The 71,727-nt window shown below is 50.6% G+C and overlaps 1 protein-coding gene, 1 non-coding gene and 1 pseudogene across 2 annotated transcripts; 1 reads left to right on the top strand and 2 right to left on the bottom strand.

Annotated features, from left to right (window-relative positions):
- Nucleotides 1-20,083: 20,083 nt before the first annotated feature.
- On the top strand, nt 20,084-26,858 carry LOC139274672 (olfactory receptor 52E2-like). The gene is made up of 2 exons (XM_070891349.1): nt 20,084-20,168; nt 25,862-26,858. Exon 2 carries the CDS (start codon nt 25,914-25,916, stop codon nt 26,856-26,858), a length of 945 nt encoding a protein of 314 aa, XP_070747450.1. The 5' UTR covers nt 20,084-20,168; nt 25,862-25,913.
- A 6,190-nt stretch (nt 26,859-33,048) lies between these two features.
- trnaf-aaa (transfer RNA phenylalanine (anticodon AAA)) lies at nt 33,049-33,129 on the bottom strand. The gene has a single exon. It is a non-coding gene; the product is annotated as a tRNA-Phe (tRNA).
- A 7,696-nt stretch (nt 33,130-40,825) lies between these two features.
- Nucleotides 40,826-41,027, bottom strand: LOC139275383 (U2 spliceosomal RNA; annotated as a pseudogene).
- Nucleotides 41,028-71,727: the final 30,700 nt, after the last annotated feature.

The raw sequence follows: 71,727 nt of genomic DNA, 5'->3' as shown, positions 1-71,727 counted from the left end.
CTCGTCCTGATGAAATGTATCCCAGGGTATTAAAAGAGATGGCGGAAGTTATAGCAGATGCATTCGTTATAATCTACCAAAATTCTCTGGACTCTGGGGAGGTACCAGTGGATTGGAAAGCAGCTAATGTAACGCCTCTGTTTAAAAAAGGGGGCAGACAAAAGGCAGGTAACTATAGGCCAGTTAGTTTAACATCTGTAGTGGGGAAAATGCTTGAAACTATCATTAAGGAAGAAATAGCGGGTCATCTAGATAGGAATAGTGCAATCAAGCAGACGCAGAATGGATTCATGAAGGGGAAATCATGTTTAACTAATTTACTAGAATTCTTTGAGGATATAACGAGCAGGGTGGATTGAGGTGTACCGATGGATGTGGTTTTGATTTCCAAAAGGCATTCGATAAGGTGCCACACAAAAGGTTACTGCAGAAGATAGAGGTACGCGGAGTCAGAGGAAATGTCTTAGCATGGATAGAGAATTGGCTGGCGAACAGAAAGCAGAGAGTCAGGATAAATGGGTCCTTTTCGGGTTGGAAATCAGTGGTTAGTGGTGTGCCACAGGGATCGGTGCTGGGACCACAACTGTTTACAATATACATAGATGACCTGGAAGAGCGGACAGAGTGTAGTGTAACAAAATTTGCAGATGACACTAAGATTAGTGGGAAAGCGGGTTGTGTAGAGGACACAGAGAGGCTGAAAAGAGGTTTGGATAGGTTAAGCAAATGGGCTAAGGTTTGGCAGATGGAATACAATGTCGGAAAGTGTGAGGTCATCCACCTTGGGGAACAAAACATTAAAAGGGAATATTATTTGAATGGGGAGAAATTACAACATGCTGAGATGCAGAGGGACCTGGGGGTCCTTGTGCATGAATCCCAAAAAGTTAGTTTGCAGGTGCAGCAGGTAATCAGGAAGGCGAATGGAATGTTGGCCTTCATTGCGAGAGGGATGGAGTACAAAAGCAGGGAGGTCCTGCTGCAACTGTATAGGGTATTGGTAAGGCCGCACCTGGAGTACTGCGTGCAGTTTTGGTCACCTTACTTAAGGAAGGATATATTAGCTTTGGACGGGGTACAGAGACGATTCACTAGGCTGATTCCGGAGATGAGGGGGTTACCTTATGATGATAAATTGAGTAGACTGGGTCTTTACTCGTTGGAGTTCAGAAGGATGAGGGGTGATCTTATAGAAACATTTAAAATAATGAAAGGGATAGACAAGATAGAGGCAGAGAGGTTGTTTCCACAGGTAGGGGAGACTAGAACTAGGGGGCACAGCCTCAAAATACGGGGGAGCCAATTTAAAACCGAGTTGAGAAGGAATTTCTTCTCCCAGAGGGTTGTGAATCTGTGGAATTCTCTGCCCAAGGAAGCAGTTGAGGCTAGCTCATTGAATGTATTCAAGTCACAGATAGATTTTTAACCAATAAGGTAATTAAGGGTTATGGGGAGCGGGCGGGTAAGTGGAGCTGAGTCCACGGCCAGATCAGCCATGATCTTGTTGAATGGCGGAGCAGGCTCGAGGGGCTAGATGGCCTACTCCTGTTCCGAATTCTTATGTTCTTATGAATAAAAGGCCACCCATTTAAAACTGAGATGTGGAGGAATTTCTTCTCGCAGAGGATTGTAAATCTGTGGAATTCGCTGCCTCAGAGAGCTGTGGAAGCCGGGACATTGAATAATTTTAAGCAGAGATAGACAGTTTCTTAACCGATAAAGGATTAAGGGGTTATGGGGAGCGAGCAGGGAAGTGGAGCTGAGTCCATGATCGGATCAGCCATGATCGTATTAAATGGCGGAGCAGGCTCGAGGGGCCGTATGGCCGACTCCTGCTCCTATTTCTTATGTTCTTATGTTCTTAGCTGGTGGAGGTCGTGGGTTTGGGAAGTGCTGCCGAAGAAGGCTTGGTGAGTTGCTGCAGTGTGTCTGTAAACTGTTCTGAACAATGCCGCTCTGTAGACATCTTATTGTTGAGCCTGAAATCCCAAAGATGTAATTAACAGTCGGGAACTGTTTTCGCTTCTAACCGTCACCGCCTGAAATGTGTTATATCCTCATGAGAAGCACCAGCAACGATCACACACCTCATTAGTTTTTATTTGTTGAGGTCGATGAGGGATTCGGAGACATCGCTGAAAAACCCATTCAAGGCCTGACCCTCATTAACTCTCTCACGGGGAATGTCCGCTCTTCAAGAAAGTTACTCATTAAAAAATAGAGGTTAAAGCCTGAAGCCATTGATGTCTCTGCTCGTTACATTATTTATTCAAATGGTAGGACTGGTCTGGATACGCCTTGACAGAATCTCACAGCACAGGAGGAGGCCATTCGGCCCATCGAGCCTGTGCTGGCTCTGTGACAGAGCGATCCAATCAGTCCCACTCCCCCCACTCTTTCCCCACAGCCCGGCACATTTCTCCCTTCAAACATTTATCTAATTCTCTTTTGAAAGTTACTCTTGAATCTGCTCCCACCGCCCTTTCAGGCAGCGCGTTCCCAATCACCACAACTCACTGCCTTAAAAAAAACGTTTCCTCATATTGCCTCTAGTTCTTTTGCCAATCACCGTAAATCTGTGTCCCTCTGGTTACCGACCCTCCTGCCACTGGAAACACTTTCTCCTTATTTACTCTCTCAAACCCCCTCATGATTTGAACACCTCTATTAAATCTCCCCTTAACCTTCTCTGCTCCAAGGAGAACAGCCCCAGCTTCTCCAGTCTCTCCATGTAACTGAAGTCCCTCATCCCTGGGACCATTCTATTGCAACGGGGATAGAGTATAAAAGCAGAGAAGTCCTGCTCCAACTGTACAGGATATTGGTGAGGCCACACCTGGAAATATCCTCCCTGCATCCACCTTGTCGAGCTCCCCTCATTATCTTATAAGTTTCAATAAGATCACTTCTCATTCTTCAGAACTCCAATGAGTAGAGGCCCAACCTACTCAACCTATCTTCCCCCTGCGTACAGTTTTGGTCTCCGTATTTAAGGAAGGATATACTTGCATTGGAGGCTGTTCAGAGAAGGTTCACTCGGTTGATTCCGGAGATGAGGGGATTGACTTATGAGGATAGGTTGAGCAGGTTGGGCCTCTACTCATTGGAGTTCAGAAGAATGAGAGGTGATCTTATTGAAACATATAAGAGAATTAGGGGGCTCGACAAGGTGGATGCAGGGAGGATGTTTCCATTCACAGGGGAAACTAAAACTAGGGGACATGGGACTAGACTTTCCACGTTTCTTGCATGCTTAACACCCACTTAACGTCCATTTTACCGCTGAGATGACGTATAATGCCCAGATATCACCCATTTAGTCACAAAATGGAAACTGACGCCCATTTTTCGGACACTTATCGGCGAGCGTTACTTTCCCCATGTGCGTAACGCCGGGAAAAAAATCTTACCGCTCGCCCATATTTTTTGGGGCGGAATCATCAGAATGGGCGATTTCAACGCCCGTAATATCGCCCAGCATTACTTTCCACACGGAATTAACGCCGCGATTCAATAATACCGACCGCTCACTTTATTTTGTCGTAAAGATCACTTTTGCCGAAATTAATGTCCAGGAGATCGGCCAGCGTCACTTTCACCACCTCGCACACATATCGCCCACAATATCGCTCGCCCAAAAAAACTCCGGGAAAAAGTGGAACTAACCGGAACTAATCACAGCGTTATGGACGCCATGTTCTACATCACATGTCGTATCCTTTAAAAGGCTGCTTTGATTCAACCTCGGGGGAGTTTGGATGTACTCTGGAGGTCCTTGGAGGTGATGTGAACATCTGTACAAACATCTTTATCATACTGCGAACGAGTGGAATTTAACAGGTGTCTTCGTCGGGACATTCATTCTTTGTGACCAATCGGTGGAAAACAGAGAGCTATTGCAATGGGGGCCTGTCCTTTCTCACTCTCTCTTGATGACCAATTACATGCTGCAGACTCGAGATGGCAGCAGGTACGCTCCACAGCATTATGTGCCCAATGTAAGATGTGCCAGACTGATGAGGAGGACCAGACGTTACACCTCCCACATGTATAGAGAGAAGCAGTCTTACTTCAACTTGCCCGACATCACCTGCCTTCAGAGACTTCTCTTCCACAAAGAGGTTATCACTGAGGTGTGCCAGCTGATAAGGGGAGATCTGCAGCCCACCAGCACCATCAAGACCGCACTGTCTGTCGAGGTCAAAGTCACTGCGGCACTGTCATTCTATGCCTCGGGTTCCTTTCAGGCCACAGCTGGAGACATTTGCGGTCTGTCTCAGCATGCCACACATTGCTGCATTAGACAGGTCACCAAAGCCCTGTACGCATGCAGGAGGGACTTGATCAGCTTCCCTATGACCAGGGAGGCACAGAGTGAGAGGGCTCTAGGATTCTCCAGAATTGCAAACTTCGCCAAGGTGCAGGTAACAATAGACTGTACGCACATCGCGATGCGGGCACCTTTTCAGGATGCAGAGGTTTTCAGGAACTGGAAGGGATTCCACTCCCTGAATGTGCAACTCGTTGTCGACCACCAGCAAATTATACTGGCAGTGAATGCTCAATTTCCGGGCAGCATCCATGATGCTCACATCCTGAATGAGAGCACTGTATCTGACTTGTCAGATCAATGAGATCAATGCTGGATACTTGGTGACAAAGGATATGGCCTCGTCACCTGGCTGATGACCCCGCTGCATGACACCCACACCGAAGCCGAGAGGTGATACAATGAGAGCCACAGAGCCACTCGCAATATCGTGGAGAAAACCATTGGAGTGCTTAAGCAGCGCTTTAGATTCTGGACCACTCAGGAGGCGACCTCCAATACCACCCTGAGCAGGTAGCTCAATTCATGGTGGTGTGCTCCATGCTGCACAACTTGCCCCCGCCCCCCCTGTAGACCGCATGAAAGGGCCCGTGGTGGCATGATAGCTGCAAGACTCTTACGTCAGGAGCTCATCAATGAGCCCTTTGTATGAAAGAACGTTGGTGCTGGGTGTGCAAGTCATACATCAATGGTGGGCATCACCTTGGTGACAGTTTAAGTTGATTGAAGTTAAGTGTGATTATACCTTTTGATGTTAAGGAATCACCAATGTGTAACATAATAGTTATCTGAGCCAATGTGCAACAAGGTCTTGTTAAATCAAAAACATTTAAACTGAACATTTGTCTAAAATCATAAGTAATTCTGTAAAAATCACCCCTTACCCGCCTCCCCACCCCCCCCCCCCACCCTCCGCTTCGCCTCCCCAGCTCTAGCCCTTCCCCTTCACCTCCTGACTCCAAGACGTCTGGCCAAGGAGGTCCTCAGGCGATGCTTCATCAGTAGTGGGGAAAGTGTTGGAATCAATTATTAAAGATGAAATAACAGCCACATTTGGAAAGCAGTGACGGGATCAGTCCAAGTCAACATGGATTTATGAAAGGGAAATCAAGCTTGACAAATCTTCTGGAATCTTTTGAGGATGTAAGTAGTAGAGTGGACAAGGGAGAACCAGTGGATGTGATGTATTTGAACTTTCAAAAGGCTTTTGACAAGGTCCCACACAAGAGATTGGTGTGCAAAATCAAAGCACATGGTACTGGGGGTAATGTACTGACGTGGATAGAGAACTGGTTGGCAGACAGGAAGCAGAGAGTCGGGATAAACGGGTCCTTTTCAGAATGGCAGGCAGTGACTAGTGGGGTGCTGCAGGGCTCACATCTGGGACCCCAGCTATTTACAATATACATCAATGATTAAATGAAGAAATTGAGTGTAGTATCTCCAAGTTTGCAGATGACACTAAGTTGACACTGGGTGGCGGTGTGAGCTGTGAGGAGGACGCTAAGAGGCTGCAGGGTGACTTAGACAGGTTAAGTGAGTGGGCAAATGCATGGCAGATGCAGTATAATGTGAATAAATGTGAGGTTATCCATTTTGGGGGCAAAATCACGAAGGCAGAATATTATCTGAATGGCGGCAGATTAGGAAAAGGGGAGGTGCAACAAGACCTGGGTGTCATGCTACATCAGTCATTGAAAGTTGGCATGTAGGTACAGCAGGTGGTGAAGAAGGCAAATGGTATGTTGGCCTTCATAGCTAGGGGTTTTGAGTATAGGAGCAGGGAGGTCTTACTGCAGTTGTACAGGGCCTTAGTGAGGCCACACCTGGAATATTGTGTTCAGTTTTGGTCTCCTAATCTGAGGAAGAACATTCTTGCTATTGAGGGAGTGCAGCGAAGGTTCACCAGACTGATTCCCAGGATGGCAGGATTGACATATGAGGAGAGATTGGATCGACTGGACCTTTATTCACTGCAGTTTAAAAGAATGAGAGGGGATCTCATAGAAACATATAAAATTATGACGGGATTGCTCAGGTTAGATGCAGGAAGAATGTTCCCGATGTTGGGGAAGTCTAGAACCAGGAGTCACAGTCTAAGGATAAGGTGTAAGCCATTTAGGATTGAGATGAGGAGAAACTTCTTCACTCAGAGAGTTGTTAACCTGTGGAATTCTCTACCACAGAGAGTTGTTGAGGCCAGTTCGTTGGATATATTTAAGAGGGAGTTAGATGTGGCCCTTACACGGCTAAAGGGATCAAGGGGTATGGAGAGAAAGCAGGAATGGGGTACTGAGGTGAATGATCAGCCATAATCTTATTGAATGGTGGTGCAGGCTCGAAGGGCCGAATGGTCTACTCCTGCACCTATTTTCTATGTTTCTATGTTTCTATGTTTCATTGTGGGGCGGGTGGATGACAGCCAAACCGCTGCTTGGACGGATACGGGAGAGGATGGTCCCAAGGTGGGAACGTACACCGAGCCAGAAGCAAGATGTTGCTCTCATGTGTGGTTGACAATGGGGGGTGTGGCACCTTGGGGTGCAGTGCCGCGCTCCGGGACCACTGGGAGCCCTCTGCCACCTGTGTTCCTGGCTACCAGCTCCAGGGCCTCCTCCATCCCTTCCAGGTTACATCTTATTTGTTGGACAAAAACTCGGTGCCAACTATGTTCTTGTGCTTAATAGGCTTTTTGCTACTGGTGAATCTCCCTTGTGCCTCCCACAACAGACAGACAAGCACACACCACAGCCACACACAGTGCCTCTGAGCTCCCTCTCTCCCTGTCTCCTCTTCTGCACATGTCATGATGACCCTTGACCTCCTGAATCGCAGGAATCGAGCGTTGCCATGCCGTTGCTAAGGATGGCAACACCTTATGGCAGAAGGTCAGAGGGATTTAACGCTATCTCCCATTTCATATCGCTCGCGGTAACGCCCAATTTCAAAAATGGAGAATAGGGTATTTGAGAATGGGCAAGAAGCTGGTGATCTGAAAACCCATTTTTAGCGCCCAAGCCGGAAATTCCACCTAATTTTGGGCAATCTGCACAAAAGTGTAAAATCTAGCCCATGAAATTCTCTGCCCCAGAGAGCTGAGGAGGCTGGGTCATTGAAGAGATTTAAGGCGGAGATAGACAGATTTTTGAGCGATAAGGGAGTCAAGGGTTATGGGGAGCGGGCAGGGAAGTGGAGCTGAGTCCATGATCAGATCAGCCATGATCTTATTAAATGGCGGAGCAGGCTCGAGGGGCCAAATGGCCGACTCCTGTTCCTATTTATTATGTTCTTAAGTTCCTATGTAAATCTCCTCTGCACCCTCTCCAAGGCCTTGAAGAACTGGGGCCTAACCAGTGATTTATAAAAGTTTAGCATAACGTCCTTGCTCTTGTCCTCCATTCCACTATTAATAAAGCCCAGAACCCCGTATGCCTTTTTATCACCTTTCTCAACTTGTATTGTACCAATTTCAAAGATTTGTGTGAGTATACCCCCAGGTCTCTCTGTTCCTGCACCCCCTGTAAAATTGTACCATTTAGTTTCAATTGCCTCTCCCCATTTTTCCAACCAAAATGTATCACTTCACGCTTCTCTGTGTTAAATTGCATCTGCCATGTGTCTGCCCATTTCACCAGTCTGTCTATGTCCTCCTGAAGCCTGTTACCACCCTCCTCATTTCTGAGTTTCATGTCATCTGCAAACTTTGAAATCATGCACTATCCAGCCAAGTCCAGGTTAGTAATATATATCAGAAAGAGCATATCTCCCATCCCTCGCATTCAATTCAAGAAAAGGTCCTTGTCAACATGTTCAACCGGAAAATTGGGATTCCAACCATTGGACTTTTTTAATCAGCTAACAGCAATGATACAACTTGCTTCTGCTACTACCTAACCTCGTTATAAACTTGCCTTAATCACAAGGGACAAGCTTGTGGTGGACTGTGAGCCTCAGTTAATTGGTATCTCGGTGGCAATGACCACGAGAGGTGAATAATGAGTGAACTTATTCATTAACAGTGTCCTCTGAGGAGCACCTTAGGGATCTTTGATTCCCAGGAAGGAAAGTAGAAGCATGGCTGAAGTCACCAAGCCCTCCGCAGAGATAGCCCTGCTTGATGCATCCGTGACAAGCCATTAATCTCCTGCAGCCTTAAGTACTCAATTAACTCTTTCCAGACACATAGAAACATAGAAACATAGAAAATAGGTGCAGGACTAGGCCATTCGGCCCTTCGAGCCTGCACCACCATTCAATAAGATCATGGCTGATCATCCCTTCAGTACCCCATTCCTGCTTTCTCTCCATACCCCTTGCTCCCCTTAGCCGTGAGGGCCATATCGAACTCCTTCTTGAATATATCCAATGAACTGGCATCAACAACTCTCTGCGGCAGGGAATTCCATAGGTTAACAACTCTCTGAGTGAAGAAGTTTCTCCTCATCTCAGTCCTAAACGGCCTGCCCCTTATCCTTAGACTGTGTCCCCTGGTTCTGGACTTCCCCAACATCGGGAACATTCTTCCCGCATCTAGCCTGTCCACTCCAGTCAGAATCTTATAAGTTTCTATGAGATCCCCTCTCATCCTTATAAACTCCAGTGGAGAAAGGCCCAGTTGATCCAGTCTCTCCTCATATGTCAGTCCAGCCATCCCTGGAAACAGTCTGGTGAACCTTCGCTCCACTCCCTCAATAGCAAGAACGTCCTTCCTCAGATTAGGAGACCAAAACTGAACACAATATTCCAGGTGAGGCCTCACCAAGGCCCTGTACAACAGGCAGTAAGACCTCCCTGCTCCTATACTCGAATCCCCTAGCTATGAAGGCCAACATACCATTTGCCTTCTTCACCGCCTGCTGTACCTGCATGCTAACTTTCAATGACTGATGTACCATGACACCCAGGTCTCATTGCACCTCCCCTTTTCCTAATCTGCCGCCATTCAGATAATATTCTGTCTTCGTGGTTTTGCCCCCAAAGTGGATAACCTCACATTTATCCACATTATACTGCATCTGCCATGTATTTGCACACTCACCCAACCTGTCCAAGTCAACCTGCAGCCTCTTAGCGTCCTCCTCACAGCTCACACCACCACCCAGTTTCGTCTCATCTGCAAACTTGGAGATATTACACTCAATTCCATCATCTAAATCATTAATATATATTGTAAAGAGCTGGGGTCCCAGCACTGAACCCTGCGGCACTCCAATAGTCACTGCCTGCCATTCTGAAAAGGACCCGTTTATCCCAACTCTCTGCTTCCTGTCTGCCAACCAGTTCTCTATCCACGTCAGTACATTACCCCCAATACCATGTGCTTTGATTTTGCACACTAATCTCCTGTGTGGGACCTTGTCAAAAGCCTTTTGAAAGTCCAAATACACCACATCCACTGGTTCTCCCTTGTCCACTCTACTAGTTACATCCTCAAAAAATTCCAGAAGATTTGTAAAGCACGATTTCCCTTTCATAAATCCATGCTGACTTGGACCGATCCTGTCACTGCTCTCCAAATGCGCTGCTATTTCACCCTTAATGATTAATTCCAACATTTTCCCCACCACCGATGTCAGACCAACCAGTCTATAATTATCCGCTTTCTCTCTCCCTCCTTTTTTAAAAAGTGGTGTTACATAAGCTACCCTAGGAACTGATCCAGAGTTGATAGACTCTTGGAAAATTATCACCAATGCATCCACTATTTCTAGGGCCACTTCCTTAAGTACTCTGGGATGCAGACTATCAGGCCCCAGGGATTTATCGGCCTTCAATCCCATCAATTTCCCGAACACAATCTTTATTCTTTAGGAAGAGACATCCAATAGAATCATAGAAATTTACAGCACGGAAGGAGGCCATTTCGGCCTATCGTGTCCGCGTCGGTCGACCAGGAGCTATCCAGCCTAATCCCACTTTCCAGCTCTCGGTCCGTAGCCCTGTAGGTTACGGCACTTCAGGTGCACATCCAAGTATTTTTTAAATGTGAGGGTTTCTGCCTCTACCACCCTTTCAGGCAGTGAGTTCCAGACCCCCACCACCCTCTGGGTGGGGAAACTTCCCCTCAAATCCCCTCCAAACCTCCCCCCAATTACTTTAAATCGATGCCCCCTGGTTGTTGACCCCTCTGCTAAGGGAAATAGGTCCTTCCTATCCACTCTATCCAGGCCCCTCATAATTTTTTGCACCTCAATGAGGTCTCCCCTCAGCCTCCTCTGTTCCAAAGAAAACAAGTCCAGCCTATCCAATCTTTCCTCATAGCTAAAATTCTCCAGTCCTGGCAACATCCTCGTAACTCTCCTCTGCACCCTCTCTGGTGCAATCACGTCCTTCCTGTAATGCGGTGACCAGAACTGCACGCAGTACTCCAGCTGTGGCCTAAATAGTGTTTTATACAATTCAAGCATAACTCCCCCCGCTCTTGTATTCTATGCCTCGGCCAATAAAGGCAAGTATTCCGAATGTGATCAGATGAGCTCTGTTCTGACTGAAAAATGTGTACTTTTGTAAATGACTTGCATTTACATAGTGCCGTAGCATGTAAAATTGCCTTATCTATGGAGATGGTGTCTAAGAATGCGAGGGAGCTCCGTCCAACTCAGGTGACCAGTGCAGCTGAGGCCTACGGTCATAAAGCCAGCGCCAAACCTAAAGCTGTGAGTCCGAGTCTAAAGCATGTTGGTGACAGCATTTCAGTGAATTGTTATCGCCGCAATGGAAGTCACTCACCACGGTCCTGCCAATACAGTAGTGCAAAGTATTTCCACTGCCAGAAGCAAGGCCATATTTCAATAGCTCATGGAGCTGGATCTAAAGCAGGAAGTAAGAGGGACCTGGGGGTCCTTGTGCATGAAACACAAAAAGTTAGTATGCAGGTACAGCAAGTGATCAGGAAGGCAAATGGAATGTTGGCCTTTATTGCAAGGTGGATAGAGTATAAAAGCAGAGAAGTCCTGCTACAACTGTACAGGGTATTGGTGAGGCCACACCTGGTGTACTGCGTACAGTTTTGGTCTCCGTATTTAAGGAAGGATATACTTGCATTGGAGGCTGTTCAGAGAAGGTTCACTCGGTTGATTCCGGAGATGAGGGGATTGTCTTATGAGGAAAGGTTGAGTAGGTTGAACATAAGAACATAAGAACATAAGAACATAAGAATTAGGAACAGGAGTAGGCCACCTAGCCCCTCGAGCCTGCTCCGCCACTCAACAAGGTCATGGCTGATCTGGCCGTGGACTCAGCTCCACTTACCCGCCTTCTCCCCGTAACCCTTAATTCCCTTATTGGTTAAAAATCTATCTATCTGTGATTTGAATACATTCAATGAGCTAGCCTCAACTGCTTCCCTGGGCAGCGAATTCCACAGATTCACAACCCTCTGGGAGAAGAAATTCCTTCTCAACTCGGTTTTAAATTGGCTCCCCCGTATTTTGAGGCTGTGCCCCCTAGTTCTAGTCTCCCCGACCAGTGGAAACAACTTCTCTGCCTCTATCTTGTCTATCCCTTTCATAATTTTAAATGTTTCTATAAGATCACCCCTCATCCTTCTGAACTCCAATGTGTAAAGACCCAGTCTACTCAATCTATCATCATAAGGTAACCCCCTCATCTCCGGAATCAGCCTAGTGAATCGTCTCTGTACCCCCTCCAAAGCTAATATATCCTTCCTTAAGTAAGGTGACCAAAACTGCACGCAGTACTCCAGGTGCGGCCTCACCAATACCCTATACAGTTGGGTCTCTACTCATTGGAGTTCAGAAGAATGAGAGGTAATCTTATTGAAACTTATAAGATAATGAGGGAGCTAGACAAGGTGGATGCAGAGAGGATATTTCCACTCATAGGGGAACTAAAACTAGGGGAAATATCTCAGAATAAGGGGCCGCCCATTTAAAACTGAGATGAGGAGGAATTTCTTCTCTCAGAGGGTTGTAAATCTATGGAATTCTCTGCCCCAGAGAGCTGTGGAGGCTGGATATATTTAAGGCGGAGATAGACAGATTTTTGATTGATAAGGGAGTAAAGGGTTATGGGGAGCGGGCGGGGAAGTGGAGCTGAGTCCATGATCAGATCAGCCATGATCTTATTGAATGGCGGAGCAGGCTCGATGGGCCGTATGGCCGACTCCTGCTCCTATTTCTTATGTTGTTAACTAGACATCTACAGTATCTGTGTCGCTCGTGGCAACGCTTGCAGTAGTGAGAAAGCATTCTGCACATAACGTTTGATCAATGCGCAATACGTTGATATGTGTATCGACACAGTGGCAGACTGCTCTGTTATGAGTAAGGACACGTATGAGAGTAAGTTTAATCAAGTACCATTTACAAAGAGTACCGTCGAGTTAAACAACCTACTCCGGAGAAATCCTGAAGACAGCATCATCATAGGCAGTGCCTCAGAATCGAGGAAGACTTGCTTCTCCTCTAAAAGTGAGTTCTCAGGTGACTGAACAGCCCAATACGGGAATTACAGTCTCTGTCACAGGTGGGACAGACAGTGGTTGAAGGAAAGGGTGGGTGGGACTGGTTTGCCGCACGCTCCTTCCGTTGCCTGCGCTTGGTTTCTGCATGCTCTCGGCGACGAGACTCGAGGTGCTCAGCGCCCTCCCGGATGCTCTTCCTCCACTTAGGGCGGTCTTTGGCCAGGGACTCCCAGGTGTCGGTGGGGATGTTGCATTTTATCAGGAAGGCTTTGAGGGTGTCCTTGAAACGTTTCCTCTGCCCACCTTGGGCTCACTTGCCGTGTAGGAGTTCCGAGCAGAGCGCTTGCTTTGGGAGTCTTGTGTCGGGCATGCGGATAATGTGGCCCACCCAACGGTTGAGTGTGGGCAGTGCTTCGATGCTGGGGATGTTGGCCTGATCGAGGAAGCTAACATTGGTACATCTGTCCTCCCAGGGAATTTGCAGGATCTTGCGGAGACATCGTTGGTGGTATTTCTCCAGCGATTTGAGTTGTCTACTGTATATGGTCCACGTCTCTGAGCCATACAGGAGGTTGGTTATCACTATCACTCATGGCCCTGTAGACCATGAGATTTAAGGGCCTGATCTTTGAACACTGGAGGCGGTGTTGAATCTTGTCGTCGATGCCTGCCCTTGTTGATAAGAGGCTCCCGAGGTATGGAAAGTGGTCCCCGTTGTCCAGGGCCACGCCATGAATCTTGATGACCAGGAGGCAGTGCTGTGTGGCGGGGTCAGGCTGGTGGAGGATCTTTGTCTTACGGATGTTTAGTCTAAGGTCCATATTTCATATGCCTCAGTGAAGATGTTGACGATGACTTGGAGTTCAGCCTCTGAATGGGCATAGACGCATGCGTTGTCCGCGTACTGTAGCTCGATGACTGAGGTTGGGGTGGTCTTGGACCTGGCCTCGATACGGCGAAGGTTGAACAGGTTCCCACTGGTTCTGTAGTTTAGTTCTACTCCAGCGGGGAGCTTGTTGACTGTGAGGTGGAGCATGGCAGCGAGGAAGAATGAGAGGAGGGTAGGGGTGATGACGCTGCCCTGTTTGACCCCGGTCCGGACGTGGATTGGGTCCGTGATGGATCCGTTGGTCAGGATCATGGCCTGCATGTTGTCGTGTAGCAGGCGGAGGTTGGCAACAAACGTTTGGCAGCAACCGAAACGGAGGAGGGCGCTCCATAGTACCTCACGGTTAACAGTGTCAACGACCTTTGTGAGGTCAAAGAAGGCCATGTACAAGGGCTGGTGCTGTTCGCTGCATTTTTCTTGCAGCTGTCCCGCTGTAAAAATCATATCCATTGTACCCCGAAGAGGGCTGAAGATGATCAGTCGTTGAGTATATTCGAGGCTGAGATTGATTTTTGGGCTCTAAGGGAATTGAGGGATATGGGGAATCAGGCGGGAAAGTGGAGTTGAGGTCAATGGTCAGCCATGATCTTATTGCATGGCGGAACAGGTCGAGGGGCCATATGGCCTACTCCTGCTCCTAATTCTTCTGTTATTATGTTCTTAGATTATCTGTTTTATTCATCGAATCTCAGAACTGATGTGACCAGCATATGTAAGCTTTATTTAAAGTTTGAGCAATTCTGTGTGGTGTTGCTTCCGAATACTAATGATATTCAGATGAATATCTTGGATAGTATCGAATTGCTTCGAAGTTGACCCTCCCTATAGGATGTGGCGACCTCATAATCCTCTTCATAGAGTCATAGACTCAAACAGCACAGGAGAGGACCATTCAGCCCATCATAAGAACATAGAAACATAGGGCTCAAATTTGGCCCACCCCTTTTTTCGGCGCACTTACCGGAGATGCGCCACTCTTCTCCGTTGATAAGTGCGACGAAAAAATCGCTCCCCACTTTGGCCACTGTCCGGCCTCTCCTCGGTCTTTGCGCAGCTTGGTCAGTCAAGTCGGGGGCGGAGCCAGCGTCCTGCACTGAAAACTGTGCCGTGACATCTGCACATGCGCAGTGGAGTGTTCGCGCATGCGCAGTGGAGTGTTTGCGCATGCGCGGTAGCTCCTCGTCCCCAGCCTCTCTGTGCACGTGCTGCAGCCGCTGTGTGTGTGTGGGACCCGATGCCCGCCCCTAGCCCTGGCCGAGTGGTCTCCCGGTGCGATCGACCTCAGGTTTGAAATTTTATGCACCTTAGCTATTTTTGAACTTTCTTAATGGCTTGTCATTTTCCTGGACTTTTGGATATTTTGAAAAAATTATGTAAATATGTTTTGTCTCTTGTGAATAGTGGTGACCATTTGTCAAGCCTATTCACCTGGTGCTATTATGAAAGAAGAGCATAAGTGACGGAGAACACAGAGAGAATATCTTATTTATTGAGGTAGACTTTATTTAGATAATATGGGCTCAATTTTGGCCCAATAGAATCATTGCAAACAAATAGTTGTTTAAATTAGTTGTGAGATTAGGGCAATTTAATTCAACTATCTTTTACTTCTTTTATTTTTGTAGTTTAAGCTTCCATGAATGCATCTGTTGTATAGTAAATTAACTTTGTGAAGTTTGTCATGTGATGTCCTGTACAGCTGTTTGATCCTATTCACATTCTTTAGTCAAGTCATTAAGTTCTGCTGGCCTCCGATGTACCTAGCTGATTTCTTAACTCTCCGCAAGGGTTTTCTGAAGTGGCCACATACGCTGGCCTACGTAGATTTGGAATAACTATTAGCTGGCCAAAGTGGCCTAAATGGCCAAAACTGGCATAGGTGGCAGGTAATGCCCCCTTTTGAGAAAAACTAAATTAAACTAAAAAAATCGTAACTAACTCACTTACACTGGCGCAAATTGAATGTACACAAAAGGGGAATTTTTAAGATACTGCCGAAAAATCAAGTTGCTCCAAAAAAAACGGAGCAACTCCTGACCAATTTTGAGCCCTTTCGGAACAGGAGGAGGCCATTCAGCCCCTCGAGCCTGTTCCACCATTCAATGAGATCGTGTCTGATCTGCGACCTAACTCCACCCACCCGCCTTTGGCCCATATCCCTTCATACCTTTGGTTAGCAGAAAGCTATCAATCTCCGACTGAAAATGAATAATTGATCTAGCATCAATTGCCGTTTGCAGAAGAGAGTTCCAAACTTCTACCGCCCTTTGTGTGTAGAAGTGTTTCCTAATTACACTCCTGAAAGGTCTGGCTCTAATGTTTAGACTGTGCCCCTAGTCCCAGACTCCCCAACCAACGGGAACAGTGTCTCTCTATCTACCCGATCTGTTTCCTGTAATATCCTGAAATCTTTGATGAAATCGCCCCTCAACCTTCTAAAATCGAGGGAATACAACCCCAATTTGGGTAATCTCTCCTCCTAGCTTAACCCTTGAAGTCTTGGCAAAGGAAAACAACCCCAGCTTCTCCCAGCCTCACTACACAACTGAAGTCCCTCATCCCTGGTCATCATAGGCAGTCCCTCGAAGCGAGGATGACTTGCTTCCACGCCAAAAAGGGATGAGCTCACAGGTGGGTCAATGATGGACCTAATATTCCAGATCCCGAACTATATCCTGAAGGGTGGAAGATGCCTGTGCGTGGATTTTTTTAACGTGTGGTGACCGTTGCACACCAGCCACCACACGGGCTTGACAGAGCTAGGTCTTGGTCCAGTGGCAAGGGTTAACCAGGACGACTGGAGACCTGCTCTGCTGCACGGACCTAGTGCGCGCACATATCGCAGTGTGGGCTGGGCCCGTGCTGCCCTGGTCCCTCGCCTCTTCTGGGCCCCGCACTCACGCCTCTCCTGGGCCCCAACCTCTCTCCGCTCCTCTGCCCCGTTCATTCGCCGCACCTCCACCAAGGTCTCTCGCTGCACCTCCGCCACGATCTCTCGCTGCACCTCCGCCACGATCTCTCGCCCCTCCTCCGCCCCCGATCTCTCACCGCTCCTCCGCCACGATCTCCCTCCGCACCTCCGCCACGATCTCTCGTCGTTCCTCCGCCCCGATCTCTCGCCCCTCCTCCGCCCCGATCTCTCGCCCCTCCTCCGCCACGATCTCTCGCTGCACCTCCGCCACGATCTCTCGCCCCTCCTCCGCCACGATCTCTCGCCCCTCCTCCGCCACGATCTCTCGCCCCTCCTCCGCCACGATCTCCCTCCGCACCTCCGCCACGATCTCTCGTCCCTCCTCCACCACGATCTCTCGCCCCTCCTCCGCCCCGATCTCTCGCCCCTCCTCCGCCACGATCTCTCGCCCCTCCTCCGCCACGATCTCTCGCCCCTCCTCCGTCACGATCTCTCGCCCCTCCTCCGCCCCGATCTCTCGTCGTTCCTCCGCCCCGATCTCTCGCCCCTCCTCCGCCCCGATCTCTCGCCCCTCCTCCGCCACGATCTCTCGCCGCTCCTCCGCCACGATCTCTCGCCGCTCCTCCGCCACGATCTCTCGCCGCTCCTCCGCCACGATCTCTCGCCCCTCCTCCGCCCCGATCTCTCGTCGTTCCTCCGCCCCGATCTCTCGCCCCTCCTCCGCCCCGATCTCTCGCCCCTCCTCCGCCACGATCTCTCGCCCCTCCTCCGCCACGATCTCTCGCCCCTCCTCCGTCACGATCTCTCGCCCCTCCTCCGCCCCGATCTCTCGTCGTTCCTCCGCCCCGATCTCTCGCCCCTCCTCCGCCCCGATCTCTCGCCCCTCCTCCGCCACGATCTCTCGCCGCTCCTCCGCCACGATCTCTCGCCCCTCCTCCACCACGATCTCTCGCCCCACCTCCGCCCCGATCTCTCGCCCCTCCTCCGCCCCGATCTCTCGCCCCTCCTCCGCCCCGATCTCTCGCCCCTCCTCCGCCCCGATCTCTCGCCCCTCCTCCGCCCCGATCTCTCGCCCCTCCTCCGCCACGATCTCTCTCCCCTCCTCCGCCCCGATCTCTCGCCCCTCCTCCGCCACGATCTCTCGCCGTACCTCCGCCCCGATCTCTCGCCCCTCCTCCGCCACGATCTCTCGCCCCTCCTCCGCCACGATCTCTCGCCCCTCCTCCACCACGATCTCTCGCCCCTCCTCCGCCACGATCTCTCTCCCCTCCTCCGCCCCGATCTCTCGCCCCTCCTCCGCCACGATCTCTCGCCCCTCCTCCGCCACGATCTCTCGCCCCTCCTCCGCCACGATCTCTCGCCCCTCCTCCACCACGATCTCTCGCCCCTCCTCCGCCACGATCTCTCGCCCCTCCTCCGCCACGATCTCTCGCCCCTCCTCCGCCACGATCTCTCTCGTCGCTCTCCGCCACGATCTCTCGCCCCTCCTCCGCCACGATCTCTCGCCCCTCCTCCGCCCCGATCTCTCGCCCCTCCTCCGCCACGATCTCTCGCCCCTCCTCCGCCACGATCTCTCGATACTCCTCCGCCACGATCTCTCGCCCCTCCTCCGCCACGATCTCTCGCCCCTCCTCCGCCACGATCTCTCGCCCCTCCTCCGCCACGATCTCTCTCCCCTCCTCCGCCACGATCTCTCGCCCCTCCTCCGCCACGATCTCTCTCCCCTCCTCCGCCACGATCTCTCGCCCCACCTCCGCCACGATCTCTCGCCCCACCTCCGCCACGATCTCTCGCCCCTCCTCCGCCACGATCTCTCGCCGCTCCTCCGCCACGATCTCTCGCCGCAGCTCCGCCCCGATCTCTCGCCGCACCTCCGCCACGATCTCTCGCCCCTCCTCCGCCACGATCTCTCGCCGCACCGCCCCGATCTCTCGCCCCTCCTCCGCCACGATCTCCCGCCCCTCCTCCGCCACGATCTCTCGCCGCACCTCCGCCACGATCTCCCGCCCCTCCTCCGCCACGATCTCTCTCCCCTCCTCCGCCACGATCTCTCGCCCCTCCTCCGCCACGATCTCTCGCCCCTCCTCCACCACGATCTCTCGCCCCTCCTCCGCCACGATCTCTCGCCCCTCCTCCGCCACGATCTCTCGCCCCTCCTCCGCCACGATCTCTCTCGTCGCTCTCCGCCACGATCTCTCGCCCCTCCTCCGCCACGATCTCTCGCCCCTCCTCTGCCCCGATCTCTCGCCCCTCCTCCGCCACGATCTCTCGCCCCTCCTCCGCCACGATCTCTCGATACTCCTCCGCCACGATCTCTCGCCCCTCCTCCGCCACGATCTCTCGCCCCTCCTCCGCCACGATCTCTCGCCCCTCCTCCGCCACGATCTCTCGCCCCTCCTCCGCCACGATCTCTCGCCCCACCTCCGCCACGATCTCTCTCCCCTCCTCCGCCACGATCTCTCGCCCCTCCTCCGCCACGATCTCTCTCCCCTCCTCCGCCACGATCTCTCGCCCCTCCTCCGCCACGATCTCTCGCCGCTCCTCCGCCACGATCTCTCGCCGCTCCTCCGCCACGATCTCTCGCCCCTCCTCCGCCATGATCTCTCGCCCCTCCTCCGCCACGATCTCTCGCCGCAGCTCCGCCCCGATCTCTCGCCGCACCTCCGCCACGATCTCTCGCCCCTCCTCCGCCACGATCTCTCTCCCCTCCTCCGCCACGATCTCTCGCCGCACCTCCGCCACGATCTCCCGCCCCTCCTCCGCCACGATCTCTCTCCCCTCCTCCGCCCCGATCTCTCGCCCCTCCTCCGCCACGATCTCTCTCCCCTCCTCCGCCACGATCTCTCGCCCCTCCTCCGCCACGATCTCTCGCCCCTCCTCCGCCACGATCTCTCTCCCCTCCTCCGCCACGATCTCTCGCCCCTCCTCCGCCACGATCTCTCGCCCCTCCTCCGCCACGATCTCTCTCCCCTCCTCCGCCACGATCTCTCTCCCCTCCTCCGCCACGATCTCTCGCCGCACCTCCGCCACGATCTCTCGCCCCTCCTCCGCCACGATCTCTCGATACTCCTCCGCCACGATCTCTCCCCTCCTCCGCCCCGATCTCTCGCCGCTCCTCCGCCACGATCTCTCGCCCCTCCTCCGCCACGATCTCTCGCCCCTCCTCCGCCACGATCTCTCGCCGCACCTCTGCTGTACCTGGGCCCCGCCAAAGTTCCTGCCCACGCTACAATTGGCGACCTGGTTTTGGGCGACGTCACCCAGTCGCCCTCCTCGAAGGTAGTGCCCTCCTGGAACGGCGCGCGCTGTATCTTGAAGTGGCTCCTCTTATACCCCACGACCTGCGGCTGGTACAATTCTGGTCCATCTCCTCTGCACCTTCCCCAGAACCTTGTGTGTCTCTAACCTCTTGTGTGTTTGATTGGGTGTACCAATAAGTATCCTGCCCTGAAAGAGCGACGGGGCGTTTACAGGCAGCGACCGAGGAAGGTCTCCCGTTGGTTGAAGCACTCTGTGGAGACTGGTCCCTCTCAGATCTCCCAGTGTCCCGTTGATGTGGGACCTCGATTAACTGTATATTTGTTCAGTGTACAGACTGAAGCACAGCGTGCAGGTAAGTAACGGAGCAAAATTAACGGAATAATATGTTTTGCTGTTATAATTTTAAAATAATCGAACAAAACCTAAACTAGAACCTTAATAATGCAAAGTGTATTGCAGTAAGACAGGCTGGTGTTATATAGAGAGAGCGAGAAAGTAAGAGAGAATATATGTCTTTTCCATATTAACACAGCCGAAACAAGACTTATTCTGATTCACTCAATCGAACATTTTGCATTCTCTCCAATTTCATTTTTCTCAAAAGTTCTGCTGAACTTAATTCGGAGCGAATCCGACTGGTTCTATCGGTAAGCGAATGTGTCATAACGAAGATTTGGAACCATTTAGGCTCACACACACATAGCAAAATGCGTGTTTTTTTTTAACTAAACAAACATTATCAGAAGACTTTAGCGGGTGCAGCTCACTGCCCGGGGTCTGTGGACAGGGTACCGAAATCCCCAATTTTTGCAATCCTCATTTGTAAATTTGCACGTTGTAAATTACCTTTGGAGCGATAGAGGCGGGTTTCGCTCCCGGCGCTAGAGTAAGACGGGCAGGTTTTGCAGGGTCTGTGTATCCGTGAGGACTTTCTCCCCACCATCGCTCACGATCCCTACCGAAATGGCAAACAGCGTTATACATAAAATTACTTTCCGGCGGTTTGCCTAGAATTGCGCCGGAGCTAAATTGCAGTCCCCGCTGGATACGGGCGATAAACGGCACTGTGCGGGAAAGGCTATAATTCTCCAGACAGGGCAATTTCTATTCATTCCCCCGCTCCCCCGTAGATTTTACAACGAATTTCGCAGACTCGTCCAGCACAGCCCATCGTGTCTATGCCCTGCCGGCTCTCTGCAAGAGCTGTCCCGATAGGTCCCACTATGACGCAGAATTTGATCATGGGGGAAATTTGGGGCGTAAGTAATGCGGAACTTTCCTGAGGTTCCCGGACTCTAGATACACTGTAAACCCACAGAACCCTTCCCCGCCCCCCCCCCCCACCCCCAGATCTCTGTGCTGCTCCAATTCTGGCCCCTTGCCCCCCAAGCTCTGGAATTCCCTCCCTAAACCTCTCCGCATCTCCACCTCTCTCCCCTGCTTTGGTTTGATAAAAGGGAAATCATGTTTGACAAATTTGCTAGAGTTCTTTGAGGATGTAACAAACAGGGTGGATAAAGGGGAACCAGTGGATGTGGTGTATTTGGATTTCCAGAAGGCATTCTGATAAGGTGCCACATAAAAGGTTACTGCCCAAGATAAAAGTTCACGGGGTTGGGGGTAATATATTAGCATGGATAGAGGATTGGCTAACTAACAGAAAACAGAGAGTCGGGATAAACAGGTCATTTTCCGGTTGGCAATCAGTAACTAATAGGGTGCCGCAGGGATCGGTGCTGGGTCCTCAAACTATTTACAATCTATATTAATGACTTGGATGAAGGGACAGAGTGTAATGTAGCCAAGTTTGCTGATGATACAAAGATGGGTGGGAAAGCAAGTTGTGAGGAGGACACAAAGAATCTACAAATATAGACAGGCTAAGTGAGTGGGCAAAAATTTGGCAGATGGAGTACAATGTGGGAAAGTGTGAGGTTATCCACTTTGGCAGAAAAAATAGAAAAGCAAATTATAATTTAAATGGAAAAAAATTGCAAAGTGCTGCAGTACAGAGGGACCTGGGGATCCTTGTGCATGAAACACAAAAAGTTAGTATGCAGGTACAGCAAGTGATCAGGAAGGCAAATGGAATGTTGGCCTTTATTGCAAGGGGGATAGAGTATAAAAGCAGAGAAGTCCTGCTACAACTGTACAGGGTATTGGTGAGGCCACACCTGGAGTATTGCATACAGTTTTGGTCTCAGTATTTAAGGAAGGATATACTTGCATTGGAGACAGTTCAGAGAAGGTTCACTAGGTTGATTCCGGAGATGAGGGGGTTGACTTATGAAGATAGGTTGGGCCTCTACTCATTGGAGAATGAGAGGTGATCTTATTGAAACATATAACATACTAAGGGGGCTCGACAAGGTGGATGCAGAGAGGATGTTTCCACTCATAGGGGAAACAAAAACTAGGGGACATAGTCTTAGAATAAGGGACCGCCCATTTAAAACTGAGATGAGGAGGAATTTCTTCTCAGAGGGTTGTAAATCTGTGCAATTCTCTGCCCCAGAGAGCTGTGGAGGCTGGGTCATTGAATATATTTAAGGCGGAGATGGACAGATTTTTGAGCGATAAGGGAGTAAAGGGTTATGGGGAGCGGGCAGGGAAGTGGAGCTGAGTCCATGATCGGATCAGCCATGATCTTATTGAATGGCGGAGCAGGCTCGAGGGGCCGAATGGCCGACTCCTGCTCCATTTTCTTCTGTTCCAATGTTCTTCAAGGAGCTGTGGCTCAGTGGATAGCACCTCACCTCTAAGGTTGTGGGTTCAAGTTCCACTCCACAAAATTCCAGACTGATACTCTAGTGCAGTATTGAGGGAATGCTGCATTGTCGAAGGGGCAGTACTGACGGAGCGCTCCACTGTTGGAGTGGCAGTACTGAGGGAGCGCTGCAATGTCGGAGGGGCAGTACTTTAGGAACCCCGCACTGTCGGAGGGGCAGTACTGAGGGAGCGCTGCACTGTCGGAGGGGCAGTACTTTAGGAACCCCGCACTGTCGGAGGGGCAGTACTGAGGGAGTGCCGCACTGTCGGAGGGGCAGTACTGAGGGAGTGCCGCACTGTCGGAGGGGCAGTACTGAGGGAGTGCCGCACTGTCGGAGGGGCAGTGCTGAGGGAGCCCCGCACTGTCGGAGGGGCAGTACTGAGGGAGCGCTGCACTGTCGGAGGGGCAGTACTCAGGGAATGCCGCACTGTCGGAGGGGCAGTACTGAAGGAGTGCCGCACTTTCGCAGGGGCAGTACTCAGGGAACTTTCAGAGGTGCCGTCTTTCGAATGAGATGTTAAACCAAACGTCTACGCTCTCAGGTGGAGCTAAAAGATCCCATGGCACTATTTCAAAGAAGAGCAGGGGATTTATCTACGGTGTCCTGGCTAATGTTTATCCCTCAACCAACATCACTAAATCAGATTATCTGTATATTATCACATTGCTGTTTGTGGGAGCTTGTTGTGCACAAATTGGTGGCTGCATTTCCCACATTACAACAGTGACGACACTCCAAAAGTACTTCATTGGCTGTAAGGCGCTATATAAATGCAAGTCTTATTTCTTTAAGGCACTCCTTAAAACCTACCTCTTTGACCAAGCTTTCGGTCACCTGTCCTAATAGAAATAGAAGTTTACAGCACGGAAGGAGGCCATTTCGGCTCAGTGTGTCCATGCCGGCTGATCAAGCCCAATTACACTTTCCAGATCTTGTTCCATAGCCCTGTAGGTTACGGCACTTCAAGTGCACTTCTAAGTACTTTTTAAATGTGGTGAGGGTTTCTGCCTCCACCACCCTTTCAGGCAGTGAGTTCCAGACCCCCACCACCCTCTGGGTGAAGAGATTTCCCCTCATATCTCCTCTATTCATCACCCCAATTACTTTAAATCTATGGCCCCCTGGTTGTTGACCCCTCTGCCAAGGGAAACAGGTCCTTCCTATCCACTCTATCCAGGCCCCTCATAATTTTATACATCTCAATCAGGTCTCCCCTCAGCCTTCTCTGTTCCAAAGAAAACAGACCCAGCACAAGATAAAAGTTCACGGGGTTGGGGGTAATATATTAGCATGGATAGAGGATTGGCTAACTAACAGAAAACAGAGAGTTGGGATAAATGGTTCATTCTCTGGTTGGCAACCAGTAACTAGTGGGGTGCTGCAGGGATCAGTTCTGGGGCCCCAACTATTTACAATCTATATTAACGACTTGAAGGAAGGGACTGAGTGTAACGTAGCCAAGTTTGCTGACGATACAAAGATGGGAGGAAAAACAATGTGTGAGGAGGACTCAAAAAATCTGCAAAAGGACATAGACAGGCTAAGTGAGTGGAAAAAAATTTGGCAGATCGAGTATAATGTTGGAAAGTGTGAGGTCATGCATTTTGGCAGAAAAAAATCAAAGAGCAAGTTATTATTTAAAAGGAGAAAAATTGCAAAGTGCTGCAGTACAGAGGGACCCGGGGGTACTTGTGCATGAAACACAACAGGATAGTATGCAGGTACAGCAAGTGATCAGGAAGGCCAATGGTATCTTGACCTTTAGTGCAAAGGGGATGGAGTATAAAAGCAGGGAAGTCTTGCTACAGTTATACAGGGTATTGATGAGGCCACACCTGGAGTACTGCGTGCAGTTTTGGTTTCCATATTTACGAAAGGATATACTTGCTTTGGAGGCAGTTCAGAGAAGGTTCACTCGGTTGATTCCGGAGATGAGGGGGTTGACTTATGAGGAAAGGTTGAGTAGGTTGGGCCTCTACTCATTGGAGTTCAGAAGAATGAGAGGTGATCTTATTGAAATGAATAAGATTATGAGTGGGCTTGACAAGGTGGATGCAGAGAGGATGTTTCCACTGATGGGGGAGACTAGAACTAGAGGGCACGATCTTAGAATAAGGGGCTGCCCATTTAAAACTGAGATGAGGAGAAATTTCTTCTCTCAGAAGGTTGTAAATCTATGGAATTCGCTGCGTCAGAGAGCTGTGGAAGCTGGGACATTGAATAAATTTAAGACAGAAATAGACAGTTTCTTAAACTGTTATGCATGAAGAAAGAGTCAGACTGAATATTGTGAGCTCAAAGTAAAGTGTGACCTTAGTCTTTTATTGCAGGTCTCCAGAGTGCCTCTCCAGCCTGTGAGGCCTCCTTAAATACCTGTGCTGCTAAGGGATTATGGGATCCCTTGGGACTCCAGTGGATGAGCCCTCTGATGGTTGTACAAAGTATAAACAAGTTTACATATATAACATAAACGATAAGGGGATAAGAGGTTATGGGGAGCGGGCGGGGAAGTGGAGCTGAGTCCATGATCAAATCAGCCATGATCGTATTGAATGGCGGAGCAGGCTCGAGGGGCTGTATGACCTACTCCTGCTCCTATTTCTTATGTTCTTATGTTCTTATTGTCTCCAATCTTTCCTCATAGCTAAAATTCTCCAATCTCTGCACCCTTTCCAGTGCAATTACACCTTTCCTATAATGTGGTGACCAGAACTCCCGCTACGGCCTACCAATGTTTTATACGGTTTTATACTGTAATATCTCCTTATGTGGCCCGGTGTCAAATCTTGTTTGGTAGTGCTCCCATGTCGCGCCCCGGGACATTTCTGCTTGGTTAAAAAGAAAGACTTGCAATTATAAGCACCTTTCGGCATCTCAGGACGTCCCAAAACGCTTTACAGCCAATGAAGTACTTTGGAAGTGTAGTCACTATTGTAATGTGGGAAACGCGGCAGTCAATTTGCGCACAGCAAGCTCCCACATACAGCAATGTGATAATGACCCAGTTCACCTGTTCTAGTGATGTTAATTGAGGGACGAATGTTTAGCAGCACAAGGCGCTACATAGATGCAAGTTGTTGTTGTTGTAAAAGATAATAGCATGGGTACAGTAGAGGTGTGGTAAAACTGAATTGTTGGGTTGACTTTGGGTTTCGAGAACAATTCACACTACATGTATGCAAATTTATGCAAAACCCTTGTATTCCATTGGATGCAGTCAGAGTGAAATGCCGCTCCATTCATGAATCGACCCCTGCTTCACTCTCATTTCCAGATCACTCCGGGCAAAGGTGAGGAGGAGGAACTTGGCGAGAAATTTGCCGGAAATGAACCACAGCGCCGTGAGCCACAGCGAATTCACCCTCCAGGGTGTCCCCAATGGCGATGGTCACCCCCTGCTCATATTCCTCAGCTTCCTGTTGGTTTACGCCGTCATCCTTGCGGCCAACCTGACCATCGTGTTGCTGGTCAAGGCGGAGGCCAACCTGCACGGCCCCATGTATTACCTGCTCTGCATGCTGGCTGCCATTGACATCGTCCTCAGCAACGTCACCCTTCCCAAGATCCTGGCCATGTACTCGTTTGAGTCCAAGGCCATCTCGCTGGAGGCCTGCGTCACCCAGATGTTCTTTGTCTACTGCACGGCCTTGAGTGAGTCCACGCTGCTGGTGGCCATGGCTTACGACCGGTACGTGGCCATTTGCCGGCCCTTCAGCTACCACGAGCTGAAGTTCCGGCGCCTGATGCTGGTCGTGGCCCTGGTCATCCTCCTCCGGGCCTCCTGCTTTGTCGCCGTGGCTGCTGTGCTGACCCAGGCCACTTACTGTGGCTCCAACTTCATCCAGAACTGCTACTGCAATTACGGCTCCCTCTCCACGCTGGCCTGCGAGGGCGTGGTGGTGAGTGATGCCATCACCTATCCCTTGTCCTTCCTCATCACCATGCCCGACAGCGGGCTCATCGCCTTCTCCTACTGCAAGATCTTCAAGGTGGCCTTCAACACCGGGCGGGGGGAAGCCCGGAGCAAGGCACTCAACACCTGCACCACCCACCTCTGCGTCTTGATGCTGTTTTACACCAGCGCCCTCTTCGAGTTCACCATGTACCTTGTCCCCGGCTTCTTCTCCTCTGAGCTCCACTTCCTGGTGGCCGTCACCTTCGCCATCTTCCAGCCCATCTTCAACCCCATCGTCTACGGCGTGCGGACAAAAGAAATCAGGAACAGCTTCCTGAAGCGACTGGGCAGGAGGAGGGTCACAGACGGATCGTGAGCCAAGCCATCTGCTGTCGATCGTTTCTTTCGAAGTAGTCGATCTGTGATGACCTCACGCACTGAGCAAGTGTGGTCTTCGGATTGAGCGTGGCTTCGAGCGCGAGGGATAACAGCACCAGGGTCATCCAGTCACTGTTTTGAAGTCATGCACTCTCTCCTTTATTTCTGTATTTCCATTCTCAATTCCAATGGTCACCTTTAGAATGGGAATTACGTAAGTGTAGTGGAGTATTTAAAATAAACACGCAACACCAGGTCTGGGTTCGAAGATTCAAGTCGTCTTTATTTTGCACCGGTGGGGAGACCACCTGCTGGTTGTCTGTAGCCAGGCCTCTCTGATGATACAAAGTTCCAACTTACTTTTATACACTTAATGATGCATGTCAGCCTCGTGCACCACCTCCCCCCCCCTCAATGCCGTCTAATTGGCCCAAAGCCCGCGTGCACAATTGCTACTTGACTAATTCCCTTTCGCGTCACACTATCATTGGCCTATGTCTCATACCAGATGGAGTTTCTCCAATGTGTCTCTTTTGACCCCTTGCCCTGCTTAGCTGCCCCTCTGGACCTCCTGTGGTTCAACAGTTTGGCCTCCTGTAATTGTCCTCAGGTTGACCACTACAAAAGCCCTTTTTAGTTCCGAGACCCATTCTTGACCCTTTAATTATAACCGAGCTCAAAAGCCCCACTTCAGTCCCCCCCCTTTTGGCACTTGGCTACCCAGCCCAAGATTACAAACCTAATTCTACTTCATCCTGTGTCTCCTGCTCCGTTCGATCAGTCACGCGGTTTGGGGGGCTCGGGATGTGATCTACGTCTCAAAGTATTTCAGGGTACTCGGCTAACAACTTTCGCTGTTCCATAATTAAAGCTTTTGCTTTCCTTCTCTGTAGCCTCTTTCTGCATGCCATGCATAACCCAATTCCCCATGTTCATAACCGTTTCCTCTTGTCTCGGTACCTGCTGGTGAACTGAGAAAAACTTAATCTGGTTAATATAAAACCATTTAATTCTCCTAGGTAACCGGGCTGCATATACCATGGGGCTAGCTTTATCAACGATATTATACGGTCCCTTGTACCGGAGTTCAAAACTTGCACCCTGGCATAGTTTTGTTCCATTACCTGGCCCCCCCACCTCCCACTCCTGAGATTTACTCGGGCCAGATGTAGTCGGTTATGGTGGCGTGCCCTCCTGACCCCTCAGGCACAATCCACTAACCCCTTTAAACAACATCACCTCTTCCCGATGGTCACCTACTTAAAACAAAAGAAACAGAGAATCTCTGGTGATTGTCTTCAAATTAAAGAAGATTTCCAATATTCAAAAGGTTTCGCCCACTGAGTCAAAACAGAGTTCACCCTGCAAACCAGATACACCTCTTTGAGTACTGTTGGGGTGGGGGGGGGGGATGACTCATCAGGGGGGGGCAGCAGCAGCCAAGTTCAAGACACCATGGCTGGCTCTGCTGCACAGGAGGGCAGGAAAAAGAGTGGGAGCGCGATAGTGATAGGGGATTCGATTGTAAGGGGAATAGATAGGTGTTTCTGCGGCTGTAACCAGGATGGTATGTTGCCTCCCTGGTGCAAGGGTCAAGGATGTCTCGGAGCGGGTGCAGGACATTCTGAAAAGGGAGGGTGAACAGCCAGTTGTCGTGGTGCACATTGGTACCAACGATATAGGTAAAAAAAAGGGATGAGGTCCTACAAGACGAATTTAGGGAGCTAGGAGCTAAATTGAAAAGTAGGACCTCAAAAGTAGTAATCTCGGGATTGCTACCAGTGCCACGTGCTAGTCAGAGTAGGAATCGCAGGATAGCGCAGATGAATACGTGACTTGAGCAGTGGTGCAGCAGGGAGGGATTCAAATTCCTGAGGCATTGGAATCGGTTCTGGGGGAGGTGGGACCAGTACAAACCGGATGGTCTGCACCTAGGCAGGACCGGAACCAATGTCCAAGGGGGAGTGTTTGCTAGTGCTGTTGGGGAGGAGTTAAACTAATATGGCAGGGGGATGGGAACCTATGCAGGGAGTCAGAGGGAAGTAAAATGGGGGCAGAAGCAAAAGATAGAAAGGAGAATAGTAAAAGTGGAGGGCAGAGAAACCCAAGGCAAAAAACAAAAAAGGCCACATTACATCAAAATTCTAAAGGGTCAAAATGTATTAAAAAGGCAAGCCTGAAGGCTCTGTGCCTCAATGCGAGGAGTATTCGGAATAAGGTGGACGAATTAACTGTGCAGATAGCAGTTAACAGATATGATGTGATTGGCATCACGGAGACATGGCTCCAGGGTGACCAAGGCTGGGAACTCAACATCCAGGGGTATTCAACATTTAGGAAAGATAGACAGAAAGGAAAAGGAGGCGGGGTGGCGTTGCTGGTTAAAGAGGAAATTAATGCAATAGTAAGGAAGGACATTAGCTTGGATGATGTGGAATCGGTATGGGTGGAGCTACGGAATACCAAAGGGCAGAAAACGCGAGTGGGAGTTGTATACAGACCTCCAAATAGTACTAGTGATGTTGGGGAGGGCATCAAACAGGAAATTAGGGGTGCATGCAATAAAGGTGCAGCAGTTATCATGGGTGACTTTAATATGCATATAGATTGGGCTAACCAAACTGGAAACAATACGGTGGAGGAGGATTTCCTGGAGTGCATAAGGGATGGTTTTCTAGATCAATATGTCGAGGAACCAATTAGGGGGGAGGCCATTTTAGACTGGATGTTGTGTAATGAGAGAGGATTAATTAGCATTCTCGTTGTGCGAGGCCCCTTGGGGAAGAGTGACCATAATATGGTGGAATTCTACTTTAGGATGGAGAAGGAAATAGTTAATTCAGAGACCATGGTCCAGAATTTAAAGAAGGTTAACTTTGAAGGTATGAGGCGTGAATTGGCTAGGATAGATTGGCGAATGATACTTAAGGGGTTGACTGTGGATGGGCAATGGCAGACATTTAGAGACCGCATGGATGAACTACAACAATTGTACATCCCTGTCTGGCATAAAAATAAAAAAGGGAAGGTGGCTCAACCGTGGCTATCAAGGGAAATCAGGGATAGTATTAAAGCCAAGGAAGTGGCATACAAATTGGCCAGAAATAGCAGCGAACCCGGGGACTGGGAGAAATTTAGAACTCAGCAGAGAAGGACAAAGGGTTTGATTAGGGCAGGGAAAATGGAGTACGAGAGGAAGCTTGCAGAGAACATTAAAATGGACTGCAAAAGCTCCTGTAGATATGTAAAGAGAAAAAGGTTAGTAAAGACAAACGTAGGTCCCCTGCAATCAGAATCAGGGAAAGTCATAACTGGGAACAAAGAAATGGCAGACCAATTGAACAAGTACTTTGGTTCGGTATTCACTAAGGAGGACACAAACAACCTTCCGGATATAAAAGGGGTCAGAGGGTCTAGTAAGAAGGAGGAACTGAGGGAAATCCTTATTAGTCGGGAAATTGTGTTGAGGAAATTGATGGGATTGAAGGCCGATAAATCCCCAGGACCTGATGGACTGCATCCCAGAGTACTTAAGGAGGTGGCCTTGGAAATAGCGGATGCATTGACAGTCATTTTCCAACATTCCATAGACTCTGGATCAGTTCCTATGGAGTGGAGGGTAGCCAATGTAACCCCACTTTTTAAAAAAGGAGGGAGAGAGAAAACAGGGAATTATAGACCGGTCAGCCTGACATCGGTCGTGGGTAAAATGATGGAATCAATTATTAAGGATGTCATAGCGGCGCATTTGGAAAGAGGTGACATGATAGGTCCAAGTCAGCATGGATTTGTGAAAGGGAAATCATGCTTGACAAATCTTCTGGAATTTTTTGAGGATGTTTCCAGTAGAGTGGACAAGGGAGAACCAGTTGATGTGGTCTATTTGGACTTTCAGAAGGCTTTCGACAAGGTCCTACACAAGAGATTAATGTGCAAAGTTAAAGCACATGGGATTGGGGGTAGTGTGCTGACATGGATTGAGAACTGGTTGGCAGACAGGAAGCAAAGAGTAGGAGTAAATGGGTACTTTTCAGAATGGCAGGCAGTGACTAGTGGGGTACCGCAAATTCTGTGCTGGGGCTCCAGCTGTTTACATTGTACATTAATGATTTAGACGAGGGGATTAAATGTAGTATCTCCAAATTTGCGGATGACACTAAGTTGGGTGGCAGTTTGAGCTGCGAGGAGGATGCTATGAGGCTGCAGAGCGACTTGGACAGGTTAGGTGAGTGGGCAAATGCATGGCAGATGAAGTTTAATGTGAATAAATGTGAGGTTATCCACTTTGGTTGTAAAAACAGAGAGACAGACTATTATCTGAATGGTGACAGATTAGGAAAAGGGGAGGTGCAACGAGACCTGGGTGTCATGGTACATCAGTCACTGAAGGTTGGCATGCAGGTGCAGCAGGCGGTTAAGAAGGCAAATGGCATGTTGGCCTTCATAGCGAGGGGATTTGAGTATAGGGGCAGGGAGGCATTACTACAGCTGTACAGGGCCTTGGTGAGGCCACACCTGGAGTATTGTGTACAGTTTTGGTCTCCTAACTTGAGGAAGGACATTCTTGCTATTGAGGGAGTGCAGCGAAGGTTCACCAGACTGATTCCCGGGATGGCGGGACTGACATATCAAGAAAGACTGGATCAACTGGGCTTGTATTCACTGGAGTTCAGAAGAATGAGAGGGGATCTCATAGAAACGTTTAAAATTCTGACGGGTTTAGACAGATTAAATGCAGGAAGAATGTTCCCAATGTTGGGGAAGTCCAGAACCAGGGGTCACAGTCTAAGGATAAGGGGTAAGCCATTTAGGACCAAGATGAGGAGAAACTTCTTCACCCAGAGAGTGGTGAACCTGTGGAATTCTCTACCACAGGAAAGTTGTTGAGGCCAATTCACTAAATATATTCAAAAGGGAGTTAGATGTAGTCCTTACAACTTGGGGGATCAAGGAGTATGGCGCGAAAGCAGGAATGGGGTACTGAAGTTGCATGTTCAGCCATGAACTCATTGAATGGCGGTGCAGGCTCGAAGGGCCGAATGGCCTACTCCTGCACCTATTTTCTATGTTTCTATGTTTCTATGTTTCACAGCTGCCTGTGAAAGCGTTAACGTCCTTTGTTTCGAAAGCCAACAAAACACAGACACCATCAATCAATGTCGACTTCAGTCCCACAGCCTGCAGCCTTTTCAGCTTAAACTCTCCAGTTAAAAATCTCTTACTTTTGGAAAGTCTCTGGGCCAGACTTTCGTGGTCATTGTCGCCGATTTTCTCGGCGTTACCGCTGGTTTTCCGCCCGGCGAGAGTTTCCACGTCGGTTTTTTTCCTCGGTATCGCCCGCATCTGAAGATGCCCGCCGGGACCAAACCGCCCACCTGCAACGCCGAGAATTACCGCCAGGGCGTAAGTTTGGCCTCAACCACCGACGTCCAGATCGCCGAGAGACCCGCCCTGTAAAAGCTGTTTAAACAGGGCGGTAATGGGGGGGACCCTGTAAGAATGGTAAGTTAAAGGTTCTTCAATTATTTCTTTAAAATTTTAAAACAGCGATTCGGGTTTAAAACTTTTAATGCTTTGTATGTGGGTTTTTTTCATGGTAATTTTTAATTTTAAGTTTTCCCCATCCGTAGGCCCAAACGCAGCCTCGGCCTAAATTTTTGTACTTACCGTCCATTCGGGTAACGACTGCCCATGTTGCTAACTTTCCACTTAGCCGCTGAGAGACTGCCGAGAATGAATGTACAACGTCCGGGTGATCAGTTCCACACACACCTTTACCCTCAAAATGGAAATTCTCGCCGCTATTTTCGCCGAGCGTTAGCAATCCTTCTCAGCGGGTAATCGGGCGTTGAGGGCCTTCATGGAAAGTCTGGCCCTTTAGCGTTTTTATTCTCAAAATCAACATTCAGAAAAACAACATCGCACAGTATAGCATTTCATCCTTTTCTCCCCAGTGGTCAGAATTTTTTTTTTTTTAAACCATACCAATTATTGGTATGAAATGCCTCATGTCCAGAACTAAAGGCTCTATTAGAAACATAGAAACATAGAAAATAGGTGCAGGAGTAGTCCATTCGGCCCTTCGAGCCTGCACCGCCATTCAATGAGTTCATGGCTGAACATGTAACTTCAGTACCCCCTTCCTGCTTTCTCGCCATACCCCAAGGGAACGCAAAATCACCAGATATTGCCGAAACCCGGGATTGAACCAGGGACCTTTTTTTTTTTAGATCTTTAGTCTAACGCGCTCCCAACTGAGCTATTTCGGCCCGACTGTGCGATTGTATTAAAGATGCAGCGGGGGGAAGTGCACATTCAGAGCGGAATTCACTGCCTCGCGTCTCACTGGCCCCCAACGTGTGAGTCTCCCGTCCTTCGATAAGAAATCAGGTGTTGTATGTCAGAAGCAAGAGGCACGACCTGGCAGCACCACAGCTTGGCAGCAGTGACCAGAACATAGCAATACATGCTCAAAACAAATCTCCCGGCAAAGTGTTCATGAATGAATTATTTGCAAACACCTACGGAACAAAATTAATGTTCGACAGCGGCAGAACTCTGTCACGGATTTGTGAGCAGGAGCGTTGAGGATGTGAAATATGAAATGTGTTTGAATAAAGTGATTGTGAAGTGCAGAAAGCATGCAAAACTGTTCATTTTTATCATCATCATCATAGGTGGTCCCTCGAACGAGGATAACTTGCTTCCGCAAGAGTTCACAGGTGTTTCAATGAAGGACCCGATGTTCCAGTCCTGAACTCCAGTTGAGGGGCTGGAAGATGCCTGTGTGTGGATTTTTTTAACGTGAGGTGACCGTTGCACACCAGCCACCACACGGGCTTGACAGAGCTCGGTCTTGGTCCAGTGGCAAGGGTTATCCAGGACAACTGGAGACCTGCTCTGGCGGAGGAGCAGTGAGGGATCGTGGCGGAGGTGCGGTGAATGAGGGTACGGGGCCCAGAAAAGCCAAGGGCCCAGGGGCAGCACAGGCCCAGCCCACACTGCGATATGTGTGCGCACTAGGTCCGGGTCTCTTCATAGCACTGCTGACAACTACTTCCATCACCTTGCTGATGATCACACTCATTTTTATAAGAACATAGGAACAGGAGGAGGCCATTCAGCCCCTTGAGCCTGTACCACCATTCAGTGCGATCACGGCTGATCTGCGACCTAACTCCATATATCCACCGTTGGCGCATATCCCTTAATACCCTTTGGTTAACAGAAAGCTATCAATCACAGATGTAAAATTAACAATTGGCCCCCAACGTCAATTGCTGTTTGTGGTTGAGAGTTCCAAACTCCTACCGCCCTTTGTGTGTAGAAGTGTTTCCTAATTTAACTCCTGAAAGGTCTGGCTCTAATGTTTAGACTGTGCCCCTAGTCCCAGACTCCCCAACCAGTGGGAACAGTGTCTCTCTATTCACCCTCTCTGTTCCCGTTAATATCCTGAAAACTTCGATCAGATCGCTCCTTAACCTTCAAAGTTCCCGGGAATACAGTTTGTGTAATCTCTCCCCGTAACAACCCTTGGAGTATCATTCTGGTAAACCCACTCCCTCCGAGGCCAATATACCCTCCCTAAGGTGTGGTGCACAGAACTGCTCACAGTGCTCCAGGTGTGGGCTAACCAGGGCTTTGAGCCCAATAGGTTCACAATGAAACTGTTTCACGCAAACAAACAGGAATTCACATTTCCCTCGCACCCCTCAAGCAAAGAACAGGGAACGAGTTCAATACTGGATCAAGATTCCACATCTAGCGGGGGGAAAATTGCCCCCTTCCTTAAGGCCCGTTATCAGGGCGGAAAGGCCATTCCGACTGGGGAGCAGCTGACCCATTCACAATTGTCCCCGGATCCGGGAGGGGCGGAGGCAAAAGGTTTCCGATGTATCCCGTCTTTTTGCCCCGCCCGGCATCAAACCCTTTTCTGCCCCGCGGGAGAAATTGCCCCGTGGGAGTGCGACTGCCGCCGGCTGGTGCCTTAATTCAATGGCGGCCGCTGTTCTGGCCGAACGCCTCCCCAGTGGGCCCCACGTCAGCCTCGCAGCGTCCCGCCCCTTTTAAGTGAAGGCGAGGGACGTCAAGACATGTCCTACATCGCACTGACATCATCACCGCTGCGCTGATGGACACTGCCCCTCTCCCGCCGCGCTCCCTCCTGCTCCCGCCTCGCTCCCGCCCCGCTCCCGCCCCGCTCCCTCCTGCTCCCGCCCCGCTCCCGCCCCGCTCCCTCCTGCTCCCGCCCCGCTCCCGCCCCTCTCCCGCCCCGCTCCCTCTTGCTCCCGCCCCGCTCCCGCCCTGCTCCCGCCCCTCTCCCGCCCCGCTCCCGCCCTGCTCCCGTTCCCAGCCCGCTGCACATAAGAACATAAGAACATAAGAATTAGGAACAGGAGTAGGCCACCTAGCCCCTCGAGCCTGCTCCGCCATTTAACAAGATCATGGCTGATCTGGCCGTGGACTCAGCTCCACTTACCCGCCCGCTCCCCGTAACCCTTAATTCCCTTATTGGTTAAAAATATATCTATCTGTGATTTGAATACATTCAGTGAGCTAGCCTCAACTGCTTCTTTGGGCAGAGAATTCCACAGATTCACAACCCTCTGGGAGAAGAAATTCCTTCTCAACTCGGTTTTAAATTGGCTCCCCCGTATTTTGAGGCTGTGCCCCCTAGTTCTAGTCTCCCCGACCAGTGGAAACAACCTCTCTGCCTCTATCTTGTCTATCCCTTTCATGATTTTAAATGTTTCAATAAGATCACCCCTCATCCTTCTGAACTCCAACGAGTAAAGACCCAGTCTACTCAATCCATCATCATAAGGTAACCCCCTCATCTCCGGAATCAGCCTAGTGAATCATCTCTGTACCCCCTCCAAAGCCAGTATATCCTTCCTTAAGTAAGGTGACCAAAACTGCACGCAATACTCCAGGTGCGGCCTCACCAATACCCTATACAGTTGCAGAAGGACCTCCCTGCTTTTGTACTCCATCCCTCTCGCAATGAAGGCCAACATTCCATTCGCATTCCTGATTACCTGCTGCACCTGCAAACTAACTTTTTGGGATTCATGCACAAGGACCCCCAGGTCCCTCTGCACCGCAGCATGTTGTAATTTCTCCCCATTCAAATAATATTCCCTTTTACTGTTTTTTTTCCCAAGGTGGATGACCTCACACTTTCCGACATTGTATTCCATCTGCTAAACCTTCGCCCATTTGCTAAACCTATCTAAATCTCTTTGCAGCCTCTCTGTGTCCTCTACACAACCTGCTTTCCCACTAATCTTAGTGTCATCTGCAAATTTTGTTACACTACAATCTGTCCCCTCTTCCAGGTCATCTATGTATATTGTAAACAGTTGTGGTCTCAGCACCAATCCCTGTGGCACACCACTAACCACCGATTTCCAACTCGAAAAGGACCCATTTATCTCGACTCTCTGCTTTCTGTTAGCCAGCCAATTCTCTATCCATGCTAATACATTTCCACTGACTCCGCGTACCTTTATCTTCTGCAGTAACCTTTTTTGTGGCACCTTATCGAATGCCTTTTGAAAATCTAAATACATCACATCCATCGGTACACCTCTATCCACCATGCTCGTTATATCCTCAAACAATTCCAGTAAATTAGTTAAACATGATTTCCCCTTCATGAATCCATGCTGTGTCTGCTTGATTTCACTATTCCTATCTAGATGTCCCGCTATTTCTTCCTTGATGATAGTTTCAAGCATTTTCCCCACTACAGATGTTAAACTAACCGGCCTATAGTTACCTGCCTTTTGTCTGCCCCCTTTTTTAAACAGAGGCGTTACATTAGCAGTTTTCCAATCCGCTGGTACCTCCCCAGAGTCCAGAGAATTTTGGTAGATTATAACGAATGCATCTGCTATAACTTCCGCCATCTCTTTTAATACCCTGGGATGCATTTCATCAGGACCAGGGGACTTGTCTACCTTGAGTCTTATTAGCTTGTCCAGCCCCTAGTGATAGTGATTGTCTCAAGGTCCTCCCTTCCCACACCTGTGACCAGCAATTTTTGGCATGGTTTTTGTGTCTTCCACTGTGAAGACCGAAGCAAAATAATTATTTAAGGTCTCAGCTATTTACACATTTCCCATTATTAAATCCCCCTTCTCATCTTCTAAGGGACCAACATTTACTTTAGTCACTCTTTTCTGTTTTATATATCTGTAAAAGCTTTTACTATCTGTTTTTATGTTTTGCGCAAGTTTACCTTCGTAATCTATCTTTCCTTTCTTTATTGGTTTTTTAGTCATTTTTTGCTGTTGTTTAAAATTTTCCCAATCTTCTAGTTTCCCACTAACCTTGGCCACCTTATACGCATTGGTCTTTGATTTGATACTCTCCTTTATTTCCTTGGTTATCCATGGCTGGTTATCTCTTCTCTTACCGCCCTTCTTTTTCACTGGAATATATTTTTGTTGCGCACTATGAAAGAGCTCCTTAAAAGTCCTCCACTGTTCCTCAATTGTGCCACCGTTTAGTCTGTGTTTCCAGTCTACTTTAGCCAACTCTGCCCTCATCCCACTGTAGTCCCCTTTGTTTCAGCATAGTACGCTCATTTCTGACACAACTTCCTCACCCTTAATCTGTATTACAAATTCAACCATACTGTGATCACTCATTCCGAGAGGATCTTTTACTAGGAGATCGTTTATTTTTCCTGTCTCATTACACAGAACCAGATCTAAGATAGCTTGCTCCCTTGTAGGTTCTGTTACATACTGTTTGAAGAAACAATCCCGTATGCATTCTATGAATTCCTCCTCCAGGCTACCCTGTGCGATTTGAGTTGACCAATCGATATGTCGGTTAAAATCCTCCATGACTACTGCCATTCCTTTTTCACATGCCTCCATTATTCTCTTGATTATTGCCCGCCCCACCATGAAGTTTTTATTTGGGGGCCTATAAACTACGCCCACCAGTGACTTTTTTCCCTTACTATCTCTAATCTCCACCCACACTGATTCAACATTTTGTTCATTAGAGCCAATATCATCTCTCACAATTGCCCTGATATCATCCTTCATTAACAGAGCTACCCACCTCCTTTCCCTTCTTGTCTATCTTTCCGAATCGTCAGAGACCCCTGTATGTTTAATTCCCAGTCTTGGCCACCCTGCAACCATGTTTCTGTAATGGCCACCTGCCACCTACTCCCTCCCCACTCCCACCCCGAACCCACCCACTCCCATCCCGAACCCGCCCACTCCCACCCCGCTCCCGGCCCACTCCCACCCCGCTCCCGCCCCACTCCCACCCCGAACCCGCTCGCTACCGGCCCACTCCCACCCCGCTCCCGCCCCACTCCCACCCCGAACCCGCCCGCTCCCGCCCCGCTCCCGCCCCGCTCCCACTCCCGCCCCGCTCCCACTCCCGCCCCCGCCCCGCTCCCGCCCTGCTCCTGCTCCCGCCCCGCTCCCACTCCCGCCCCACTCCCGCCCCGCTCCCGCCCTGCTCCCACTCCCGCCCCGCTCCCGCCCCACTCCCACTCCCGCCCCGCTCCGCTCCCACCCCGCTCCCGCCCCGCTCCCACTCCCGCCCCGCTCCCGCCCCGCTCCCACTCCCGCCCCGCTCCAACTCCCGCCCCCGCCCCGCTCCCGCCCTGCTCCTGCTCCCGCCCCGCTCCCACTCCCGCCCCGCTCCCACTCCCGCCCCGCTCCCACTCCCGCCCCCGCCCCGCTCCCGCCCTGCTCCTGCTCCCGCCCCGCTCCCACTCCCGCCCCGCTCCCACTCCCGCCCCGCTCCCACTCCCGCCCCCGCCCCGCTCCCGCCCTGCTCCTGCTCCCGCCCCGCTCCCACTCCCGCCCCGCTCCCACTCCCGCCCCGCTCCCGCCCCGCTCCCACTCCCGCCCCGCTCCCACTCCCGCCCCCGCCCCGCTCCCGCCCTGCTCCTGCTCCCGCCCCGCTCCCACTCCCGCCCCACTCCCGCCCCGCTCCCGCCCTGCTCCCACTCCCGCCCCGCTCCCGCCCCGCTCCGCTCCCACCCCGCTCCCACTCCCGCCCCGCTCCCACTCCCGCCCCGCTCCCACTCCCGCCCCCGCCCCGCTCCCGCCCTGCTCCCACTCCCGCCCCGCTCCCACTCCCGCCCCGCTCCCGCCCCGCTCCGCTCCCACCCCGCTCCCACTCCCGCCCCGCTCCCACTCCCGCCCCGCTCCCACTCCCGCCCCCGCCCCGCTCCCGCCCTGCTCCTGCTCCCGCCCCGCTCCCACTCCCGCCCCACTCCCGCCCCGCTCCCGCCCCGCTCCCACCCCGCTCCCACTCCCGCCCCGCTCCCACTCCCGCCCCGCTCCCACTCCCGCCCCCGCCCCGCTCCCGCCCTGCTCCTGCTCCCGCCCCGCTCCCACTCCCGCCCCACTCCCGCCCCGCTCCCGCCCCGCTCCCACTCCCGCCCCACTCCCGCCCCGCTCCCACTCCCGCCCCGCTCCGCTCCCACCCCGCTCCCACCCCGCTCCCGCCCCGCTCCCACTCCCGCCCCGCTCCCACCCCACTCCCGCCCCGCTCCCACCCCGCTCCCACTCCCGCCCCGCTCCCGCCCCGCTCCCACCCCACTCCCGCCCCGCTCCCACTCCTGCCCCGTTCTCGCGCCAATGCACTGGGAGACAGTGTCAGAGCCAAAGAGACAAATTTTACGGCTCTTCCCTCTGACTCCCGCCAGATGGTAAATCTTCGGATAAATCGAAGATCCCTCCCCCAATTTCCCACTGAGGACAATTTCGGTTCCTAATGTTTCAGATTGCATCACTGAGTGTGGCGAATGTTTCTGAACACATTTAAATATATTTTAGATATTACTCGGGTAATATGTTTAACAAAAACAAAAACCTTGGATTTCTATAGCAATTTCACTCCAACTGGACGTCCCAAAGGGCTTTTCAACCGGTGAAATACATTTCTTTTTAGTGTAGTCACTGTTGCATTGTGGGAAACTTGGCAGCCAATTTGCGCACAGCAAGATCCCACAAACAGTTGTGTGATAATGCCCAGATAATCTGTTTTAGTGATGTTGACTGAGGGATAAATATTGGCCCCAGGACACCGGGGATAACTCCCCTGGTCTTCTTCAGCCATAGGATCTTTTACATCCACCCGTGAGGGCAGACGGGGCCTCGGTTTAATGTCTCATCCTAAAGGCAGCACCTCCGACAGTGCAGTGCTCCCTCAGTACTGCCCCTCCGACAGTGCGGCGCTCCCTCAGCACTGCCCCTCCGACAGTGCGGCGCTCCCTCAGTACTGCCCCTCCGACAGTGCGGCGCTCCCTCAGTACTGCCCCTCCGACAGTGCAATGCTCCCTCAGTATTGCCCCTCCGACAGTGGAGTGCTCCCTCAGTACTGCTCCTCCAACAGTGCAGTGCTCCCTCAGTACTGCCCCTCCGATAGTGCGGCGCTCCCTCTGCACTGCCCCTCCGACAGTGCGGCGCTCCCTCAGTACTGCCCCTCCGACAGTGAGGCGCTCCCTCAGCACTGTACTGGGTGTGTCAGCCTAGACTTTGTGCTCAAGTCTCTGGAGTAGGACTTGAACCTACAACCTTCTGACTCAGATTAATGAAATCACATCCTGAGACATTAGTCCACCGACATTTAGCCCCAATGGAAAGAATGTACCTGTTTAAAATAATCAATTTAACACCTTTGTTAAAATAGCAGAGGGAGGAATTTGTATGTGCTGGTTTCTATGTGGTTTCAAGGTGGAAGTGCGTCTAAAGTGAGATAATCGCCTTGGAAATTAGATTGTGTGTTTAATGTGCTTGTTTTAAGTTTATTTGTCCGCTATTTCAATACTGCCGTTCTATAATAGAACTCCATATCAATATATATATTTTTTTTTTCGTTGCCAATCTTTCCAATTCTTTGTCAAATCACAAACGCCAGAGGTCACCTTGCACACATCAAGGATCACTCTGCGCCAATGCTCTTAGCCAAAAGGCCGAGAGCCACTGCACCGTTCCTGGAAGTACTGCAATACCAGGTTCGTGCCATGGAGGTGGATGGGTCAGGTCCCCCACACACCTCCTATTTCCAAAAAGCATAGGAGAATCACCTTCCTGATCCAGGGAGAACCACGTTGGGGTCATGGTTACTCCCCTGTCAGGTCAGTTATGCATGATCTTAGCCAAAAGGCCGAGAACTCCATATCAATATATATTTTTTTTAAATTTTTTTTTAATTTATTTTTTTTTTTATTTTTCGTTGCCAATCTTTCCAATTCTTTGTCAAATCACAAACGCCAGAGGTCACCTTGCACACATCAAGGATCACTCTGCGCCAATGCTCTTAGCCAAAAGGCCGAGAGCCACTGCACCGTTCCTGGAAGTACTGCAATACCAGGTTCGTGCCATGGAGGTGGCTGGGTCAATCCACCCCACCCACCTCATATTTTTTTTTTTTTTTTTTTAATTCGTAGCCAATCGTTCCAATTCTTTGTCAAATCACAAACGCCAGAGGTCTCCTTGCACCTGTCAAGGATCACTCTGTGCCAATGCTCTTAGCCAAAAGGCCTAGAGCCACTGCACCGTTCCTGGAAGTACTGCAATACCAGGTTCGTGCCATGGAGGTGGATGGGTCAGGTCCCCCACACACCTCCGTGGAGGTGGATGGGTCAACCCTCCCCACCCACCTCATATATCACGAATACATCATGCCTCAACTATTAAAGGCAAGTATTTTGTATGCCTTCTTAACCACCTTACCTACCTAGCCTGCTACCTTCAGGTATCTGTGGACATGCACTCCAAGGTCCCTTTGTTGCTCTACACTTCTCAATGTCTTACCATTTAATGTGTATTCCCTTCCCTTGTTAGACCTCGCCAAATGCATTACCTCACACTTCTCCAGATTGAATTCCATTTGCCACTGTTCTGACCAGTACATTGATCATCATCATCATAGGCAGTCCCTCGGAATCGAGGAAGACTTGCTGCCACTCCTGAAGTGAGCTCTTTGGTGGCTGAACAGTCTAATACGAGAGCCACAGTCCATTCACAGGTGGGACAGACAGTGGTTGAAGGAAAGGGTGGGTGGGACTGGTTTGCCGTATGCTCCTTCCGCTGCCTGCGCTTGCTTTCTGCATGCTCTCGGCGACGAGACTCGAGGTGCTCAGCGCCCTCCCGGATGCACTTCCTCCACTTAGGGCGGTCTTTGGCCAGGGACTCCCAGGTGTCAGTGGGGGTCGTAGCCCTGTTCATCTTGGACTGGGAATTCAAGTTACTCTGGCAGGCTCTCTGGGGGTAGATCTGACTGGTATTGGGTGCTGCTGTCTGAGGTATTTGAGCAGAACATTGATATCTTCCTGCAGTCCGCAGCTTTCTTCTTCATTATCAACCATACGGCCTATTTTCCTGTCATCTGCAAACTTCTTAATCATACCCCCTATATTCAAGTCTAGCTCATTGATGTATATCACAAAAAGCGAGGGGCCTAGTACTGAGCCCTGTGGAACCCTTTGGGATACAGCCTTCCAGTCACAAAAACACTAATCAACCATTACCCTTTGCTTCCTACCTCCGAGCCAATTTTCGATCCAACTTGCCGCGTTGCCCTGGATCCCATGGGCTTTTACTTTTGAGACCAGTCTGCCATGTGGGACCTTATCGAAAGCCTTGCTAAAGTCCATATACATGCTTGTTGGAGATGGTCATTGCCTGGCACTTGTGAGACGCGAATGTTACTTGCCACTTGGGTTGTAGCAGTGCTCATCTTGGACTGGAAATTCAAGTTACTCTGGCAGGCTCTCTGGGGTGGTGGGGGTGGGGGGGAAGATCTGTCTGCCTGGTTTTGGGCGCTGCTGTCTGAGGTATTTGAGCAATGCATGTGGCCAAGAATTTTAGAATGTAATAGTCCCTCTGAGACACCCTGGATAATTTTGTCACAACCGCAAAGTATTAGTTTGTGGTTTCTGAAAGTAGTATTTAAGAAAGCATTAACTCTTGTTCTTTCCAAGAAGGAAATGGGGGAGCGAAATCAAATGCCAAAGGCCAAGCCTATATTGGCAAATCCTACCTCAATATCTGCAGTCTCTCTCCTCAGTGACAGCTCCCTTTGAAAGGGTTTCCTCACCTGTAATCTCTGATCATTTATTCATTGGTGCCGAAGTATCTGTTTAACCTTTGACCTCTCAAGGCAGCCGAGCAGAACAAAGTGTGTCCAGGAATTGGAAAAGGGGTTAACAGGCCAGTGTTTCCTTGGCTCACAGTCCCGCATTGTTGGAGGGGCAGTACTGAGGGAGCGCTGCACTGTCGGAGGGGCAGTACTGAGGGAGCGCCGTACTGTTGGAGGGGCAGAATTGAGGGAGCGCTACACTGTCGGAGGGGCAGCACTGAGGGGGTGCCACACTGTCGGAGGGGCAGTACTGAGGGAGCACCGCACTGTTGGAGGGGCAGTACTGAGGGAGCGCTGCACTGTCGGAGGGGCAGTACTGAGGGAGCGCCGTACTGTTGGAGGGGCAGAATTGAGGGAGCGCTACACTGTCGGAGGGGTAGTACTGAGGGAGCACCGCACTGTTGGAGGGGCAGTACTGAGGGGGTGCCGCACTGTCGGAGGGGCAGTACTGAGGGGGTGCCGCACTGTCGGAGGGGCAGTACTGAGGGAGTGCCGCACTGTCGGAGGGGCAGTACTGAGGGAGTGCCGCACTGTCGGAGGGGCAGTACTGAGGGAGTGCCGCACTGTTGGAGGGGCAGTGCTGAGGGGGTGCCACACTGTCGGAGGTGCCGCTATTTGGAGCTGTGAGGGTTCAGGTGTTGGAGTTGAAATCCTGTGTGCCCGCAGTTGATCTGTTCAGTGCTTGAAATGGTTTATTGTTATGGAGCCACAGCGGGTGGGTGGAGTGAGGATCCAGGTGAGCCATGATCTGATTGAATGGCGGACTTGTCTCGAGGGGCTGAATGGCCTCCTCCTGCTCCCTGACTGGGATACCCCTCTCTGTCGGAAGGTACAACGGCTCTGCTCCCAAGAACCAGTTTAAGAAAAACTTCCCCTTCAAATTAACTGACAATACAATCTTAATTTCTTAACCTCAATTTCCTGGTTTATTTTACGAAAGTATTTCACTGAACCAGTTAAACCAGTTGTCATGTCTTCTGTGAAACTCCTTAACAATTGCTGCTTTATATCACATCGAGAAACAGGCCATTGGGCCCCAGCGCTCCGTGCCGGGGTTTATGCTCCACACCAGCCCCCTCCCACCCCTCTCCATCTCACCCCATCACCATATCCTTCTATTCCTTTCTCCCTCATGTGTTTATCCAGCCTCCCCTTAAATACATCGATACTATTCGCCTCAACCCCTCCCTGTGGCAGCGAGTTCCACATTCTCACCCCTCTCTGGGTAGAGAAAGTTGAAGGGTGATCTAATAGCAATATGGAGTGATAGGTGTGGGGGCTGGGGAGGTGATGGGTGGGGGTGTGGAGGTAATGGGTGGGGGCTGGGGAGGTGATGGGTGGGGCTGCGGAGGTGATGGGTGGGGAGTGCGAAGGTAATGGGTGGGGGTGTGGAGGTGATGGGTGGGGGGGTGCGGAGGTGATGGGTGGGGGTGTGGAGGTGATGGGTGGGGGTGTGCGGAGTGATGGGTGGGGGTGTGGAGGTGATGGGTGGGGGTGCGGAGGTGATGGGTGGGGGTGTGGAGGTGATGGGTGGAGGTGTGGAGGTAATGGGTGGGGGTGTGGAGGTGATGGGTGGGGGTGTGGAGGTGATGGGTGGGGGTGTGGAGGTGGTGGGTGGGGGTGTGGAGGTGATGGGTGGGGGTGTGGAGGTGATGGGTGGGGGTGTGGAGGTGATGGGTGGAGGTGTGGAGGTGATGGGTGGGGGTGTGGAGGTGATGGGTGGGGGTGTGGAGGTGGTGGGTGGGGGTGTGGAGGTGATGGGTGGGGGTGTGGAGGTGATGGGTGGGGGTGTGGAGGTGATGGGTGGGGGTGTGGAGGTAATGGGTGGGGGTGCGGAGGTGATGAGTGGCGGTGCGGAGGTAATGGGTGGGGGTGCGGAGGTGATGGGTGGGGCTGTGGAGGTGATGGGTGGGGGTGTGGAGGTGATGGGTGGAGGTGTGGAGGTAATGGGTGGGGGTGTGGAGGTGATGGGTGGGGGTGTGGAGGTGATGGGTGGGGGTGTGGAGGTGATGGGTGGGGGTGTGGAGGTGATGGGTGGGGGTGTGGAGGTGATGGGTGGGGGTGTGGAGGTAATGGGTGGGGGTGCGGAGGTGATGAGTGGAGGTGTGGAGGTAATGGGTGGGGGTGCGGAGGTGATGGGTGGGGGTGTGGAGGTGATGGGTGGGGGTGTGGAGGTGATGGGTGGGGGGGTGTGGAGGTGATGGCTGGGGGTGTGGAGGTGATGGGTGGGGGTGTGGAGGTGATGGGTGGGGGTGTGGAGGTGATGGGTGGGGGTGTGGAGGTGATGGGTGGGGGGGTGTGGAGGTGATGGGTGGGGGTGTGGAGGTGATGGGTTGGGGGGTGTGGAGGTGATGGGTGGGGGTGTGGAGGTGATGGGCGGGGGTGCGGATGCGGGTGGGGGCTGGGGAGGAGTTGAGGGGGTGGTTGTGCAGAGGAGGAGGTGGAGAGAAGGTGGGTTAGGGGCTGCGGAGGAGATGGATGGGGGGGTTGGTGAGGAGATGACAGCGAGTTCCACATTCTCACAACTCTCTGGGTAAAGAGGTTTCTCCTGAATTCCCTATTTCATTTTTTGGTGACTGTCGTATATTGATGGCCCCTGGTTCTAGTCTCCCCCACAATCGGAAACATGTTCTTTGTGTCTACCCTATCAAACGCCTTCATACTCTTAAAGATGTGGGGCTGGAATTTTGGCTTTTGCGATTTCGGGACGGTAAAGGCGGTGGGCGATCCTGATACCGCCCTCGTCTGTGAATGTCGGCAAAAAATGATCGGGGCTCAAAATCAGACGTTGCACAAGGAAGTCTTTGCGCCTGAGCCAAAAATAGTTGATTTAAGGAACTTCATCATTGTTCAGTGCCCTGCAACATAACGTTGTCTATTGGATGGTTTTCTTTTGGTGGGGGTGTTTTTGTGACTTTGTTGCAGTAAAATTTATGATTCATCATTTGCCATTGGTGTCTTGTGCATCATTCCAACGTTCACCGGAGATGTGCCTTTATGGGGGCACATAGCGTGTCCAGTATTAGCTCCATCCCTCAGTTTCCCCCATTTAGGAGCGGTCCATTATAAGCTGGCGACGAGCGACACTTGGTCCGGCAGTATCTCTCCCGTAGATTGGGTGGCTATCCAATGGGGGCCTTGCCAGGCTCCTCTCCGTCGTCCTTCTCCTGCTGAGGTGGGCCTGCAATCTCCACGGGCAATGCCTGGCCCCTCATGATGGCCAAGTCGTGCAACATGCAGCAATGAATTCGGGTACCCGTTGAGGGGAGTACTGAAGGCTGCCTCCAGAGCAGTCCAGGCATCGGTCTGCCTGTAGGAGATGGCATATCTCTGTCGGCACTTGCATTCGGAAACACGGCCTTCTCACATGCTGCTCCTCAGAGAGCTGGAGGTCTGAGCGCTGGTGCCTGTAAACCCGTGGGGGGTAAGCCCTCCGCCCCGGATGTCTTCGACCTCTCCTCATCCGTGGGCCGACATGTCCAAGAGCCCTTCGTTTAGCTTGACGCTGCCTGGCGATAGCATGCAGCATGATAGGCTGGCGAACTATTAACGCCCGCGTTAAATTCTCTCAAGGCAGCATTTGACCGAGTGTGGCATCAAGGAGCCCTAGTAAAAATGAAGTCAATGGGAGTCAGGGGGAAAACTCTCCACTGGCTCTCCACCGAGCACAAAGGAAGATGGTTGTGGTGGTTGGAGGTCAATCATCTCAGCCCCAGGACATCGCTGCAGGAGTTCCTCAGGACAGTGTCCTAGGCCCAACCATCGTCAACTGCTTCATCAATGACCTTCCCTCCATCACAAGGTCAGAGGTGGGGATGGTCACTGATGACTGCACAGTGTTCAGTTCCAGTCACAACTCCTCAGATAATGGAGCAGTCCATGCTCGCATGCAGCAAGACCTGGACAACATTCAGGCTTGGGCTGATAAGTGGCAAATAACATTCACACCACACAAGTGCCAGGCAATGACCATCTCCAACAAGCGAGAGTCGAACCACCGCCCCTTGACATTCAACGGCATTACCATCACCGAATCCCCCATCATCAACATCCTGGGGGTCACCATTGACCAGAAACTTAACTGGACCAGCCACATAAATACTGTGGCAACAAGAGCGGGTCAGAGGCTGGGTATTCTGCGGTGAGTGTCTCACCTTCTGACTCCCCAAAGCCTTCCCACCATCTACAAGGCACAAGTCAGGAGTGTGATGGAATATTCTCCACTTGCCTGGATGAGTGCAGCTCCAACAACACTCGAGAAGCTCGACACCATCCAGGACAAAGCAGCCGCTTGATCAGCCCCCCATCCACCACCTTCAACACTCACTCCCACTGTTATATATGCAATAAAGTTTCAAACTGAGTACTGTTTAACTAAGCAAGGTACAACTGTAGCGTATGTAGGTACCTTTAGTAATGACTCCACGAGGCAGGGTATGATACTTAAACTGTGCAGACCTGTAGTCCTTTATTTGCAGCTCCTGAGTGAGGACAACAAGCTGTGTGTTCCTTTTTATACTGGGTTACCTGCTATCGTTCCTGTTCTTGGAAATATATCGCCCGTTCCTTCATCGTCGCTGGGTCACAATCCTGGAACTCCCTCCCTGACAGCACTGTGGGAGCACCTTCACCACACAGACTGCAGCGGTTCAAGAAAGCGGCTCACCACCACCTTCTCAAGGGGCAATTAGGGATGGGCAATAAATGCCGGCCTTGCCAGCGACACCCACATCTCATGAGCGAATTTTGAGAAAATAAATAAATATCGCTTGTACCATTTTTTAATGGAAGGCTGTGGGCAATGCTGACAAGGCTCAATTATTGTCCATCCTTAGATGGCTTGAGAAGCTGGTGGTGGGGTTTCTTCTTGACCTATTCAGTAGTACCTTATTCTGGGACTCCAACAATAAGAACATGAGAAATAGTACAGGCACGATGGGCTGAATGGCCTCCTTCTGTGCTGTAAGATTCTGTGCACGAGAGTTATCTGACTCACCAGGTGAAGGGTAGAGTAACACCTTTCAACACTCGGTACATAAACCAAATCAACAGATGACAGCTCTCTGAGAGTCAAACCGTCAAAAATATTGCTTGACCTGTCTTTCCATTCACAATTCGAAGAATGTAACTTACAATTAATTGCTTGCAATACAAATATTTAACAGAGCTTTAGGTAATTGGATTCAAGTCACCCTATTGGTGCTCTACTGAAAGGTCGCCCGTGAACTGCTTTCACAGCTCAATGGGAAAAGATAATTAAACGACCACAAAGCATATTTAACCTCGGATATTAAACTATTCAGGCCACTCAATAACAGATGGTAACCATAGTGCAGGAACTTTTTAAGTTAATAAAACACAAGGTAAGAATTATGAGCAGGAGTAGGCCATACGGCCCCTCGCTCCTGCTCCGCCATTCAATGAGACCACGGCTGATCATCGACCTCAACTCGATATTCTATATTCATTCACAGGATGTGGGCATCGCTGGCAAGGCCGGCATTTTTTGCCCATCGCTAATTGCCCCTTGAGGAACCGCCTTTTTGAATCCAGTGGGCAGCACGCTCACCTCTGAGTCAGAAGGTCGTGGGTTCAAGTCCCACTCCAGAAACTTGAGCACCAAAGTCGAGGCTGACACTCCCAGTGCAGTACTGAGGGAGTGCTGCACTGTCGGAGGGGCAGTACTGAGGGAGTGCTGCACTGTCGGAGGGTCAGTACTGAGGGAGTGCTGCACTGTCGGAGGGGCAGTGCTGAGGGAGTGCTGCACTGTCGGAGGAGCAGGGCTGAGGGAGTGCTGCACTGTCAGAGGGGCAGTGCTGAGGGAGCGCTGCACTGTCGGAGGGTCAGTACTGAGGGAGTGCTGCACTGTCAGAGGGGCAGTGCTGAGGGAGTGCTGCACTGTCGGAGGAGCAGTGCTGAGGGAGCACTGCACTGTCGGAGGGGCAGTACTGAGGGAGCGCTGCACTGTCAGAGGGGCAGTACTGAGTGAGTGCCGCGCACTGTCGGAGGGGCAGTACTGAGGGAGCACCGCACTGTCAGAGGGGCAGTACTGAGGGAGTGCCGTGCTGTCGGAGGGGCAGTGCTGAGGGAGCGCCACACTGTCGGAGGGGCAGTACTGAGGGAGTGCCGCACTGTCGGAGGGGCAGTACTGAGGGAGTGCCGTACTGTCGGAGGGGCAGTGCTGAGGGAGCGCCGCACTGTCGGAGGGGCAGTGCTGAGGGAGCGCCACACTGTCGGAGGGGCAGTGCTGAGGGAGCGCCACACTGTCGGAGGGGCAGTGCTGAGGGAGCGCCCCACTGTCGGAGGGGCAGTGCTGAGGGAGAGCCGCACTGTCGGAGGGGCAGTACTGAGGGAGCGCCGCACTGTCGGAGGGGCAGTACTGAGGGATTGCCGCACTGTTGGAGGGGCAGTGCTGAGGGAGAGCCGCACTGTCGGAGGGGCAGTACTGAGGGAGCGCCGCACTGTCGGGGGGGCAGTATTGAGAGAGTGTCGCACTGTCGGAGGGGCAGTACTGAGAGAGTGCCGTACTGTCGGAGGGGCAGTACTGAGAGAGTGCCACACTGTCGGAAGGGCAGTACTGAGGGTGCGCTGCATTGTCGGAGGGGCAGTACTGAGGGAGTGCCGCACTATCGGAGGAGACGTTAAATCGAGGCCCCGTCTGCTCTCTCAGGTGGCCGTAAAAGATCCCAGGCACTATTTAGAAGAAGAGAAGGGGAATTCTCCCCGGTGTCCTGGGGCCAATATTTATCCCACAATCAACATCACTAAAACAGATTATCTGGTCATTATCTGTTGTGCAAATTGCTTGCTGTGTTTCCTACATTACAACAGTGACTGCACTCCAAAAAGTATTTCTATGGCCGTAAAGCGCTTTGAGACGTCCTGAGGTTGTGAAAGGCGCTATATAACTGCAAGTCTGTCTTTTATATCCGTGTTATTAAGGGAATGGAAGTTGCGTGTTCCAAATTGTTGGGCTTGGGTTAATCATTACCCTTTTACACGTCTTTTTTACACCTTGTAAAATGTTCATATTTATTCCGCTGATTTTATTGCAGAAAATGCGATTAAAACTCAGTTTTGTGTGTCTACTACGAGCTTTATTAGGTCGGGGCCATTGGAGGGAGCAGTGAGTGGTGGTATACCACTGCAGGGAGCAGCGTGAGCTGCTGCAGGAGGGCGACGGCTGACTGCAGTGCGGGCAGGTACAGCAGGAGTGGTGAGGTCGGGGCGAAGGAGCGGCGAGAGATTGTAGAGGGACGTGAGTTCGGGGCCCAGAAGAGGCGAGAGTTCGGGGCCCAGGGGCAGCACGGGCCCAGCCCACACTGCGATATGTGCGCGCACTGGGTCCGTGCAGCAGAGCAGGTCTCCAGTCGTCTTGGGTAACCCTTGCCACTGGACCCAGACCTAGCTCTGTCAAGCCCGTGTGGTGGCTGGTGTGCAACGGTCACCCCACGTTAAAAAAATACACGCACAGGTATATTCCACCCTTCAGGATGTAGTTCGGGATCTGGAATATTAGGTCCTTCATTGAAACACCTGTGAACTCATCCCTTTTTGGCGTGGAAGCAAGTCATCCTCGCTTCGAGGGACCGCCTATGATGATGATATTAGATGCCAAACTTTCAATGGTGTATGTAAAACTCTATTTTCCCTGTAAGTAAAGGTCGTGCGTAGTGCCCCACTTGAGGACGGTAAGAGCCATGAGGCGGGAGTTCCCTCGCCAAGCGCGGAAGTCCCCGCCCCACTCGCAATATTGGGGTCTACCGCCATCGAGAGGAAGTGGAGCACAAAATAATGTAGAACAGCGTGCCGGGCTACTGGATCGTGGCTCGGACCCCACATGGAAAGATGCACCGGGCCGCGGCACGTGATTGGGCCGATTTCTATTTCTCCCGCACGCCGCCTCTTTAACGAACGCCTCTCGGGTACGCTCCTCCAACGATGTCGCCGCAAGATCCTGCAAATCCCCTGGGAGGACAGACGCTCCATTAGCGTCCTCGACCAGGCTCACATAGAAACATAGAAACATAGAAAATAGGTGCAGGAGTAGGCCCTTTGAGCCTGCACCACCATTCAATAAGATCATGGCTGATCATTCACCTCAGTACCCCTTTCCTGCTTTCTGCTTGATCCCTTTAGCCGTTAGGGCCATATCTAGCTCCCTCTTGAATATAACTAACGAACTGGCTTCAACAACTCTCTGCGGTAGAGAATTCCAGAGGTTAACAACTCTCTGAGTGAAGAAGTTTCTCCTCATCTCTGTCCTAAATGGCTTACCCCTTATCCTTACCCCTTATCCTTTAACATCCCCAGCATTGAAGCACTGACCACACTTGATCAGCTCCGCTGGGCGGGCCACATCGTCTGCATGCCAGACACGAGACTCCCAAAGCAAGCGCTCTACTCGGAACTCCTTCATGGCAAACGAGCCAAGGGTGGGCAGAGGAAACGTTACAGGGACACCCTCAAAGCCTCCCTGATAAAATGCAACACCCCCACCGACACCTGGGAGTCCCTGGCCAAAGACCGCCCTAAGTGGAGGAAGAGCATCTGGGAGGGCGCTGATCACCTCGAGTCTCGTCGCCGAGAGCATGCAGAAACCAAGCGCAGGCAGCGGAAGGAGCGTGCGGCAAACCTGTCCCACCCACCCTTTCCTTCAACCACTGTCTGTCCCACCTGTGACAGAGACTGTAATTCCCGTATTGGACTGTTCAGTCACCTGAGAACTCACTTTTAGAGTGGAAGCAAGTCTTCCTCGATTCCGAGGGACTGCCTGTGATGATGATGGTGATACTCCCCTTGAAGCTATCGCTGTCAATCACCCGGTGTAGCGGAGCGGCGTGTTGCGTGTTACAGCTGCCGCTAAAACTCCAGCCGAATTTAACGTGAGATCATTTGCACCCCGGAGGCGCGGATGACCCCAACTTCTGCGCCCTTGCATCTAGCATGGGTTCAGTAGCATCTCACCATTAGATTCTCTGCCACTTCCCTTCCAGGGATGTATGGAAGATTGAGGGGTGATTTGATCAAGGGGCTTACTGAAAGGATTCAGTCGGATAGGTGCAGAGAAGCTGGCTCCTCTCGTGGGGGGCCATCAAGAATGAGGGGACACCATCGGAAAATTAGAACTGGGCCATTAAGGAGGGAAATCAGGAAGTAATTCTTCTCACAAAGGGTAGTGGAAATCTTATCTATTGCAAATATAGTAGAAATCTGGAACTCTCTCCTGCAATGGTTACTGATTCTGTGAGATCCTATTGGCTAAATGACAGACAATCAAAATCCAATTCCAGTGGTTGGACAGGTGGAAATCAGCAGGGAGAAAATATCTTAGAGCCAGCTAATCAGCAGAGAGCAAATAGCTCACAGCCCAACCAATCAGCATGGAGCAAATAGCTCACAACCCAGCCAATCAGCAGGGAGAAAATATCTCAGAGCGAGCCAATCAGCATAGAGCAAATAGTTCATACCCAGCCAATCAGTAAAGAGCAAATACTTCAGAGCCAGCCAATCAGCAGGCAGTAAATACTTCAGAATCAGCCAATCAGTAGGGAGCAAATATTTCAGACCAAGCCAATCAGCAGGGAGAAAATAGCTCAGAACCAGCCAAATAGCAAGGAGCAAATACTTCAGAATCAGCCAATCAGCAGGGAGCAAATATTTCAGACCCAGCCAATCAGCAGGCAGCAAATACCTCAGCACCAGCCAATCAAGTAAACTTGAAACCTGCAAGCTTCAAAAATCAGACCAATTAACTTGCTCAAATAATGTCCTCACTATTATTGTCCCAACTTCCCTTCTCCACTCAGGTCAATGCATACAGCTGATAAGCAACATTTCTACCAGGACAAATGCTTAAAGGTACAAAATACTTAAAGAAAAGTGTGAGGTGATATATTTTGGTAGGAAGAATGAGGAGAGACAATATTAAAGGGGTGCAAGAACAGAGAGACCTGGGGGTGCTTGTGCACAAATCTCTGAAGGTGGCAGGACAGGTTAACAAGGCGGTTAATGGAGCAAATACTGGGACCCTGGGCTTTATAAATAGAGGCATGGAGCACAAAAGCCAGTAAGTTACGCTAAAGCTTTATAAATCACTGGTTCAGCCCCAGCTGGAGTATTGTGTCCACAATTCTGGGCACCACACTTTAGGAAGGATGTCAAAGCCATGGAGAGGGTGCAGAGGAGATTTACCAGAATGGTCCCAGGGATGAGGGACTTGGGTTATGTGGGTTGCCTGGAGAATATGGAATTGAGGGAAAAAAATCGAAGAACAAGTTATTATTTAAATGGAGAAAAATTGCAAAGTGCCGCAGTACAGCAGGACCAGGGGGTCCTGGTGCATGAAACACAAAAGGTTAGTCCGCAGGTACAGCAAGTGATCAGGAAGGCCAGCGGAATCTTGGCCTTTATTGCAAAGGAGATAGAATATAAAAGCAGGGAAGTCTTGCTACAGTTATACAGGGTATTGGTGAGGCCACACCTGGAATAAACTGCGTGCAGTTTTGGTTTCCATATTTACGAAAGGATATACTTGCTTTGGAGGCAGTTCAGAGAAGGTTCACTCAGTTGATTCCGGAGATGAGGGGGTTGACTTATGAGGAAAGGTTGAGCAGGTTGGGCATCTACTCATTGGAGAGAAAATGAGAGGTGATCTTATCCAAACGTATAAGATTATGAGGGGGCTTGACAAGGTGGATGCAGAGAGGATGTTTCCACTGATAGGGGAGACTAGAACTAGGGGGCATAGTCTTAGAATAAAGGGGCCGCCCATTTAAAACTGAGATGTGGAGAAATTTCTTCTCTCAGAGGGTTGTAAATCTGTGGAATCCGTTGCCTCAGAGAGCTGTGGAGGCTGGGACATTGAATATATTTAAGACAAAATAGACAGTTTCTTAACCGATAAGGGAGTAAAGGGTTATGGGGAGTGGGCAGGGAAGTGGAGCTGAGTCCATGATCAGATCAGCCATGATCGTATTGAATGGCGGAGCAGGCTCGAGGGGCCGTATGGCCGACTCCTGCTCCTATTTCTTATGTTCTTATGTTCTCCGTCGAGCAGAGAAGGCTAAGAGGAGAGTTGGAGAGTTCATAAAGGTGTTTAAAATCATAAAGGGTTTAGATAGAGTAGATAGAGAGAGACTGTTCCCATTGGCGGAAGGGTGGAGAACCAGAGGACACAGGTTGAAGGCGATCGGCAGAAGAACCAAAGGCGACATGACGAAAAACTTTTTTAACGCAGCGAGTGGTTAGGATCTGGAATGCGCTGCCTGAGAGGGTGGTGGAGGCAGACTCAATCGTGGCTTTCAGAAGGGAGTTGGAAAAATACTTCAAGGAGAAAATAAATTGTAGGGATATGGGGAAAGAGCGGGGGGAGTGGGTCTAACTGTATCGCTCTACGAAAGAGCCGGCGCAGACTCAATGGGCCGAATGGCCTCCTTCTGTGCTGTACTGTTCTTTGATTCTGTGAAAATATCTACACTCCCAAACAAAAGTGATGACCTGACGTTAGAAATTCTTGCTCAAAGTTTCTCAGGATTTTAGGGTGCCCCCTACTGTCCAGAGCCTGGGACTACAGTGCTAATGCTCTCCAGTTAGTGCGCACAAACTTTGTGTGCAGGAGAGAGAATGAGATGCAGCAGGGTACTTATGTCCTTCACTCTGCTCCTCTGGTCCTAACTCGCACCGAGTCCCGCTCACCCATCACCCACTGTGCTCGCTGCCCCATGTCCTAACTCGCACCCAGTCCCGCTCACCCATTACCCTCTGTGCTCGCTGCCCCATGTCCTAACTCGCACCGAGTCCTACTCACCCATTACCCTCTGTGCTCGCTGCCCCGTGTCCTAACTCGCACCCAGTCCCGCTCACCCATTACCCTCTGTGCTCGCTGACCCGTGTCCTAACTCGCACCCAGTCCCGTTCACCCATCACCGCCTGTGCTCACTGCCCCGTGTCCTAACTCACACCAAGTCCCACTCACCCACCACCCCCTGTGCTCACTGCCCCGTGTCCTAACTCGCACCGAGTCCCGCTCACCCATCACCCCCTGTGCTCACTGCCCCATGTCCTAACTCACACCGAGTCCCGCTCACCCATCACCCACTGTGCTCACTGCCCCGTGTCCTAACTCGCACCGAGTCCCGCTCACCCATCACCCACTGTGCTCACTGCCCCATGTCCTAACTCGCACCCAGTCCCGCTCACCCATTACCCGCTGTGTTCGCTGACCCGTGTCCTAACTCGCACCGAGTCCCATTCACCCATCACCGCCTGTGCTCACTGCCCCGTGTCCTAACTCACACCAAGTCCCACTCACCCATCACCCCCTGTGCTCACTGCCCCGTGTCCTAACTCGCACCGAGTCCCGTTCACCCATCAACGCTTGTGCTCACTGCCCCGTGTCCTAACTCGCACCGAGTCCCACTCACCCATCACCCCCTGTGCTCACTGCCCCGTGTCCTAACTCGCACCGAGTCCCGTTCACCCATCACCGCCTGTGCTCACTGCCCCGTGTCCTAACTCGCACCGAGTCCCACTCACCCATCACCCCCTGTGCTCACTGCCCCGTGTCCTAACTCGCACCGAGTCCCACTCACCCATCACCGCCTGTGCTCACTGCCCCGTGTCCTAACTCACACCAAGTCCCACTCACCCATCACCCCCTGTGCTCACTGCCCCGTGTCCTAACTCGCACCGAGTCCCGTTCACCCATCAACGCTTGTGCTCACTGCCCCGTGTCCTAACTCGCACCGAGTCCCACTCACCCATCACCCCCTGTGCTCACTGCCCCGTGTCCTAACTCGCACCGAGTCCCACTCACCCATCACCGCCTGTGCTCACTGCCCCGTGTCCTAACTCACACCAAGTCCCACTCACCCATCACCCCCAGTGCTCATTGCCCCGTGTCCTAACTCGCACCGAGTCCCGTTCACCCATCAACGCTTGTGCTCACTGCCCCGTGTCCTAACTCGCACCGAGTCCCACTCACCCATCACCCCCTGTGCTCACTGCCCCGTGTCCTAACTCGCACCGAGTCCCGTTCACCCATCACCGCCTGTGCTCACTGCCCCGTGTCCTAACTCGCACCGAGTCCCACTCACCCATCACCCCCTGTGCTCACTGCCCCGTGTCCTAACTCGCACCGAGTCCCACTCACCCATCACCCTCTGTGCTCACTGCCCCATGTCCTAACTCGTACCAAGTCCTGCTCACCCATCACCCCCTGTGCTCACTGCCCCGTGTCCTAACTCGCACCCAGTCCCACTCACCCATCACCCGCTGTGCTCGCTGCCCTGTGTCCTAACTCGCACCGAGTCCTGCTCACCCATCACCCCCTGTGCTCACTGCCCCGTGTCCTAACTCGCACCAAGTCCCACTCACCCATCACCCCCTGTGCTCACTGCCCCGTGTCCTAACTCGCACCAAGTCCCACTCACCCATCACCCCCTGTGCTCGCCGAACTACATTAGTCCCCGGTGCGGCAACGCCTCGATTTCAAAATACTTATCCTTGTTTTCAAATCCCTCCATGGCCTCACCCCCTCCCTATCTCCATAATCTCATTCAGTCCCACAACCCCCCGAGATGTCTGCGTTCCTCTAATTCTGCCCTCTTGAACATCCTTGATTATAATCGCTCCACCATCGGTGGCCGTGCCTTCAGCTGCCTGGGCCCCAAGCTCTGGAACTCCCTCCCTAAACCTCTCCACCTCTCTACCTCTCTTTCCTCCTTCAAGATGCTCCTTAAAACCTACCTCTTTGACCAAGCCTGCCATTATTTCTCCTTGTGCGGCTCGGGGTCAAATTTGTAATCTCATAATACTCCTGTGAAGCACCTTGGAGACGTTTCACGACTTTAAAGGCGCTATATAAACATAAATTGTTGTTGTTGTTATCTCTATAACCTCCTGCAGCCCTGCAGCCCTCCAAGATCTGAGGGGGATTGAAAGGGTAGATGCTGAGAGGTTGTTTCCCCCGGTCTGGAGAGTCTAGAACTGGGGGTCACAGTCTCAGGATAAGGGGTCAGCATTTTAAGACTGAGATGAGGAGCAGTTTCTTCACTCGGAGGGTGGTGAATCTATGGAACTCATTATACCAGAGGGCTGTGGATCCTGAATCGTTGAGTATATTCAAGGCTGAGATCGATAGATTTCTGGACTCTCGAGGAATCGAGGGATATGGGGATCGGGCGGGAAAGTGGAGTTGAGGTCGAAGATCAGCCTCATCATCATCATAAGCAGTCCCTCAGAATCGAGGAAGACCTTTTGACTAAAAATGAGTCTTTAGGTGGCAAAACAGTCCAATACGAGAGCCACAGTCCCTGTCACAGGTGGGACAGACAGTGGTTGGAGGAAAGGGTGGGTGGGACAGGTTTGCCGCACGCTCCTTCCGCTGCCTGCGCTTGACTTCTGCATGCTCTCGGCGACGAGACTCGAGGTGCTCAGCGCCCTCCCGGATGCACTTCCTCCACTTAGGGCGGTCTGTAGCCAGGGACTCCCAGGTGTCGGTGGGGATGTTGCACTTTATCAAGGAGGCTTTGAGGGTGTCCTTGTAACGTTTCCTCTGCCCACCTGGGGTTCGCCTGCCGTGTAGGAGTTCCGAGTAGAGCGCTTGCTTTGGGAGTCTCGTGTGAACAATGTGGCCCGCCCAGCGGAGCTGATCAAGTGTGGTCAGTGCTTCGATGCTGGGGATGTTGGCCTGGTCGAGGATCATTTGAATGTCTGAGCAGGCTCGAGGGGCCGCATGGCCGACTCCTGCTCCTAATTCTTATGTTCTTATCTCTGAGCTCCTCCAATTCTGGCCTCTTGTGTTTTCCCCAATTCCTTCACCCAACTGGTTGGTTACAGCCATGCAAGTAACATTCACATTGTGCCTGACAGTCTGTTAATCCACCCACAAATACTCCCACTACTTTGCACTGTTCTCCAAAGGGAAGAGTGCAAAGATACAAAGACAATCTATATTAATGACTTGGATGAAGGGACCGAGTGTAATGTAGCCAAGTTTGCTGATGATACAAAGATGGGTGGGAAAGCAAGTTGTGAGGAGAACACAAAAAATCTGCAAAGGGATATAGACAGGCCAAGTGAGTGGGCAAAAATTTGGCAGATGGATTATAATGTGGGAAAATGTGAGGTTATCCACTTTGGCAGAAAAAATAGAAAAGCAAATTACAATTTAAATGGAGAAAAATTGCAAAGTGCTGCAGTACAGAGGGGTCTGGGGATCCTTGTGCATGAAACACAAAACGTTAGTATGCAGGTACAGCAAGTGATCAGGAAGGCAAATGGAATGTTGGCCTTTATTGAAAGGGGGATGCAGTATAAAAGCAGAGAAGTCCTGCTACAACTGTACAGGGTATTGGTGAGGCCACACCTGGAGTACTGCGTGCAGTTTTGGTTTCCGTATTTAAGGAAGGATATACTTGCATTGGAGGCAGTTCAGAGAAGGTTCACGCGGTTGATTCCGGAGATGAGAGGTTGACTTATGAGGAAAGGTTGAGTAGGTTGGGCCTCTAATCATTGAGGATCAGATGAATGGCGGGTGCTGTTGAGGGGGATGACTCATCAGGGGAGGGCAGCAGCAGCCAAGTTCATGGCACCGTGGGTGGCTCTGCTGCACAGGAGGGCAGGAAAGAGTGGGAGAGCTATAGTGATAGGGGATTCAATTGTAAGGGGAATAGATAGACGTTTCTGCGGCCACAACCGAGACTCCAGGATGGTATGTTGCCTCCCTGGTGCAAGGGTCAAGGATGTCTCGGAGCGGGTGCAGGACATTTTGAAGGGGGAGGTTAAACAGCCAGTTGTCGTGGTGCATATAGGAACCAACGCTATAGGTAAAAAATGGGATGAGGTCCTACAAGACGAATTTAGGGAGCTAGGAGCTAAATTAAAAAGTAGGACCTCAAAAGTAGTAATCTCAGGATTGCTACCAGTGCCACGTGCTAGTCAGAGTAGGAATCGCAGAATTGCTCAGATGAATACGTGGCTTGAGGAGTGGTGCAGAAGGGAGGGATTCAAATTCCTGGGACATTGGAACCAGTTCTGGGGGAGGTGGGGCCAGTACAAACTGGACGGTCTGCACCTGGGCAGGACCGGAACCAATGTCCAATGGGGAGTGTTTGCTAGTGCTGTTGGGGAGGGGTTAAACTAATTTGGCAGGGGGATGGGAACCTATGCAGGGAGACAGAGGGAAGTAGAATGCAGGCAGAAGCAAAAGATAGAAAAAGAAAAGTAAAAGTGGAGGGCAGAGAAACCGAAGGCAAAAAACAAAAAGGGCAACATTACAGCAAAATCCTAAAGGGGCAAAGGGTGTTAAAAATATAAGCCTGAAGGCTCTGTGCCTCAATGCGAGGAGTATTCGGAATAAGGTGGACGAATTAACTGCGCAGATAGCAGTTAACGGATATGATGTAATTGGCAACACGGAAACATGGCTCCAGGGTGACCAAGGCTGGGAACTCAACATCCAGGGGTATTCAACATTTAGGAAGGATAGACAGAAAGGAAAAGGAGGTGGGGTGACATTGCTGGCTAAAGAGGAAATTAACGCAATAGTGAGGAAGGACATTAGCTTGGATGATTTGCAATTTGTATGGGTGGAGCTACGGAATACTAAAGGGCAGAAAACGCTAGTGGGAGTTGTGTACAGACCACCAAACAGTAGTAATGAGGATGGGGATAGCATCAAACAAGAAATAAAAGTACAGCAGTTATCATGGGCGACTTTAATCTACATATTGACTGGGCTAACCAAACTGGTAGCAATGTGGTGGAGGAGGATTTCCTGGAGTGTATTCCGGATGGTTTTCTAGACGAATATGTCGAGGAACCAACTAGAGGGTTGGCCATCCTAGACTGGGTGATATGTAATGAGAAAGGACTAATTAACAATCTTGTTGTGCAAGGCCCCTTGGGGAAGAGTGACCATAATATGGTAGAATTCTTTATTAAGATGGAGAGTGACACAGATAATTTAGAGACTAGGGTCCTGAACTTACGGAAAGGTAACTTCGATGGTATGAGACGTGAATTGGCGAGAATAGACTGGCAAAGGATACTTAAAGGGTTGATGGTGGATAGGCAATGGCAAACATTTAAAGATCACATGAATGAACTTCAACAATTATACATTCCTGTCTGGAGTAAAAATAAAATGGGGAAGGCGGCTCAACCGTGGCTAACAAGGGAAATTAGGATAGTGTTAAATCCAAGGAAGAGGCATATAAATTGGCCAGAAAAAGCAGCAAATCTGAGGACCGGGAGAATTTTGTAATACAGCAGAGGAGGAAAAAGGGTTTAATTCGGAGGGGGAAAATAGATTATGAGAGGAAGCTTGCTGAGAACCTAAAAACTGACTGCAAAAGCTTTTATAGATATGTGAAGAGAAAAAGATTAGTGAAAACAAACGTAGGTCCCTTGCAGTCAGATTCAGGGGAATTTATAATGGGGAACAAAGAAATGACAGACCAGTTCAACAAATGCTTTGGCTCTGTTTTCACGAAGGAAGACACAAATAACCTTCAGGAAATACTAGGGGACCGAGGGTCTAGTGAGAAGGAGGAACTGAAGGAAATCCTTATTAGGCGGGAAATTGTGTTAGGGAAATTGATGGGATTGAAGGTGGATAAATCCCTGGGGCCTGATAGTCTGCATCCCAGAGTACTTAAGTAAAGGAGGTGGCCATAGAAATAATGGATGCATTGGTGATCAATTTCCAATAGTCTATCGAAGCTGAATCATTTCCTATGGCCTGGAGGGTAAGTAATGTAAGACCACTGTTTAAAAAAGGAGGGAGAGAGAAAACGGGTAATTATAGACCGGTTAGCCTGACATCAGTAGTGGGGAAAATGTTGGAATCAATTATTAAAGATGTAATAGCAGCGCATTTGGAAAGCAGTGACAGGATCGGTCCAAGTCAGCATAGATTTATGAAAGGGAAATCATGCTTGACAAATCTTCTGGAATTTTTTGAGGATGTAACTAATAGAGTGAACAGGGGAGAACCAGAGGATGTGGTGTATTTGGACTTTCAAAAGGCTTTTGACAAGGTCCCACAAAAGAGATTGGTTTGCAAAATCAAAGCACATGGTATTGGGGTAAAGTACTGACGTGGATAGAGAACCGGTTGGCAGACAGGAAGCAGAGAGTCGGGATAAACGGGTCTTTTTCAAAATGGCAGGCAGTGACTAGTGGAGTGGCGCAGAGCTCAGTGCTGGGACCCCAGCTCTTTACAATATACATTAATGATTTGGATAAAGGAATTGAGTGTAATATCTCCAAGTTTGCAGATGACACTAAACTGGATGGCGGTGTGAGCTGGGAGGAGGACGCTAAAAGGCTGCAGGGTGACTTGGACAGGTTAGATGAGTGGGCAAATGCATGGCAGATGCAGTATAATGTGGATAAATGTGAGGTTATCCACTTTAGCGGCAAAAACACGAAGGCAGAATACTATCTGAATGGTGGCAGATTAGGAAAGGAGGAGTTGCAACGAGACCTGGGTGTCATGGTTCATCAGTCATTGAAAGTGGGCATGCAGGTACAGCAGGCAGTGAAGAAGGAAAATGGTATGTTGGCCTTCATAGCTAGGGGATTTGAGTATAGGAGCAGGGAGGTCTTACTGCAGTTGTACAGGGCCTTGGTGAGGCCTCACCTGAAATATTGTGTTCAGTTTTGGTCTCCTAATCTGAGGAAGGACATTCTTGCTGTTGAGGGAGTCCAGCGAAGGTTCACGAGACTGATTCCCGGGATGGTGGGACTGACATATGAGGAGAGACTGGATCAACTGGGCCTTTATACACTGGAGTTTAGAAGGATGAGAGGGGATTTCATAGAAACTTATAAGATTCTAATGAGACTGGACAGGTTAGATACGCGAAGAATGTTCCCGATGATGGAGAAGTCCAGAACCAGGGGACACAGTCTTAGGATAAGGGGTAGGCCATTTAGGACTGAGATGAGGAGAAACTTCTTCACTCAGAGAGTTGTTAACCTGTGGAATTCTCCACCGCAGAGAGTTGTTGATGCCAGTTCATTGGATATATTCAAGAGGGAGTTAGATATAGCCCTTCCGGCTAAGGGGATCAAGGGGTATGGAGAGAAAGCAGGAAAGGGGTACTGAGGGAATGATCAGCCATGATCTTATTGAATGGTGGTGCAGACTCGAAGGGCTGAATGGCCTACTCCTGCACCTATTTTCTATGTTTCTATGTTTCTATGTTAACGACTTGGAAGAAGGGACGGAGCCAAGTTTACTGACGATACAAAGATGGGAGGAAAAGCAATGTGTGAGGACGACACAAAAAAACTGCAAGAGGACATAGACAGGCTAAGTGAGTGGGAAAAAATTGGACAGACTACATTGTTCGCATGCCTGACACGAGATTCCCAAAGCAAGCGCTCTACTCGGAACTCCTACACGGCAAGCGAACCCCAGGTGGGCAGAGGAAACGTTACAAGGACACCCTCAAAGCCTCCCTGATAAAGTGCAACATCCCCACCGACACCTGGGAGTCCCTGGCCAAAGACCGCCCTCAGTGGAGGAAGGGCATCCGGGAGGGCGCTGAGCACCTCGAGTCTCGTCGCCGAGAGCATGCAGAAACCAAGCGCAGGCAGCGGAAGGAGCGTGCGGCAAACCAGTCCCACCCTCCCTTTCCTTCAACCAGTCTGTCTGTCCCACCTGTGACAGAGACTGTAATTCCCGTATTGGACTGTTCAGTCACCTGAGAACTCACTTTTAGAGTGGGAGCAAGTCTTCCTCGATTCCGAGGGACTGCCTCTGATGATGGTGATAGTCACCCCATATGGTGACTCGGCGTAGATTGGATCTTTGCTGGCGTACAGAAGTGTCATGGATATTCCCCAGGGTTTATGTATTATTTTCTGAGTAAAGGTGAGGTGGCCGAGGTTATTCAGAAAAAAAAGGCACCGTTGCTTTTGCCGTTTTCTTCGCGGGTTACTGCCCCTCGATCGCTCAGACCGGGTCTCTGCTTGAACGCGGGCTGATAGCGTGGGGTCACCGCTCCTTCGGTGCCCCAGGTCGTTCCGTTTTAAATTGCAGAGCCTGCAGCAATTGGCCTTCCCTTTAAGGGAGGGAAGGGCCCTTTGTCTGCGGCAGCCCTGCACGTCCCAGTGTGCAATGTTGCTGAGGTCTCTGCCCCGCCCCCGTCCTTTAGCGCTTTGATTTAGCGCTCCACTTCCTTCCTGGAGAGCTAAAGCCCATTTTTGGGATAGAGTTTCCCGGCTTTCTAAAGTTACCGCCCCCACGCGGGACGATGATGAATTTCTCCCCCTTGGCCTACTGCGGGGAGATTTACAGATTGAAAGCAAGACTTGTATTTCTACTTGCAAGCCTCCGGACGTCCCAAAGCGCTTTAAAACCAACGGTGTAACTCTTGAGGCGTAGTCACTGTTGTAATGTGGGAAACACGGCTGCCAAATTTGCGCACAGCAAGCTCCCACAAAACACCAACGAGATAAATGACCAGATCATTTTAGGTGTTAACTAGGGGGTTGAACCTGGTCTAGGACCCCACCCGAAGTGCCGCCGATGGCCACCAAGGTACCGGACGGTACTCTGGGCGGGATATTCATGGCCAAGGTCCCTCGAAGGTCGGCGGGCGGCAAATGGACGACGTACGCCGCCAATCTGGGCGGGCAGCAGGCGGGGAGTTCTCATTCTCGCCGGCAGAGGCGCTTGCCGCCCAAGTGCTGCCGAGGATGGAGTCGGGCCCCACGGAGGGTCGAAGAGCTGGAAATAAAAATCACCAACAAAAAAAACAAGAAAGCTCTGAGGACCTTCAGCGGACCCCTATCCAGGTAAGTCCCTGTTAGGAAATAATTTTATAACATTCCAACTTTCCTTTTTTTTTTTACAGGATCTTGACACTTACCGTCGGGGACAGAGCAGCCTCCAACGCAGTAGCCCCCCACCGACTCCCGCCCGCACCGATCCGGCGTCTCAGCGGGCGGGCGGCTACTGACGCGCACCAACCGCCTGCTGACGTCGGCGGGCGCTTGCCACAGGCTCTTCCCTCCCGCCCGCTCCAGGCCACGGCGAAAGTGGCACTGGGCGGTTCGAGCCGAGGAATGTTGGTGGCAGTGGGCGGTAAGTTCATCAATTTCGGCCCCGAGGACACTGAGGGGAACTCCCCTGCTTTTCTGCCAATAGTGCCTCGGGTTCTTTTACACCCAGCCGAGACGGCAGACGGGGGACCTCGGTTTAACGTCTCATTCGTAGGACGGCCGCTCTGACACCAAAAACCGACGGGCTAAATCACATGCTCAAGTATCCCGGCGTGGGGACTTGAGCCCACGTCCTTCTGACCCACAAGCGTAAGAGCTACCCACTGAGCCACGGCTGACACCTTCATTGTGGCATCGCAGAATCTCACCGCACAGGAGGAGGCCATTCGGCCCGTCGTGCCTGTGCCGGCTCTGTGCAAGAGCAGTCGGGTTTAGTCCCACATTCCCGCTTGTTGTCCGTAACCCTGTCAGTTCCTCGTCCTCCAGAACCTGCCCAACTTCCTTTTACAATTATTGACGGAGTCAGCTCCCAGCGACTTTTCAGGGAGAGAGTTCCAGGCCCCCACAACTCTCCGAGTGAAAACATGGCTCCCCATCGCCCCTCTGGATCTTTAGTGGGTGATTTTGAATCCATGACCTCTGGTTACTGGCCCACTCGCCAGAGGGAATAGTTTACCCTATTTACTCTATCAAAACCTTTCATCGTCTTGGTAATCTCTATTAGGTCCCCTCTTAACCTTCTCTTTCCCAAGGAGAACAGTCCTGGCCTTTCCAACCTCCCCTCATAGCCGAAGTCCCTCATCCCTGGTCACATCCTGGTAGACCTCCTCTGGACCATCTTTACTGAAGTGTGAATGCCCAGAATTGTCTGCAGTACTCCAGCAGAGGCCTCACCACTGGTCTATCTAGCATGATCTCTTTGCTTTTATATTCTATTCCTCCATTTATAACACACGTGCTTTTTAAACCGAGGCCCCGTCTGCCCTCTCAAATGGACATGAAAGATCTCATGGCACTATTTCGAACAAGAGTTCTCCCCGGTATCCTGGGCAATTTTTATCCCTCAATCAGGAGAATAAAAGCAGATTATCTGGTCATTATTGTTAAGTCTTGGATAAGGAGTCAGACTAGATACTACAAGCTCAAAGTAAGGTGTGACCGCAGTCCTTTATTACAGATCTCAGAGTGCCTCTCCAGCCTGTGAGGCCTTATATACAGATGCTCCCAAGGGATTGTGGGATCCCTTGGGACTTCAGGGGATAAGCCCTCTGGTGGTTAGACATGGTATTTACAGGTTTACATACATAACAACACTCCCCCCTCAAAGTCAATAGTGTAACTATTTACAATGTGAGTCAATTTGGGGCCTTCCTTTCCCTGGTTAATCATCTCGGTGCAAATGCTGGTGTTGGTGAGTCGTTTGTTGGGCCCTCGCTGGGCTGCTGCGCAGCTGGCCTTGCTGGGCTGCTGGGGGTGGTGAGTCCTGCTGGGCTGCTGCGGGTGATGGGTTCTGCTTCGTGGTCAACCGCTGGGTTAGTTGCCACTTGTGTGTGTGTTGGAGGGTCGAAAAAGGTAGGGTCTATTGTGGGTTGTTCTAGATAGTCCGTAAATCCAAGTTTGGTTTGGTCCAAGTGTTTCCTGCAGGTGAATCCATTTGCGAGTTTGACCACAAACACCCTACAACCTTCTTTGGCCAAAACAGTACCAGCAATCCACTTGGGACCTTGTCTATAGTTCAACACAAATACAGGATAATTTACTTCAATTTCGTGTGACACATTTGCACGATAATGATATGTATTCTGTTGAAGCCACCTGCTCTCTACCTGTTCGTGTAGATCAGGGTGGACTAACGAGAACCTTGTCTTAAGTTCCCTTTTCATGGGCAGTTCAGCGGGAGGGACCCCGGTGAGTAAGTGGGGTCTTGTGCGGTAACTAAGCAGGACTCGGGATAAGCGAGTCTGCAGTGAGCCTTCAGTTACCCTTTTCAACCTCTGCTTGATTGTTTGAACTGCTCGTTCTGCCTGACCGTTGGACGCTGGCTTAAACGGGGCAGATGTGACATGTTTGACCCCATTGCGGGTCATGAACTCCTTGAATTCGGCACTGGTAAAGCACAGCCCATTGTCACTTACAAGGACATCAGGCAGATCGTGCGTGGCAAACATGGCCCGTAGGCTTTCAATGGTGGCAGCGGACGTGCTTGCCGACATTATCACACATTCAATCCACTTGGAGTACCCATCTACAACCACTAAAAACATTTTTCCCAAGAATGGGCCTGCATAATCGACATGAACCCTAGACCACAGTTTGGAGGGCCAGGACCATAAACTTAGTGGCGCCTTCCTGGGCGCATTGCTTAACTTGGAACATGTGTTACATTTGTGCACACAGGACTCTAAGTCTGCATCGATACCGGGCCACCACAAGTGGGATCTGGCTATCGCTTTCATCATTACAATGCCTGGGTGGGTACTGTGGAGATGACTAATGAAGGTGTCCTGCCCTTTTTTGGCACCACTACCCGATTACCCCACAGGAGGGAGTCTGCCTGTATAGACATTTAAAGGAGGTGCAAAATTCACAAGAACCCCCCCCGCCCCTCTCCCCAGTGTTTGGGCTCATTCGAAAGGAAATTTAATTTGGGATTATCTACCGAAAAGTTTGGAACCCTAAAGTGCTTATGGAAGAAATTACGAATTTTAATAGAATTTTAAATTTTAAAAGACAAATTCAAGGCTGTGGGCGGGCCTAAAAAAACTAACAGGAGACAGACTGATTAAGTGAGGCTAGCTGGGTGTGAGGACTGAGTTAACCTGTCTGGAGGGATGAGTATTCGAAAATCCTTCCCCCACAAGAAACATTAACATCACAAAATCACCCAGAGATAGATACCCATCAACATGGGTCTGGACAACCATTTCAGCATATACATCACAAAGAGGCCCAATCCAGCCTGTATGCGAAAGACTAAGCACAAAAGGACATTGCAATTACCAAACTAATATTTCCATCAGGAAACAGTTTTCGAACATTAACTCACCCAACACATATCAACTTTTAACGAGCCCACCAAAATATTACAAAGAAGAAGCAAGCCCGGCAAAATTATACAAAGGATTTTGAACAGATTTGGTGCCAAGATTAGAAACACTGAAATCGTATAACTGGCCCCTGTTTTCAACAGAGGGCATGCAACGTCGCTATACAACCGAGACCAAGCTGTTGTCATCGAGACAAGGAGAGAAACCAAAGCGACAGTTGTAAACTAACTTCTCCATCCTCGAAGTCCTGAAGTCCTGAAGTAAGGAAGAACATCACCATTGCTGCAGCGACTGACCACAGTCAACATGGTATCAATGGAAAACCACCGCGATCGACCAAACTCGAACAAAACCCCAACGGGAAAAAACCGAAGAATCGAAAAGTTTCCACTCCACAATCTAATCCTGACCTACCGACGGGTAAAACATTACCTAAAAGACCGTAGAAACCTATTTCTAACAAAGAAAACCAGGTACTTACCCCATAGATCCAAAACGCACCTTACCGCATCAGCGGACTCAACCCAACTGAAGATTGCGCAGCAAGAAGTCTTCTCCGACATTCGGGGTACGGCAAGCAGACCTTACCGCATCCAGCGAACCCCGAAACCGCGATCTACCATTAACTGTCAAAAGGATTGGTAAGCATAGTCCCTACCCGCCCTAGCTAGAATTAGGTATTGGGAGGTGGGAGGTATAATTTTACTGTAACCCCCTTTGAATGTGTAGTGTATGGTTCTTTATTCGAGTGATTATAAGTTTGACCTTGTATTTTCTTACTAGAGTAATAAGCCTGTATTTCCTTGACTGTAATAAAAACAAAGTTCTTTTGCATCAAACCAGTGTCCTTTGCACTTTTGTCACACCCCCCAAATAAATCCAGCATACAGAACCCAAGGGAGTGGGAGCGATTCGAATCGCTCAAGTTGGTCAGAAGGGAACCTGACCCGCTCATAGAGACCGCCCCCCCCGCCCCTTACACATTTCATCTTTGCGCCGCTGGTACAGCTTTATTTCTTCCTGCATCTCTAACAGGACACTAGACCAACTCCCGTGAAGCACAGTTTTTTACTAAGGACAGTAAGGGGTCCTGGCTCATCCAGGTTCTACTCTGTCGGGCAGTAACAGGTGATTGCTCACTCTCGAATGCTTCCATTACCATAACTAAATCCTCAGGCTGTGCCATCCCCGCTCCAGTGGTGGATAATGGTAGCCTACTGAGAGCATCGGCACAGTTTTCTGTGCCTGGCCTGTGGCGGATAGCGTAGTTGTATGCGGACAACGAGAGCGCCTATCTCTGGATGCGGGCCGATGCATTCGTATTTATCCCCTTATTTTCAGAAAAGAGACATATAAGCGGCTTATGGTCAGTTTCCAATTCAAATTTGAGCCCGAACAGATATTGATGCATTTTCTTTACCCCATAAACAAACGCTAACGCTTCTTTTTTGATCATTCTGTAGGCCCTCTCGGCCTTAGACAGACTTCTGGATGCCTAAGCAACTGGTTGCAATTTCCCAAATTTATTAGCTTGTTGCAATACACACCCAACCCAGTATGATGACGCATCACATGCTAGCACCAAACGTTTACATGGATCGTACAACACAAGCAATTTGTTTGACCCCATACCCATTCATCTCCTTTATGCAGTAAAGAGTGCAGGGGTTCTAACAATGTGCTAAGACCCAGTAAGAAGTTTTCAAAATAGGTCATGAGTCCTAGAAATGACCGCAGCTCCGTCACGTGGTTTGGGGGCGTTTTTGATTGCCTCCGTCTTCGAATCGGTGGGCCTGATGCGGTCCGCCGCGATTCTTCTCTCCAGGAACTCCACTTCCGACACCAGGACAACGCACTTTGAGCGTTTTAGCCTGAGCCCCACACGATTAAGCCGACTAAGAACCTCCTCCAGGTTCTGCAGGTGCTCAACGGTGTCCCGACCCGTAACCAAGATGTCGTTCTGGAAGACCATGGTGCATGGGACCGACTTCAGTAAGCTTTCCATGTTCCTCTGGAATATCGAAGCGGCTGATCGAATCCCAAATGGGCATCTGTTGTAAACGAAAAGACCTTTGTGCGTGTTGATGCAGGTGAGGCCTCTTGAAGATTCCTCCAGTTCCTGCGTCATGTAGGCTGAGGTCAAGTCCAGCTTCGTGAATGTTTTCCCTTCCGCCAGCATTTCAAATAGGTCATCTGCTTTTGGTAGTGGGTATTGATCCTGCAGTGAGAAACAATTGATAGTTACTTTGTATTCACCACAGATTCTGACGGTGCCATCTCCCTTGAGGACTGCAACAATCGGACTGGCCCACTCACTGAATTCGATCGGTGAAATTATGCCCTCTCGTTGCAGCCTGTCCAGCTCGATCTCCACCCTCTCTCTCATCATGTAAGGTGCCGCTCTCGCCTTGTGATGGATGGGCCGCGCCCCCAGAATCAAATGGATCTGCACTTTTGCTCCTTGGAACTTCCCGATGCCTGGTTCGAACAACGAGGGGAACTTGCTTAGGACCTGGGCACATGAGGTGTCGTTGACTGACGAAAGCGCTCGGATGTCGTCCCTGTTCCAGCGTATCTTTCCCAGCCAGCTCCTGCCGAACAGTGTGGGGCCATCGCCCGGTACCACCCAGAGTGGTAACTCGTGCACCGGTCCATCGTTGGAGACCTTTACGGTAGCACTGCCAATTACGGGAATCAGTTTCTTTGTGTACGTTCTAAGTTTGGTACAAATGGGAGTCAGGACTGGCCTTGAAGCCTTGTTGCACCACAACTAATCGAAAGTCTTTTTACTCATTATGGACTGGCTTGTGCCCGTAGCCAGCTCCATGGACACCGGGAGTCCATTTAATTCAACCTTCAGCATTATCGGGGGACACTTTGCGGTAAATGCACCCCATATACCTCTGCCACTTCGGTCTAAGGCTCTGGTTCATCATGATCCACTGTGGCTCTGTCCTCCTCTGAAACATAGTGGTTTGCATTATTAGCAGGATTTACAGCTCGCCTGCACATATGTTGGAGGTGTCCCATTGTTCCACAGCCCTTGCAAACGTATCCTTTGAAGCAGCATGAGTGGAATTGATGATCACCCCCGCAGCGCCAACAAGAGGTTAATTGCCTTGTATTCACCGCCCTTGATGCTGGGCTCTGAGTCATCTGCAGACATGCAGCTACAGGCGTGTAAGTCCTGCCCTGTACATTTCGATTCGAAAACAACGTTACTTTGTTCACAGTTCTTGCAGCAGCACTCGTGTGCTGAAAAATTTGTTTGGTATTGTCACTGGTGGAGATAAACACCTGGGCTATCGCTATGGCTTTACTCAAGGTCTCTACAGTCAAAAGTTTGTGAAGTATTACTTTATGGCCAATGCCAAGTACAAAGAAGTCCCTGAGCATATGCTCCAAGTGTCCTTCAAATTCGCAATGTCCTGCAAGGCGCCTTAGCTCGGTGACGTAGCTCGTCACTTCCTGGCCTTCAGACCTCTTGTACGTGTAGAACCAATACCTCGCCATCAGAACACTTTCCTTTGGGTTTAGATGCTCCCGGACCAGTGTGCAGAACTCATCGTACGACTTGTCTGTGGGTTTTGCTGGAGCGAGCAGGTTTTTCATGAGGCCATACTTTGGTGCCCCGCAAACGGTGAGGAGGATCGCCCTTCGTTTGGCAGCGTTCCCTTCTCCTTCCAGCTCATTGGCCACGAAGTATTGGTCAAGTCGCTCCACGAAGGTTTCCCAATCATCTCCCTCCGAAAGTTTCTCCAGGATGCCCACAGTTCTCTGCATTGTTGCGTTGGGGATCGTCATCTGTATCTCGTCGCCAGTTGTTAAGTCTTGGATAAGGAGTCAGACTGGATACTGCAAGCTCAAAGTAAGGTGCGACCGTAGTCCTTTATTACAGATCTCAGAGAGCCTCTCCACCCTGTGAGGCCTCCTTATATACAGGTGCTCCCAAGGGATTGTGGGATCCCTTGGGACTCCAGGAGATAAGCCCTCTGGTGATTAGACATGGTAATTACAGGTTTACATACATAACAATTATCACAGTGCTGTTTGTGGGAGCTAGCTCTGTGCATATTGGCTGCCGCGTTTCCTACATTACAACAGTGGCTACACTCCAAAAACTTCATTGTCTGTAAAATGCTTTGCGACTTCCGGTAATCATGAAAGACGCTATATAAATCCAAGTCTTTCTTTCTTTCTTTCTTTCTTTCTGTCTCTCTATAACCACCTTTACATTGTACATTAATGATTTAGACGAGGGGATTAAATGTAGTATCTCCAAATTTGCGGATGACACTAAGTTGGGTGGCAGTGTGAGCTGCGAGGAGGATGCTATGAGGCTGCAGAGTGACTTGGATAGGTTAGGTGAGTGGGCAAATGCATGGCAGATGAAGTATAATGTGGATAAATGTGAGGTTATCCACTTTGGTGGTAAAAACAGAGAGACAGACTATTATCTGAATGGTGACAGATTAGGAAAAGGGGAGGTGCAACGAGACCTGGGTGTCATGGTACATCAGTCATTGAAGGTTGGCATGCAGGTACAGCAGGCGGTTAAGAAAGCAAATGGCATGTTGGCCTTCATAGCGAGGGGATTTGAGTACAGGGGCAGGGAGATGTTGCTACAGTTGTACAGGGCCTTGGTGAGGCCACACCTGGAGTATTGTG

This window comes from Pristiophorus japonicus, chromosome 10 (genome assembly GCF_044704955.1).
Source record: "Pristiophorus japonicus isolate sPriJap1 chromosome 10, sPriJap1.hap1, whole genome shotgun sequence".
In the NCBI taxonomy this organism is placed as follows: domain Eukaryota; kingdom Metazoa; phylum Chordata; class Chondrichthyes; family Pristiophoridae; genus Pristiophorus; species Pristiophorus japonicus.
Note: the sequence above shows the minus strand (reverse complement) of the source record. Positions and strands in the feature narration are given on the sequence as shown.

What these genes read in the sequence shown, in the direction of transcription:
- LOC139274672 (XM_070891349.1), top strand. Translation starts at nt 25,914, where the DNA reads ATGAACCACAGCGCCGTGAGCCACAGCGAATTCACCCTCCAGGGTGTC.